The sequence below is a fragment of the Lonchura striata genome, chromosome 2 (assembly GCF_046129695.1).
Source record: "Lonchura striata isolate bLonStr1 chromosome 2, bLonStr1.mat, whole genome shotgun sequence".
In the NCBI taxonomy this organism is placed as follows: domain Eukaryota; kingdom Metazoa; phylum Chordata; class Aves; order Passeriformes; family Estrildidae; genus Lonchura; species Lonchura striata.
The window spans coordinates 46828081-46900169 of record NC_134604.1 but is presented as its reverse complement, the minus strand read 5'-3'; positions in this window follow the sequence as shown (position 1 = coordinate 46900169).

Sequence of the window (72089 nt, the reverse complement as noted above, 5' to 3'; positions counted from 1 at the left end):
TTTTTATAGTCTTGCAATTGCAAATTTAGCTGTTTTGAGTACAGATAGAACACATAATTAGCGAATCAATCTTTGAATTACAGTCAATTGAAAATAGAGTTGATTGAAAATGCATTGCTTGTATGCAGAAAAAGATGGATTAAAATGGAAAATTCCTACTTAAAAAATAGTGGTTCACATAAATACTGCGTATAAAGGTAAAATATTCTTATTAGTTCTTACTATCATGTCTATTTTATCTATTCAGGAGTTTATAGGTGTAACTTTAGATATTATAATCATAACTCGTGTTTTCTTGAGGAGTTAACCTATGGCTACCATCAAATTATTTTTTTATATAGGATAGTTGACATGTTCTTGGACAGAACTTTCACTTGATTGCATTAATATACATTTAATGGAATAACCACTTTCTAATTATGCAATTCCTCGTCAGTAAGCTGCCCTCCTTGGTATTTGTTACTTTTCTGATCTTCCATTTTTTTTATAAGAAAATGCTGAGAGCTCAATGACTGTTCAGCCTGTAGAAATAAAGGCTCAGGGGGAATATCATCAATGTTGATAAATACCTGAGGTGAGTGTAAAAAGAAAATAAAGACATTATTTTTTTAGTTCTTTCCCAGTAGATGGGCACAACCTGAAATGCAGCATGATCATTCTGAACAACAGGAAACACTTGTTTACTCTCAGGATTAGTGAGCAGGCTTCTGGCAAGACCTATGAACATATGGAGAGAGGAGCCCATGAAGGAGTAGATATACTGATAGGACTTGTGAGCCCATGGGAGACCATCACTAGAGCAATCTGTTTTTAAAGGACTGTATCCCTTGAAAAAGGATTAGAGGCATAAAACAACTTGAAGGGACTCACAAGGATAACTGAGTGCAACCTTGCACAGAGCAACCTCAAGTATAACACGTTGTGCCCAAGAGCATTGCCCAAACGCTGCTTGAACTCTGGCAGGCTCAGTGATGTGATCGCTTCCCTAAGTTCCAGTGCTCAGCCACCCTCTGGGGGAACCTACTTCTTATATTGAACCTAAAGTTTCCCTGACAAAATTTCATGCCATTCCCACAGGTCCTATCACTGGTCACCAGAAAGGATCAGTGTCAGCCCCTCCACCTCCTCTTGTGAGGAAGCCTAGACCATGATGAGGCTCTCTACTGTGAGAAAGACATTGAAGCACTGCTGGTGTGAGTCCAGAGAAGGGCAGCAAAGTTGGTGAAGGGGCTGGAGCACAAATCTTATGTGGAGTTGCAGAGGGAGCTGGGAGGGTTGTTTCACTTGGAGAAAGAGGCTCAGGGGAGACCTTACAGCTCTCTACCTTCTGATATGTTTTTGTGTTCATTTATTGTATTCTCACATTTACTAAAACTTCAGCTTTACACTTGACATAGTGAGGCATGAAATTATTAAGAGAATCTGATCTAAGATCTTTACTAAATGACTTTTTAGATTGACAGAAGATGTCATATCTGTTGAACTGAAATAAACAATAATAAACAGTCTTGACTGGCAAGGTTTTGTCCACAAGTCTCAAGATATATGCCATAGGGACATAGATCAAGGGTTGACAAGACCCTTAACAAGATCAAAGGTTTAGGCTCTTTCTTAAGTGTTGCTTAAATTTTTCTGTTCAAGGTATTTTTTAAGTCAATATACTTTAAAAATATACTTGATTTTGGTGGGAAAAGAATCCCAAACCTAAAAAAAACAAACAAAAACTCCCCATACCAAACATTTTTCCTCAATAGTGCTAACAATAATAAAGAATTACCACCATAATTTAGGAAGGGAAAAAAACTGTTTTCAAATTTTGCATTACTAAGCTTTATGTTAAAATAGATATTGCATTTTAATAGCCTTATTTTTAAAATCTCATCAAGTACTACAATTTGAATAGAAGACTGCAGTAGCATTCCCAAGTGATGCTGACTGATATAGTCTGCTGTTTTACAATAAAGTATTTTCCAAAAGGAAAATTTCCTAGTGTCTTGCTTTTAAAGAAAATTAAAGGGATATTTTATAGTATTAGAGGGGAAAAAAACCCCTACTGTACCTAGGGCAACAATGACTATAGCAAAGCATAAAGTGTTCACAGAGTTTTTCTGTATTAACTAGGAAAAAATTGTTATATCTTCAGGGTGTTATTATGACACACTGAAATTCTTTAAACAGAATATGAAGTCCATTATAGAAGGAATTAAATTTAAGTTTCACATGTATGAATGATAAATGCAAAGAACTTTGCCTATAGTAATAATTTTAAACTTCACAGAGCAAACAAGCTACCATATAGTTTATCTTTCTTTTAAGAAGCTAGAGGTTGCAAAGAACAATGAAATATTTTATACATTCAGAATGTTTTTCAGGTTTGCTGAGTGTATTTTGTTTGGTATTTTTTTGTTTGTTTTACAAAGATGGAAATCAATCCAAAACAAACAAGAAACTAATCCAAAAACTTAGTTATCTACCAATTTGTTTTGTATATTTACTTCAGTGAAAGAAACAGTGTAGTGAAATTTTATAAATTTTTGTTGTCATCATTCATATATTTTACATTGCCAGCTTTGCTACACTAGCTATTAATCAAAGATATCTGGGACCTTTCATCTCAGTGTTTTAATAAGACAACTTCATAGAAACTAAAAGAACTGCCTTCCCTCTAGCTGTCCATTGCAGTCCTGCAGTAAATTAAATATCCCTCCCTGTTTAAACACAGAAACTTTTTATGTCAGTAAAAGTGACTTTTGCTATATTCTTTTTTTTTGAATCACAATTTTATGTATGTTTCTTTTTTTTTTTTTAATTAATGATAGTTTTTGGGGAAATGCTGTACTTCCAATTTCATACTTTCTGTATGATGCTGTATTATTGGAGGACATTTCAGTTTTATAAATTTCCTCTTGGAATTTCATTATGACGGAAATTACATTTTTAGTCCCTAAAAACTGTGATTGACTAAAAATTTGACTTTATTTTTTTTAACTCTCATGAGTGTAGGTTACTATTGAACACATTTTACAGATGAATAAGTTAGTTACAAAGAGACTAACAGTTTGTTGAATACTATACAAACAGTAAAAACCAGCCTGAGATTAGATTTTTTCTATAACCCAGTTCACCATATAAAATTAATATTATATGAGAGAACAAATTATGAATTATGGACAGAGAAGAAACCACCAAAATAGGTACAAGGCTATCCTTGTTAGTGAAGACTCCATGAATGTGATAGTTCATATTTAATTATGATGAAATAATGTATGTCCTTCTTTATGATGTGCCTTGGCACATGGTAAACGCACATCCAAGAATATGGTGTAAAAGCATATTATTCACAATTTGAATGGCCCCATAACAGCCTCTTTCATTAAGATATTCTTTTTGGATACTGGGAATCTACTCTAGACACAAAGGTTGCAATGTATTAAATATTACTTTTTAAAAAGAAATGAACCCTTTTTAGATTTTTTTTTTTTTTTTGGTTTTGTCCCTTTAAAGATATAATTTCAATTCTAAAAAAACCTCAAGGATATTAAGAAGAAGCAATATATAATATATCTTACAAAATTAAGAGTAGCATTATTTTAATATGTATTTTTGCCTAGAAAATTCAGTAATGTGACAGTAAATGAAAAGCAAAAAAACCTCTATGAAAAATACTTCAGTATCCTCCAAGAAAACTACTCCCATTTCATAACAGTAATTTTGCCTCTTGTGACCACTTAATGGATGTTCTAAGATCAAAATTGAAAATAAGACATAATTTGTTTTAGAAAAAGCACTTAAATTTGAAAATAAAGTCTAAAATAGTCTTTAGTCTTTCAGAAGGCACATTGTCTTTTATGTTTCAAGTAGACCCTATAATCTTGCTAAGTTTCTAAATGCGGTTTCAAATAATACAACTGAGATTGTCTAATTTCTGTGGGCTGAGTAAATAAATATTAGATATCATAAGCTATTCTTTGAATAATTACTATTTCTCATATATTGAATAATATTCTTACATAATGGATTATACATATTGATTGTATCATATTGATTATGTTATCAGTCTGTTTCCCTCTTTACAACTGTCCAATTAAGGTTCTGTTCTGCTAAGGGCTAGATCCTAAGTTTTATGACAACTGAATTTGCAATTTTCTGTAATTCAGGACTCATCTGTTATACCTGTCCACCATCTTGAACTCCAGATTGTATCATTAAATACTTGTGATATCTATTATCACTAAGATAAGAGTAAATAATAAGTTGCAAAGAAGCAGTGAGTCAAGTTCTTTCTGTTATCTTTCAAGTATCGTTCTGCTATCAATGTCAAGTTGTTCTGCTAAACTGTACTTAAAGATTTACTTTATTAATGATCACTAATCTTTAATATTAAGGACATATATTTAACCTCAGTGGACCTTACTTGAGGTCTTGGGTATTCTATCTGTAAGTTTTGAAATTTACTCAAATGCAGACAACAGATTATGTTGTTCTAAATTCATTATTCTTGCCTAGTTTACCTTCTTTTTCAAGAAATCAGTTTTCAATTTTATTCCCTTTTTCAAACATTTTGGTCAAACTTTGTGTCTTATTTTGGTCCCTAAGCTTCTTTCTTCTAACAAACTGGATTGTATGAACTGTTAAAATGCGCTCAACAACACCGTTTGAAGAAATACAGAAGACAACTCAATTCAGTCTTCTGTTATCATTTGTCTTCTGAAAAAATAAAACCAAAAAAAGTAGGTCTTTTGGCAGACATCTACTTCATGCTGTGCAGATCCCATCCTGGATCATCCTCCTTGCCCTTAGCAAACTGTCAAGTTTTTGTTTGGGTTTTTAGTGGGTTTTTTTGTTTGTTTTTGGTTTTTTGTTTTGTTTTTGTTTTGGTTTTTTTTTTTTGTTTTTTGTTTTTTTTTTTTTTTTTTTTTTTGTTGCTGTTGTTCATACCTGGGGCCAATGGCTGTCTCAGGCCCTAGCACCAGACTAAAATGATTTTCAGGCCTTGCTCAAAATCATTAAGTCCTCAGACATATTTTCCGCAAGACACCAAAGACAGCAAAGATACTCCAAAATGGCACAGGAGTTTTGCTCTTTTCCTCTAGGATTGACCATAGCAGTGCTCTCTCCTCATGTCATGAATGTGAATTTACAGAGCTCTTGACAATTTCTGGCAGACTATTGCTTCCCTGCCTTTGTTTCCGTCATCTTCTCTTTTATATCTGAAAAGACACATCTGTTGTCAGCATATTTCTTTCCCCTGTTTTTTTTGTGTGATCTATTTTTCTTTCCTATGACTTTCTAGATTAGAATTGATGGGATTTTCTGTACTGCTAAAAAAAAAAAAAATTGTCATGGAGAGAGCTCAGATATTAGAAGTCTGACTTTGCCTTTCTTTCATTATAAGATTTCCTGTCTTATTCTGCATGGACTGGTGCAAATAGATGTTCTATGATCTTGTGTGCCTAGTCCAGGGAAAATCTTATTTCATGAACTGCTACCAAAATAAAGAGTGAATGAAACTGAGATATGTTTTAACTGACTATTGCTAGAAAACCATTTACATCTTTAAACAAAATGTTTAAAGAAGTGCTGTCACACTTAGGACCTGCTTTATATACCATCAGCATTATGATTAAAAAATTACACTTGGCTGTGTTATAAAATACTCTTCACTTGTTTTCATTTGTTTTCTCATTACCTAATGAAATATGTATTGAAAAACAGTATTTTTCTTAGCAACCATAGAGAAATATGTAATCTTAAAGGAGAAACAAAGCCAAGTACTCCATGTGTTATCATGTGGCTAACAGTGTGGGCACAAGGAAACCCATAATCTCATGCTCTTGAGATTGGTGATGTCTTCACTGTAGAAACCATATTTGTATTTGTAAATGTAAATATGTAAATATGCATCTTGTTTGCACAGAAGATGAACAGCATCACTATTCATTTTTCTCTGATCTTTGGTATCTCAGCACAATAAAAATTTTCATCCAACTTGCTCACTTATGCCACCACAGAAGTTACCTTTTTCTATTTTTTTCCATTTCATCAATTTCTTTTCATGTTTCTTTGAATGGGAACAAATTTGAAACATTGATTTGGTTCCATCATATTTGCTGTAGCTTCTGTTCCGCTAGAATTATTTGCTTGTTCTTCATTTTGGACAGTTTTTCTGTTGCACAGTGAAAGTTAAGACCAGTTCACATACACGGGGATTTACAGAGTCCTCAGCTGATGGCACACATCCATTCTAGTGGTGAAAGTTATTTCTGGGGAAAAATAAAAGAAGAGACAGAGAGGAAAGAAAAAAAGAGAGCATTCCACATTGACCAAACCAATACCACTCCCCGCATAACTATCTCCTACTGGATATTCTCTGCAGTGGAGAAGCTGTTCCTGTGTAACATATTTAATATAGTAACTACCATGTTGATTTCATCAGAACATGCTCATACTTGCTATAGTTATTCCTGCTTAAAATTTTGGTATTGGATTCTCTAATATTGACAAATATCTATAACCAAAGGGCAGAAAAAGAGCAAAGAGAAGGGTTGATCCTCATGCTGGTGGCAATCACTTTCCATCAAAAACTATCACAACAAACAGTAGTGTGGCTTGTGGGTTCAAATCAGTGAAAAAAGATGCATGAAGGCACCAATGTGTGAACATAATGAAAAAAATACTGCCAGATACTGGAAAGCAGCCATAGCAGCTTTCTGAATTGTGAGGAGTAAACAGATTCCAGAGTTGCATGCAAAAAGCCCTTCACAATATTAAATTAAGGTATGTAAAATACAGTGAATCATTTCTCTCTTACTATCCATTAAGTAAATTGGAGTGTTTAAAACTTAATTTTTAGATAATACAGTATTTTAAGCAGAGGCCTACATATTCTTGACATAATGAAATTTCTAGATTTTTAAGAAAATTCCATATTTAACTATAGCTTATTTTAGTATGTTTTATTTGCAGAATGATAAGACTGTATTACAGTAAGCAAATATACAAGTAGACAAAGTATTATACAATGATTAGAGAACTTAATAAATTAAAAGTTCAGAAATATTACGGATTTATGAGAAAGACTTTAGGAGTTCAATCTTTTTTGTTAAAAGAAAATAGATATATGGAATGACTTAATTTCAGAAAATAAGAAATTTGCCTGAAGAGTAATTTTGCAAAATATGACAGCTAAAAGGCTGACAAAGGTTAAAAAAAAAGATATTTGTGCCATTCAACACAAAATCCTGTGCAGCATTTTCAGATAGCTTAAAACACTGAGATATTTTACAACATCTTGTATGAAAGTTCCTATCTTTGACAGCTTTAATCAGACTCAATACCTTGGGGTGTTTGAAACAAGAATTAATTCTCAGAAGCTAAGGCATGTATAAGTTCAAAACTTGATGACTTAAAAATCTCATTCAGTCTTACTCAATGTGTTATTTCATACTTAAAATGATTAGTTCCTTATGTGATGACTTTGCTCAGAGTGAAGATATTTGTAGGGAATGTGTGGGTGGAAATGATGGGAATGAATTTTTATTGCCTGATACGTTTGACCCATGCAAGTATGTTCTACGGGTTTTTTATAAGTACATAAATAAGTAAAGTATTGCCTAAGAGAAAAATGGGCTAGTATTGTTTTACTGTTTGCTTTTTATGATACCATTAGGCTCTAGGATTTTACATACTCCTTATATGTATCCAGTATACTCAAACAGAAGAGTAACTTAGAATACTGTTTGAATAAAATTATTTTTAAAAAATATGAGGTAATCTGGGGCTTGATAGAAGGGGTGGCAGGAGGAAATCACCATGAGGTTAATTAAATCGCAAAACCTGAATGAACAAATGTCATGAGAAAAATGGCCTGGATTCAATGCCATGTTCTGAGTAGGACTTGGAGTCTATTACTTCCCAATTGTAATTTTCCTGACATTTCACTCTCATTTTATCAGAAGTGGCTAACTAAGATGAAAGTAATTTTTGTGGTATTTTAATGAATATTAATATATTTCTGTTTGTTACTGAACATATTCAGTAAATTTGAACTGAATCAAGATGTAGAAAATACTACATTGCAGAGATTTCTTTATCTCTATATAGCTGGCTTTTCTATAATTAACCTTCCATGTGGGCATTCTAGATAGATAACTAAAATAATATTGAGTTTACTCCATGAGAAATCTTTAAATAAAATGTAATGCATGAGTACAAACTAAGAGGTATTAGTTACAAGTTACAACAATCCATTAAATTTTAGAATGATCCTTCCCAAAGTAACATTTTCAAAACTTCATATGAACAGAAACACAGGAAACGTTTTCATGTTGTACTTACACCAAAATTAACATTCTGAAATGTAAAAGTGATGTCAAAACCCCTGTATCCTCGTTCTGTGCTTAGATGACACTTTTGACAGTTTCAAAACTGAATGAAATAATATAAGAAACCTACTATTCCAAATGCATAAATTTTCTTATACATGTGTGTAGATACATGAATGACTGATTCTATTTTCATTTTTGCATACTGTTTTCTGAATAGTTTTTCATTGTGCTTTCACTTGGTCTTTGTAGAAAAATCATGCTCTATTTTTGTCCTAGAAGAGGTTTGCTCTATATTGAAGATATTTGACTTTTCAGATTAGATTTGACTTTTCTGCCATTTGTTCTGATTTCCGTTTAGAATGCTGTTGATACAACAGTCAGGGGTTCCCAGCCATCTAAAGTTGTGATCACCATTTGAAATCCTGGCACTATTTTAACTTGAAAAATACTTAATAATTTCAACTGTTCTGAAAGTTATTTGTCCTTGCCAGCAAATATTTCATTATATAGACCTGAACTTTTAATCCATTTAAAATTTATATTTCTAATCCTCATGATCAGATTTCTTGGATTGATTGTGGCGCTGAGATGAAATTTACTTGCTGTGAATCATGACAAACCTTTAACATTTTTTATTCGGGTAACCTTTGTTAAAATTAAATTTAATGATATTTGAAGAGGAAACTCTAAACAGCATAATCCAAATACAAACGAAAAACACATACTTGTTTTGTTATTTTTTTTTTAAGAAAATATCTGAAACACTGACTGGCATGAAGAACGCAGAGTAACCAGGACAGCGTGTCAGCTTTACACAGTCTCTTTACTACGGTTCCAGGATGGCTCAATGACTGGAAAAAAACCTTCTCCTTTATGCTAAGGCAAGCGTATTCACCCTTGAATGTCTTGCTGTCTTTGTTTGTCTTTAAGGCATTCATTTGAAACCTTTTATGCCACCTTTGATACTAGTTTATGAAATATTGCCCTCCAGAATAGGTTTTATTCATTCCCTTCAGCATGAAAAATAAATTGAGAGTAAAGTTTGCTAGAATATTTTCAGCTAATTATTTTGTGTCCTTTAACACTCCATGCTACTATTTTAGTAGGAAATTGAAAACATGGATGAATAAAATAATAACTCCCTCTGGAAATGAAAAATTACATCTAGTATCATTTTATCCATGTAATGGAGGTGAATTTTCTCTCTAGGATAACAAAGTAACCTGCCTCATGTTACTAAAAAGATTCTATACTGTCAGGAATAGAGACAAAAAAATTTAAAGTAATTAATCCTTGCTTAAACTGGCGTGTCAGTATAAAACTGACTATCTTCTCACAAGACATCCTACAGTCTGGAAAAGAGTGATGTTAGCCAAGCAATTAAAATCTGGTGGAAAGTTCCACCCAGTCGTTATACACAGATCTTTGTGTATTGCTTTGGGTTTTAATGATTGATGGACATGGCTGCCATTTGAATCCTTATTAGGCTTCAGAAGTTCTTTACATAAATGAATAAATAGGATTTTCTGAGCAGCAGGTTTCTCTGTTTGTTTGTATGTCAGAATTGTGTGTCAAAGTTACAATACTTTGATAAATTATGTTGCTATTTGCCTTCACATACCTGAAAAGACTATGACCACTCCTATGTGTTTGGAATACTAAAAAAGGCTTTAAAAGGAAGATACAGCAATGTGTGCTGTATGTCACATTATTGACAAAAAAATCCTACACTGAAGGTAATTTTAGCCTGAACAGATTATTTTTGCTGCATTAGCACAGTGTTGATAGATTAAGGCTCAGATGTGCTGAAAGAAGTGATTTTGATTACTAAAAACAGGTTAATCATCAAAAGACAATAAATGCCATCCAAGCTAGAAATTCAGAACATGTATTACAACTGCTTTGGTGATGACAGAATTGCTTCAGCACAGGTAAATTTATGAATGTCATATCTAATAGCATTGGTCAGGAGTATAAGTGAATCATATGGTCAAGGATGTACTAGATAAGGATTTGTCAGAAGATCAAAGGAAAACTATATGTTGTTAAGAGAAATTTTAAAATTTAAATATATTTTGATATATTTTCATTTTTCTAAGTAATCATCACAAAGTAAAAAAAAAAAACATCACAGTAAACATTTGATATTTTTGTGTTACCTATGATTTGCATTAATTAGTTACAGTCACAAAAAATAGCAAGATACATTTTTTTCCCCCATAATTTCATATTGAATAAATCTGCTTAACAGGAGGAAATATAAAAAAGCTAGGCTGTTACAGAAACAAGTAGTGTCAGGCATCACTGGAATTGTTCAGAAGGTTTATAGATTATTTTTTCTTTCTAAGGTAAATATTATTCTCTTTCAAGTCAGGAGGTTATTAAATAAATAAATAATGACCTATCTTGTGGAAATGAGTTATTGCACAGAAAATGCCTTCAGGACAAATTGCACAGTACTATCAATATCTGAAATGGTAGTCTGAAACAGTTTGCAAGTTACATTTTTTTGAAAAGTGATAGATTTTTTGGAATGGGGTTAAATTGGCATTTTTCAAACAAATAATGGTTTATGTTAAGATTTAAATTAAGCTCTTATTTTCCTAAAAAGAAATATTGTGTTCCTGTATATTTGTTCTTTTTATACTTCTAGATTCATATAATCTAGACTGGAGTAAAGTGCAAGATGATACAGATCATATGGTGGGAAGAATTTTATCAAAAGCTGAAGAAGGGCACCTGTGTCACTCATTTATAGTAATTCACGAACATGCAGAATGGTTTTTTTAATGAAGATTCATTTTCAAGACCTTTTATCCAAAAATTTGTTAAAGAAACAACTTGGTTTTGATTTTTTCTGTGGGTATCCCTTAGTTTCATTTCATCCAATATATGCTATTTCACATTGGAAGTGACATAATGATGGTATAGACAAGCTATTAGAAAAATGGGTGCATTTATGAGTACTGCTTTATACCATCTTGAGATTTACTATGCCTAATTTAATTCACATTATGATAAAAAAGGTTTTAACCTGAAGACAAATGGATGATTTAGATACAGTTATATATATTTTATTCATTTTATGCATGCCTAATCATAATACTGATGTACATTATTTATGTGCATCTTCAGAAGTACTTTTTCTCCTGTTCCTGGGACAAAATCAAGAATACTGTCAGCTTTATACAGCTTGGCTAAGTTAGTATTAATCACAGCACCCACATTCCAAGATTTGTTGTTTTTTGTCTTTTCCTTTAAAACAAATAAGTTGTGTTTGTACTTCAATTTTATGGGAGCATTCAATATAGTTTTTTTTAGGGATTTATCTATGTAAAACAGTGTCTTGGTATCAAGATAAGTTGGTATCAAGATGGTATCAAAGCAAGATGAGTTCTTTCCTTTTTAGGAATGTGATTGTTTCTCTTTTGTTTTTCTGGGGGTATTTTGTTGTTGTTTTTAGTGTTGTTTAGTTGTTTTGTTTTGTTTTGTTGTAAATTAATCCTAATGAGACCATTCTGCATAGAAATGGAAATACAAATTTGGATAAATATTGAATTTTAAGTGATTTCCCAGATAGAAATACATTATTATGATGGGTTTTCATTGTTCATCAAGCAAATTCATGGTGATATCTAGTAAACTTGGACTGGGATTCCAACTGGTAGGTAAAATTTTAAAACTTAGAAAATGTACATTTATATTCTCACATTGTACATTTATATTCTCTCCTCTTTGTTTCCATGCTTTTTGCTTAGCTATGCAGCTTTTGTACTCCAACCTGGGGGCTTCAGCGTCCCCTCAGAAGATGTCAAATTCAAACTTTTCTGGCCAAGGTTAGAACTGATCCTCAGTTTCCATTCTACTTCAGGCATTAAGCTGTTATTTAATGTGAATCAGCTCTCTCTCTGGCTGTCATTTTGCATGAAAATGGCCTTGGGGTTGCTATGTTTTTCTTGTATGGATGATATGTGCATGTCAGACGTCTTTGAAAAATCAGATCAGCTTGGGCCTGTCAGTGCAGTGTCTGCCTGATTTGAAATGTCCAAACAGCCTGAGGTTTCTGAAAAGGCTTGAAAGCTTAGATCTGTCAGCTTGGTGGTATACATGGCTCTGAAAAACTACTCTGAAAAATTCTAGAGTATGAAATTAAATGAAATTATCAACAATTCCTTACATTCCTTAGCAGTCATTTTCTGGAATCACAATCTTGTATTTAGGTGCTAAAATTCTATTTAAGCTGTACTTTACGAAGCAAGGGTACTTAGATTTTTTTGGGGGTGGGTGCTACTTAAGAGAGTCATACATGTCTGTGTTTTTTAGATGTTCTTGTATTTTCCACTTATTGGAATGGTATTACTGACTACTGTTACTTTTGTTATACTAATGAAATTTTAACTAACAAAGATGACAAGGACAATTAGAAACACTACACTGAATTATTGAATATTTATGTATTTATGATGTTCAGTATGTACTAATATGCTAGAAAGTGAACATAAATATTTCTTAATAAGTTTTCTGCAATATTCATATTTCAAAGCCAGTTGTAGTCAATACAGTGGCTAATATTCTTTGCAAATACACAGACACACATATATATTAAACCCTTCCCAGTTAATTGTAATTTTAATTTGAAAAGTTGACACTGGGGTATTCACTTATTAGTTCCGTCTTTTAAAGTCAGCCCTTTTATTGTGTGTTTGGCTACTCAATTTTTTAATTCTCAGCTAAATTATAAAATAAGGCTATCTGATTTGATTACAAATTTTGAAATATATTTAACATTCACTGCCACTGACACAAAATGTTATTACAAAATTTGCACTTTATATTTCTATGTTCATATAATGGGATTGTAAAGACTATAGTTTAAAAAGATTTTGGTACCATTTCAACACACCCATTTTGGTTTGAATACCTGCTAATTTACAGAGAATTTTCCCATTCTATGCATTGCCATTTGTGATCAAATTTAATTAATCTGTGGAATAAACAGGAATACCTTCCACTAGTTTTCTATGGAGCTGTATGCATCAAATATAAAAATGGTCTTTAATAGTGTAATCTGTCAGAATCAAGCAAACTGTATTGATGACAAGGGACTTGGCTGTTTACTCAAACCTGAATTGACAGAAATATTTTAAAAATCCTGCCAGTTGGGATTCCCAACCAAAAGTGCACCTGTGAAGACAATGAAAATTGCACTTCAGAGTAATTTCAATTTTATTGACCAACTTACTTTGCTCAAAGAAAATTTAAAATGGGATTAGTAGAGGAAAATTTCTCCTAGCATTATATTTCCTATTGAAAGTAAATGAAATACCCAAAACCAACCAGACAACCAAAAAATATATTCCCCAAACAAAAATTATGAGAGAAAGAAGAAAATATGAATGGTTTACCCTGAAAGTACCTTTGGTAGAAATAAGTGTTAGAGTAAAACACAGACAAAGCCATTTATAAGAAGTGCTTTCTATGATTTTTTTTTCCCTTTGTGGTAGAAATAATTCTTATATATGCCTGTAATACTGCTGTGTTTGCAGTTCAGTAAACATGCAGCTTAAGCAAAGATAACTGTGTCAGCTGTTGATTGCAGATCAATATTTCCATAGTACTGCTGAGTGTTGAATTAAGAAAGTTGTCTATTTCAGAGATAAATAATGCTGATGACTGAAGTAAAAGTGAATTTATCTGGGAAAAAGATCAGTCTTGGAGACAGCTAAAATCTATGCATGTAAAAATTTCCTTTTACCTCCTCTGTAGCCATGAAATAATAGAAATGGAAGATTTGCAGCATGTAAACAATACTACAAACATGAAATATGTGTATTTCTAGAAAAGACAGTGCATTTCGTATTTGTATTTTTCATTGCACTTAGATTATTTACTGAATAAGAAAATAACTAAGACAAATATCTTTCTGATGCAGACCTATAAAAGAAGGTGAAGTGATTCATACAATCCTGGCAAAATTCTGAGTTTTTTTGTTTTTACTTATTATTGTTTTTCATCAAAATAAAAATCAACATGAAAAACTAATGAAAAATCACTTTAATAAACTGGATATCTCCCTGCGGAATAATTCTTTACATCACTCAGGGGACTTAGTAAGTTGGCAGGAAGACTTACCTTTAAAGCAAACTTTCAGTTTCTGATACAGTGCATTGTGTCCATGATAATGCTGTCCTAGATGTATGATGACATTGAATCTGTTTGTAGACAGTCTTTTTTGTTCATTGATATTGTTAGCAAATTAAGGCAGTGAAAATACTTCAGTGTACAGTGGGCAATGGGTTGTAGCTGGGGATCCTGCTTTATACATGGTAACTGGAGATATTACTATATAGTGGATGAAAATACAGATGAAAAAGATACTTTCCACGTTGAGTATATTGCATGAAATAAGTATCTATAACTGCACACCTTCAAGACTATTTCCAGGTGTTTCATGCTTACATGATCCTTAGGAAACCTGTATTTGTTATATAACCTCCAAAACAGGTTTTCCCAATGATAGGTTGGTATTTTAAATGCTTCCACAGAAGCCAAAACTACTGCCAGTTCATCACTGTTACTTAGGAACTACTGTCCCATTCGGTAAGCAAACACTGGGGCTTGGAATATTGTCACATGCTCAATAATTTTCATAACTAATATGGATGTGGTTTTTACCACTGCTGTAGTCAAATGATAATGGAGTACAAATATTTGGTTGCAAAATAGGGTTTTTCTCCTTTCTCTGCCTTCCTTGACAAGGTAAACTGCAGCTATGCACATCTTTTGCATAAAGCAGAAAAAAGTTGGGTATTCAGGGGTTTTTTTGTATGGTTATATTTTTTGTTGTTGGGGTTTTTTTAATGTTTTTTGTTTGTTTTTCTAATAGAAGCTGCAAAAAAAAAAATTGAAGTTCGTAACTTTATGAAAACAGTTGCCAAAGGAAAGAGAGAGTTAAGAGTGATAGATAAAGGCTGATGGAGAGGTGAACTAACAGTACTATTAAGAATGGAGCTTGTGGTGTGCTACAGGGTAGAACAGAGATATTTCCGATATGGCAACATTCAGTGTAATGGAAACAGTCGTGTTTAACAACTGAAAGCTTCTCAAAAACTCTAATAGCAGTAGCCTGGGGTTGGGCATTGTAAAATTGCCTTCTGTATGAGTTTTGGCAAGCAGGTTCTAAAGATGCCAGTAGATACAACTGAATAAATATCTGGGAAAATAGCAGGCTGAAGAGTGAAAAATAGATGCTGAGAGTTATCTTGTAAATGTGTCTAATACCTGATGAGTTCTGGAGACTCGCAGCCCTGCTGAGTCCACAAGTGCAGGTGAATTCAGAATGTCTGTAGTTTGCTGCCTATACCCAAGGCCAGCACTAAACACCATCATGAACAATGGGTTTGTGTAGCTCAGAGAACATCCACAAGGGTGGTGGGTGTTTTATGCAGGCAAGTACTTCAGAATTACATAAACACCTGATGAAAGAAGAACCTTCTTGAAGGACTTTGAGGAAAACAATCTAGCAGCCACACTGTGACTCTGCTTCTGTTAATAGCTATGGATGGCCTGTCAGCTGCTGCTCAAAACAGGTAACAATTAATAATTGTGATTATGCATCTGTGCATGCTGTGTGCTAATGGGAAGGGGCATGTGAATGTATTGTACAGACAATTATCTGCTCTTAATAACAACAGCTTAATTAAAAGGTGTTCTAGTACAGAGTGGTTGTAATTGGTGTCTCTCCTAATTAGAACCCCTTAAAGGAGAAAAGGGAATTTACTACACTATATTAATCATTCATTTTGGAGGAAAAAAGTCAAGAGGTTGACATGAAGATTTTAAAGGTTGAATTGAGATTTGTATCTGTTAGAAAAGCAGCAGAAGAGATGAAACAAAAGGGGTGGTAGTAAAAAGGTTATGAAAGACAAAAATTGTTGAACTGATTCAGTGATCCAAGTCTCTTATCCTCCCATCCACTCAGTTCACAGACTGTCATCAAGAGTGCTGGACAAAACCTCATTTCTTTGAGATTGAAATCTACAGGAATTATGAGGAGAGAACTCAAGGAGACTAACTACTTGTCAAGTAGCCTGTATATACCTTAATCAGAAAGTTGCTACTTTATTTATTTATTTCAACACAAGCTACATAATCCCACTTGACCTTTTAAGCTAAGCATGTTTCTGGATTCAATTTTAGGGAAGCTAATACATAAAATATTACAACTTTAACTAGACCAAAACATAGGTCTAGTTAATAGGCCTTAAAATGCATCATCCTGATGTATTTTGAGAAGAATACAATCTCTGCATCATTTTTTACTTGTATTTGGAAAGGAGGAAAAAAAATAGTTGTTTTCCAGTACTTGTCCCCACAGTTTCCTGCAGTGATGGGATAGAATTTGTATCAATCTTTTAGAAACAGTAATTTCACAGACTAGCCTGAGTAATACCTGCTAAGGGCCCATCATCTGGACTAGAACAGAAATAACTGTGCTGCCACAAAGCACATCTTGTGATGCTAATCACTAGGAGACAGAGTGTACAAAATGTATCAAAGCTCAGAGAACATATTTAAAATTTTACTGTGCTTTAAAGAGGTGATAGATGGGAGGTTTTTATATACTCACACAGCAATTTCACAGTAAAGCTCTCCAACTGGCTTTAAACATTGCTGAGCAAGGAAAGTGGCCAATAGTTTATACTGATCCATGGATGGTAGAAAATGTGGGGGTGGCTGCAGCAATGGAATCTGACTGACTGGCAGGGCAGGTACAAACCCATTGGGGCTGCCACACTGTGACAAGGCATTGCCCTGGGGGCCAAGCTATTCCCTTGGGTGGAGAAGCTGGCTGTGAAGCTGTGCCATGAGGATGTTCACATACCTGACTCAGGCCACTGAAGATCACCAGAACAACTAACAGGTGGTCAGGCTGCTAAGATTCAAGTGTCTCAGGTGGATCTGCACTGCCAATATAATGGTGAATTATTTCTAGATTGGCTGGCCCATGATACGTCAGAACATCAAGAGAGAGATGCTTTGTTGCATACAAGGTCACCAAGGCCTTGTTATTAAAGGGTGAACTTGACTATGGGCACAATCCCACGTTATACATAAATGCCAAACGTGCTGCAATTAACCAAGTGTTAAAGCCCCTCAGGTATGGAGCATGACAGCTGAAATACAAATATTAGTAAGTGTGGCAGATTGACTATTGCACTCTACAAACCTGAAAGTGACAAGTGCCATGTACAGCAGTGAAAGTAATTATTGGAAGCCTGGAAACATATGCTGTGTCCCTTGCCACCACCCAGAGCACTGTCCTGGGCCCTGGAAAGCAAGTTTTCTACTGACATGGTAATCCAGAAGAAACTGAATCAGAAAATGAAACAAATTTCCAAATCAATCTTATAGACATGTGGGCCAAAGAGCATGGCATTAGGTAGGAATAACACATTCCTTATCATGAACCAACCTTTAGAAAAATTGGATGATACAATGTACTGCTAAATACTATATTGAGAGAAACAGAGGGACCTTCAATCATTGGCATAATAATTTAGCAAAAAGTCATGTGGTTAGTGAACAAGAGACAACCTGCTGATCAGATTGGCCCTGTACAATAAAAGCTTTTATGTACTGTAGAATGGGATAAAGTTTCTGTAATACACATTAAAAACCTGCTGTGGAAAATAGTCTGGTTTATTCTTGCTTTAAAAAAAGAAAAACCCATTCTTAGGATTGTTTCTCCTCAAGGATATGTGTACACTCCGTGGGTAATGGGAAAGTCTGGTGTGTATGTCAAGGGATTTGGAATGAAAATAGCCAATGAATTGAATATTCAATGATATTAGTTGTTATATAACTGTATCATTACATCTTTATGCCCATTACTGCACTGGACACCTTGTGACACCTCATGACATCCTCATGACATCTGTCTCTGCCTCTTCAGATTCTGAAGTGTGAAAGTGATTCCCTTTTGTAAAATTCTTCCAGATTAATGAAGAATGAACTTTGATGTAGCCAGACAAGTGAAGAAGTGATGGAATTAGAACCAATTTCAACAAGCAATGATCCAACACCTCACACCATCTTTCCTGTTCTGAAAGACAGTTATGACAGATGGAGCCCAAATTCTGGACTAAATGAACTCAACAGATATTGCATATAGATGGCCCATATAGGACTTAAGGGAATGATAACTGTGTATTTATCAAAAGGCAGAAAGCAAGGGACCTGGACATGGTGTAAATGGTATAGAATAAGAGTGAATACTGTCCTGGTTTTGGTAAGGGATAGAGTTAATTTTCTTCCTAGTAACTGGTACTGTCCTGTGGCTTGGATTGAGGATAAGAATAATGTTGATAACTTACTGTTGTTTATAGATTTCAATAAATGTTTTGATATTATCTGGCCCTTGATAAATTAGTGGATTGGGCAATCACCAAACATATGAAATTCAACACAGAAAAGTTCTGGATTCTACACTTGGGACGGGGCAACCCTGGGTGTACAGACAGATTGGAGAATGAGGTGCTGGAAAGCAGTGCCATGGAAAGTACCTGTGGATCCTGGTGGACAGAAAATTAAATGAGACCCAGCAGTGCCCTGGCAGCCAGGAGGACTAACCGTGTCCTGGGGTGCATCAGGCACAGCATCACCAGCCAGGCAAAGGAGGGCATTTTCCCACTCTGCTCTGCGCTGGGGCAGCCTCACCTCAAGTGCTGTGTGCAGTTTTGGGTATCACAATATAAGCAAGATATGAAACCAATAGAGGGCAAAAAAGATGGCAAAGGACCTTGAGGGGAAGGTACATGAGAAACAGCTGAGGTCACTTGGTCTGTTCACCTGGGAAAGCAGAGACTGAAGTGGAGGGACAGACACTGATCTCTTTCCTGTGGTGCCCAGTGACAGGACCTGAGGAAGTGACCCGAAGCTGTGTCAGGGGAGGTTTAGGTTGGATACTAGAAAAAGATTCTTTACCTAGAGGGTTGTTGGATGTTGGAAAAGGCTCCCCAGGGAAGTGGTTGGAGCACCTAGCTGTCAGAGGTCAAGAAGTGTTTGGACAATTCTCTCAAGCACATGGTGTGACTCCTGGGGATGATCCTGTCCAGGACCAGGAATTAGACTTGATGATCCTTGTGGATCCCTTCCAAATCAGCATATTTTGTGATTCTGTGATGTTTTAGTTGTTGCTGAGTAGGCTTTACAAAAAGACAGGAACTTTCCAATTTCCCATGATGAGTCAGTGAGCAGGTGCACAAAGGTAGGAGGGAGTGCAGCCATGAAGCTGACTTGAACTTCCCAAAAGGATATTCCATAACACAGACTATCATGGTCTGTCTATATAAGCTGTCTGGGAGATAACCACCAGTACTCAGGGCTGGGTAGGGCTAGTCATCAGTCAGAAAGTGGGGGAACATTGTATTTTGCGTCACTTGTGTTACTTGGAGTTTACTCATCTCTCTCTTTTCCGTTGTCACTACAATTAGTATTCTTGTTGGTCTTGTTATTTTTTATTGGTTTTGATGCTATTATATTTTGCTTCAACTTTTAAGCTTTTTTTATAAAGTCCACGGGGTTAACCTTTTTTCCTATTCTTCTCCCTATCCTATGGAATGGATGGCATTATAAGCAAGCATCTATATCAAACTCAGTTGCCAGCTGGGGTTAAACCGTGACAGAAGTACATGTTAAAAATTATTTTCTGAGGAAACATTGTTTTTTTCAAACTTGCAGTATGTATTAATGTAATTAATGTAATGTAATTAGTTTTCTCTCAGATTTCCATCTAATGTAATGTTTTATAGAATTCCAAATGTCACTGGGAGTTTTTGGGGGTTTTTTGTTTGTTTGTTTGTTTGTTTTTTGTTGTTTAATACAATTGTTACACTGGAATTATGAATTTGGGGGAATTATCTAAGAATGTTATTACCTACATTTATTTTTGTGCATGCTTTCAAGGTTCATGGGTATATATAACCTCAGAAGCATGTTTCTTCATCAAATATTTGAAATTAGGTTTTTTTCTCATTCTACTTCCATAATTAAAAATTAAAGGGCATAAAATCTCTCTGTGTGGATCTTAATTAAAGAAATGAGATTAAAAGAGATGTTAAAAAGCCACTGCTTATGAAATAAATTTATGCTGTGGTTATAGATAGAAAGTCTAGAAAAAAAGCTTAAAAAAACTTGAACATTTTTCAAAGTATTTTAATAATTATTGCATATGGTTTATTTCTTCAAGTTTTTTAATACAGTTGTGTTTTTTTCAAATGTACTCCAAAAATGTTAACATGACAGAAAACAGCATTTCAAATACGATGGTAGATTTTCTGAAGGATTATAGGAGATAGAATGGTATAAATAAGATTAAGTAAATGCAAAGTTTTATCCTTTTTTTTCCCCACAATAGTAATAAACTGCTAAATGTTAATTGGCTTTTGCTAGCTGTTCTGTGGTTTTTGGTTTTTTTATGGTTTTCAGAATTTTCAATGTAGGTTTTGCTCCTGCTGACAGACATCTGCTCTGAGAAGGTTGCCATAACACTATTTAAAATAACAAAGCTTAATTTATTGGTACAAATAAGAAGAAAATGCATCATAGTAATTGGAATAACTTTGCACTATTCAAATATACTTCATGGTGTAGGGACAATTCAGGCTGTCAGTTATTTATTTTAACAATGAAGAAACTGTTAAAGACCTGAGAAGTTTGTGGTTGAGAAACCCGACTAGCAAGTAGACTTGCTTGCCAAAACATTTTGTTTCACCACTGTCCTCAGGCTGAAGAGCAGGACAGTACGATGCTAAGTGGTCTTCAGCCAAAGATGCTAGTCATTTCCCACACAACTCCTATTCCTGAAAAGAGTAAAAAAATTCTGCATTGTTTTAAAACAGTAGAAATAGTTTACACTCTTAGAACATTCTAAGCTATATAACATGTTCAGAGCATGGTGATCTATTTAATTTCACTGCAGAAGCACACTTCTTTGTTATATAATTAGCTTAGGAAGCAGCTTAGAAATTTATGAGAATTAAAATTTGATTAAAATTAGGATATAGTTCAACTTTCAGTAGTACACAGAACATGAAAACATTATTACTAGATTAAAAGTTGGATTATTCACCTTGGAATTTCATTTTGTGACTGAATTTTTTTAAAACTTTATTTTAATTAATTAGGAAATACTTTTATTTTTCTCAGTTTTCAAACTTATATAATAAGCTTTTTCTTTGTCTTCTTTTCTTTCCCTCTGCATTTACTGAACATCAAATTTCAATATATTATATGTATTTGTGTGTGTGTTAAGTCTCTTTCCTGTCTGAGTAAAAGATTAGGGATGAAGATGTAGAACTGTATCATATATATTCAACTGAAAAAAACCCCAGCTAAACAAACAAAGCCTCCCCACCAATCAACCAAATAAAAAAACTAAAACCTCTCAAAGTTGTTAAACAGAGTATAAATGTGACCAAGTGTCATATTGTAACAGAAATTAAATATACATATAATCAATTAAAAGATGATTAAATTAAATATTGTATACTGAAATTTTGAACATCTTGAGCTTTCTAAGATGAAACCTTAAGTTTTCTAAGTATATGCATGTATATGTATATGAATTAGATTACTATCTATGTTTATATGCACTATTTGGAATTGATAATTTTGCTGTTATATCTCACTGAATAGAATAACATCTTGTTTTTGAATTGAAATCTCTGGAAAATTCTCCATATAAGTGTAGCCATAAATAGCATAGATTCTAAGCAAAACACTGCTCATATATCTAATTATTTGCAAGTCAGCTATCTGAGAACAGTGACATAAAAAAAACATGCTTAGTGAAAAAATGCCTAAAGCAAATATATCAAGATATATAAAACTTAGGTGCCCTCCTTGGAGGTTCATTTTTATGTTCTTCATTCCCAACCACTTCATGTCACCTTTTTAAAGAGGAAGTAGGATTCGTTTTGATTCTTTAATACACCCAGTGGAAGACTTTTTATGGAATTTAATTTTATGTATAATCCATGCTTGTTAGAGTTGGACTTTTTTTTTCCTCATAAATTAAATATATGATAATCAGAAATATTAGGCAATTATTTCAAATGCAGACACTGTGGCAATAAGCCATATTCAGAAAAATAACTATATCTTCTGTCCTTTGTTAATTTAATGAAATAACTTTATTTTAATAACATACTGATTTAAAGTATAGGGAAAAGAAACCTTCTTGTTACTTATATATGTACCATCTTAACTAAACTTTTTATTTTTTTAAGATTATAGTCAATAAGAAAAATCAATTTGAGTGTCTTAAAAATGTCTAATGTTACTACTAAAACAGATAACCAAAAATTGCATCATTAATTCTGGCAGCTTTATGCCCAAACTTTAATATAAAAGTTCACATAACTTTTCTGCTAAAAAAGCATAATAGTGGTAACTGTGTTTTCATATCCATACAAATATGTCTGGTAAAAAAAATCAGTATAAACATCTAATAAAAAATTAATTGTTAAATCCAGCAAACGGAGGTGTATTCTTTAAAATGGTGCAATATCTGAGCATACATGTATTTCATTTCTTACACATTTTACTGTGAATTTTTGAAAAGTAGGTGTCTCAGCTAACAAATCCCAGTCAATTTCAGTATGGTTCATTACTGGGAATGCTAATCCTCCTAAGGTTTTATACATTGATTTGGTCATTTGACAGTAATTACAAAACTACTTTCTTGCATATGAATTGTAGCCTAATTAAACTGGCCTGCAGGCAGCCAGAGCAATGATGCTGGTTAAGCAGCATTTTCTACATTCCCAAATGCTACAATGTTCTTTCTGCTTTTGCTGATTTCATGCATTTTCTGCCAAGTTAAGCTACCGAGGCAATGCTGTAGGGGAAGTTTTCACTGAAAATTCATCCTTCCTAAGTTTATTATAGAAATTAACAAAGGACCTGGCTGTCCAAATCTGATAATATTTCAGTTAATCGGTTTTATTGATTACAGATGTTATTGATTACAGAAAAGTTGTGAATTTGCAATTTAAATTGTGTACATTTTGGAGATATTTAATGCTTGGATTTACCTTTTGATCCTGTGAACCACTAGGCATAAATTTCCCTTAGAACATTCAACTGTTGGTCTCTCTGCATGCCTTGGTTTGGAGACAGGTTACTTGTCTTAGAAAAGATTTTCTAAAGTTAGTAACTAAAGGTTAATGTTATACTAGTAAATTGCACCATTAATCATACTTCTTGAATATGTATTAATGAGATATAAATTACACCCCCACTATATCATTAGTAGGCATAATTATTATGTGGCTTACCTGTGAAGCTTTTTCAACCCTTTTTGAGGACATTTACAAGAGTGTAATTGGCAGAAACTTTCTGGTTATGCCTCTCTAAGGCTTGGCTGTATTGTTAAGACTTTAGCCAGAAAGTTCAGCATAATAATTCTTCCTCTGTATCCAGCATGCATTCACATCTTCTAAACGAGTTGAACATGGCCATGTTAAGATGGAATAGATCATTAGAGCCTCTTCTGAAATAATTGCTCTCCTTTGTCTGTTTATAACCACATTGTACTGTTTACAATAATATTCATGCTGATTAACAATGTGCTGGTAATTTAGAATAATATGTGCACATGTGAAGAACAATTTATTTTCTAAAGTTTCTTCTCACACAAAGTTAACTTATTTGTGAAGACACATGCTCCATGTAAATAAATTTTTTTCTTTCATCTGCCAATGTACATTTATGCTTTAAAAAATAGAATTTGTAATTTATTTCTAACCCAAATCTTTATGCTTTTTTTATTTTGTCATATTGAAAATAAATATAAAGGTTCTATGAGATGGAAGCATAGCTTTTTTTTGGCTTTGTTGTTGTCTTTTCCTTTTGCAGGCTTCTCCCTTGAACCTTTTAAGGACATATTTTCTGATAGCATCAATGGATTCAAACCAATGTGGGCCATCAACAGTAAATCAGTAAATCAGCTGACTTCACAAGCCTCAGAAAGACAATGTGTCTCTCTGGTCGAAAAGGACAGTAAATACTGTAGGTGTCGGATTGGTACTTCCTGAATACAGTTTTCATCCTTCTTTTTACAGATTCTCTAGCAATAATCATCCATCTTCAATGGATGTGGGAAAACATCTTTGAAGCCTTTCCTGTGTGCTGTGCTGAATGGAGCACAGGAGATACATGCCAGTTACACCAACATTTTGTCCTGAAGAAATAAATTTCAATTTCCACACCAGGAGCACAACAGATAATTTTTATTCTTCAGTAGAATTTGTCCTTGGGTTTTGTGGTATTTAATGTCTGTTTTCTTCTTCTATATTCTTTTTTTTTTTTTTTTTTTTTTTTTTTGGTTGGGTTGGTTTGGTTTGAATTTGTTTGGGTTTTGTGAGGGGATGAGGACTGCCCATCTTGTGTCTTCATGGACTAACAGAGCATCTTGAATGTAGCTGAATAAGGTTTCCTCTGACTCACTGTTCTTTTCCTCTCATATAAAAAACAGCTTGGCTTTGGCACAGAAAAAAACCCAAACAACCCCCCAACTTTAGATAGATTTAGAAAGTATATACATATTAAACAAAGAGGGATTTTGCGCCTGTGTTGTGCCAAAGATACACAAAGACATCTACTTATAAATGTATATGTAATTTTTTCTTCACATTCCTTTCTTCCCCCTGATTTTAATATTTCTTTTCCCCTGATTTTAATATTCTTCCCCCCGATTTTAATATTTCTTTTCAAACTTTATCTTTCAGTATTTTTTCAGATAATGGTATAAGCATAACAAGTCTTCTCAGGGTGCATATTCAAGGTGTAGCTGTATAATTTTTTCATTTAATTTGGGTGTGCTTTATTGGCTGAGCTGTATCATAATCAACATTTCTAGTGCTTTCTTCAATAGTCGTGTCTTTATATAGAGAGTAAATTCTGCTGCTCACATTGGCAGCTTAACTGCATATATAACTGCAACACTTCCTTCCTTTACTCTAGTTCAATCTTGTGGTAATCAGATTTTTAGGTATGCTATCTGCCAATCATGCTGCATGATTATGTTAATACCTGAATTCATTAGTGTTTTAAATAATTAATTTTAGCTGTTTCCCAGTGTACTTAGCAGTCCGCTGGACGTGCATCTCTGTGCAAACACTGATGCTATCCTTGGGATTGAAGTGAATACTGTAACAATGCATTGAGAGAATAATTTGTATTTCCTTACAGATTTCTTCAATTACTTTTCTTTATATGTGTCTTTTTTTTTTTCTTTTTTATATTTGACTTGATGATCCTTGTGGATCCTTTCCAACTCACATTATTCTGTGATTCTGTGATTTTCATTTTGGATTCTATTCACAGCATTTAGCACTTGGAACAGTCACTGTTAGATAATGCTTAAGGACTGAAATGAGTTTTCTTTCACACAATTATCTCTATGAAAATTTTCACTGTAATCCAAAACTAATTGTTTTTCATTTTTGTCATTTATATGAAACTGATTAGAAAATAAAATTAGTACTCAAAGATTTACTAATTCTCAAATACCCTTTAATACAAGTGTATATGTAGAAATTAATCACTGCTTCATATATGTAAGTAATTAAATGGCCGCAAAAAAAGATTACTGAAGAGCAAAGCAACAGTTTGATTAATTTTTTGAGAAGTATATTACCAAATGTACAGAAAAAATGTTTGTACTCTTTTACTTGACATTCATGCTCTTTATTCACTTCTTGGAATGTTCATTTCATTACCTGAGAGTACAGACATCACCTCAAAAAAGTGAATTAATCTATAGTTTCACTGTCAGAAACGCTGTGCTCCTAAATTCCACTACATATTTGTGACAAAAGCAGTGGTAAAAGAGGGTTAATTTAGTTGTTGCTGAGCAGTGCTCACATAGCATCAAGGCCCTTTCTGCTTCTGTGGTGGTTTAGCCCCAGCCAGCAGCCAAGCCCCTCACTGCTGCTAGCTCACTACCCCACCAGTGGGATCAGTGGGAGAATCTGAAAGGTACAAGCTGGAAAACTCATGGATTGAGATAAAAACAGTTCAATAGGGAAAGCAAAAAGCCTCACACACAAGCAAAGCAAAACAAGGAAGGAATTCACTGCTTCCCATGGGCAGGCAGGTGTTCAGCCATCTTCAGGAGAGCAGGGCCCCATCACATGTAACAGTTATTTGGGAGGAAAAATGCCATCACTCAAAACATCCCCCTCTGTTCTTCTTTCCTTGCCCCAGCTTTCTATATTAAGCATGTTTTATGACCTGATTATACTAAAGGCCACTGCCTGAATTAGGTGTGAATGAGATGATATGCCAAAGTCAATAGGACAGATTTTATTTAACAGCCATTGTGGGGCAGAGAGCATTAGAAAGAAATGGGAAAACAGAAGAGAGGAGAGGGACAGAGAGAGGAAGAGAAGTGAGCAGAGAAGGGGGGAAGAGAGAGACCATGTGGATTCCTATGGTACCCTGCTGGTTCTTCTTCATCCTAGTCTTCAATAGCTCTTTTCTCGAAATGGCTGAACACCCGCTTGCTAATGAGAAGCGGTGAATCAATTTCTTGTTTTTGTTTGCTTCTGTACACAGCTTTTGCCTTACTTAATAAATTGTCTTTATCTCAATGCACAGGTTTCTCACTTTTACCCTTCAGATTCTTCCCTCCATTCCAATGAGTGAGTGAGTGTCTTAGTCAGGGCTAATTCACAATAGATGGTCAGATTTCTTAAAGAGTTTTTTAAATTCCCTTAGCACTAAAAACTATTGTCTGAGAGGAGGTAACTGAAACAAGAAAGAGAAGATAGCAGCAGTATAAATGGATTATAGAAAAACACTAAGTGTTACATCATTCCTACAGGCCCTGTTAGCCAAAGAGCTAAATATTACCAGGAGAACAAGGTTCTCTCTCCTTACACAACATGAAAAACATAAAATAGAATTTTAAAAAGGAGATCCAAAACTATCTGCCATTTTTAATATGCCACCACGTGCAACAACCCTTTATGCCATTGATTTTCAACTTTCTCTTTTATTTGATGTGAATATTCGCCACATGTACAAAGACACATCAATTCCAGATAAAACTACATGATGCAGAGATAATGCAGTTGTTTTAATGAGAAAAATTATCAGCACACTATGTCATCCTGGCCTGACAGCAACCATAATTCTTCATCTTGCTCTTTATGATCCAGTTCAAACAGAGGTCTATAAGGAAGGAAAGGAGGGAAGGGAAGGAAGGAAGGGAAGGAAGGGAGGGATGGGAGGGAGGGAAAGGTCTTTCATTTTCTGAAGATGCCAGTAAAATTTTTATTGTTTTGATTACTTGAGAATATCTTGTCAATATTTCTCCTGTGTGTCTGACTCCAAGTACATGAAAACTGTAGCCCTTCTAAGAGTCTCATCTAGTGATTTTGGGGCCTTAAAGTGCCCTCAGTTTACAGTGATTATGTTACAAAACAAATATTACTATTGTCTCTTATATATTGTCCGTGACAAAGTTATGGACACATGTAACTGTTCATCACAGTCATTGACTGCAATGACAGAAAATTTTATGTCTTTCATATTTAGGAGTATAACCATTGACAAAAAAAATATTCTGTAGATACATTATAGAGTCTATATGCTAGCATATTCCAAATGGTTTATTGACAAAAATTTTTTGCACCCCTAATAACAAGACATATATAAGTACTTCTGATTATCTTAAAAATAGATAGATTTTATAGTAATTTTTACAGGGTCAAACCAGAAGAGGACTGTGAAGATCTTGTATACAAATTTGCAATGTAGTTATTGAAAATCAGAATCTCAGACTTCCATATAACTTGTCATTAAAGACAAATGCAGATGGTGTTTTTATTTTTGAATCTTCTTTCCATCTGTGGCCTGTATGTATGCAAATAACTGAGCTAATTTCAGATAAGAGGATTCTGTTGAACTGCAAAATCTCACTGCTTTCAGTGAAAATAGAACTTTTTATGAGTGAGTTTTCCAAGACAAATGCTCTTTCATTAAAACCATTTGAATCCAAAGACTATGAATTCCATTTACCAGATGGAAGAAGTATTGCTTTGAAATGAGTATATGAGGAGAACATTTTGTCTTAGACAGAATCTCACCATAACATTTTAATGTTAGTTCATTTTTAAAGACAGTAATCCTGTCAGGAAAAGAAGTTTTATTTACCCTTACTTATCAAATTCAGTTACTGCAATAATCTCAAAAAAAAAAAAAATAATTAAAAAAAAAAGAATGTTTGAAGAGCAGAGGATATCTGAATTAATAAATTGTGGTGGATTATTAAACTAGAGTCAATGTTAGGTTTCAATTTCATTATGGCATGCAATGAGAAAGCAAAATATATCTGTCTTCAAGACATAATTGGAACAACATCACAGACAACTGTTTAATCCACCAAACATATTCCAAGGATCAGAAGAGTCTGCAGGAAGAGAAACATTTTCTTCTGTTTCTCTAAGAAGTATCCAATTACTGAATTACTAGATTGTATTTTAAATTAATTTTTTTTACTGGATAATTTCTAATTATCTATTTATTTTCATACAGCAAATGCTTATACATTTGACTATGAATGCATGTAAGGGACTAAATCTCCTATCATTCTAAAATATTACAGTGTTTATAAGTGGTGTAGAGATGGAAAATATTTTTGCACCATTCTGGGGAAGCCAGAAGACAGTGTAGTCACAACCTAGGATCTAATACACTTACTAGTTTAGTCACATCAATACTTAAAAAAGAGGTAGGTACAGACATTTTTGAGAACTTAATAAAATAAATAGCAATATTTTTGCTAATATACTTTAAATTTATTTTTATGTATTTATATGAATATTTTGATATTTGTTATGTATTCATTATTTATTACTTATATTTATTCATTATTTATTATGATATTATGATTTTTATTTATACAGACTGCATTTAGTGTAGACACAATTCTTTTTTCCTGGGGAAAAAATTCTTTATTTGCAAAACTGCCTTTTAAGCAACTGTCCATTATATTCTGAAAGTGCGTAGGTTACCAGCATACTTTATTTAGGTGTCTATTTTGGTTACAGTTGATGAATGAACTAAACTAGATGTGTACTCATTTTGAAAAGACTTAAACTTCTTCTGCTTCTTCCTTATCTCTTTTCATTCCCATTTCAATTTATAGTATCTTTTTGACATTTTCACACTTAACTCTCCCTTGTGTTATAGCACCATTGCTATTTTATTCATTTTAGACACACTTTAGCTGCTGATATGAAAATCCTTCAAGCAGGCTTCTCTGCCCATCACTTCAATACTGCAAGAACAATTATTTCATCACCTTTATATCATGATAATTTTACATTGAATGAATAGTAAAGTCTATTTTCAGTTAAATATTTTCTCAACTTTTAAAATCAGTTAAAAACAAGGAAATTCTTTTGACACTGGAGACTGATGTAGGACTGCAGCACATGGGACGTGTAAGTCACTGGTAATTCTTTCACAAACCTCTATTATTTATATGATAGTTTCACATAGGGGCAGAGAAATCATAAAATGAGTCCTCAAAAAGCTCACAATCAATGAAATCATGGCTTCAGTAAGGTTTATTAAAGAATGCAATTATATACACAAATTGCAAAAAGAATGTTGTTGGAGAGGATAGATCAGCAGAACTCGCTACAGGATGTAAAACACAGTTTCACAATTTTGGATGACCACATCATAGAGTAATAGGCTAAAACCAGAAAGAGAGTTTTACAGACACATGTAATTGTGGTCCTTAATGAAGTCTTCCAAATTCATAAAGTTGTATGTCATAAACTGCAGGAAAATTAGAATTTTCTCATCTGTTTCAAGGTCTATTTGACCGAATTAACTTAAGAATTTAACACTTTGTATCAGTGTTATAATCCCATATACAGTTTATATTCTATAGAATAAAAGCATGAAACCTAAGCCATTTAATTCACCTATTCAGCTGTTTTCAAAAATGCATTATGTTTTCTTACATTACATTGATTTGTACTGCATATTTAACTCAAAAAAATCTGCAAAAGTATACATAAGGTTCTCAGCTGCCTCTGTACAAACTTGTTTTGATTTCAATAATCTGTTAAATACAGCCTGTAAAAGTTAAAGTGCACAAAATGTTTATAGACATGCCAGACAACACGAAACAGTCAAGATTTACAGATTTAAGTTTCTCAGATGGTATTATTGTGGCAACACAGTGTTTATAGAAATACAGATTTTTTATTATATCACATTAAAAATTAAGTTCTTTAATAGGTACAATTTATGAATGATTAAATTAAAATGCATTTTTTTCTTGCATTGTACTGCAAGCTAAGTGTCCTTATAAAGATTTCTTTGTTTCTTATCCTGAATTAAAGTTTATATCAATAAAATTTTTATTTATTATGACAAAGAGCCTTTTGCCTACACTATTATATATTGGCATCTTTGTTACAGAATCAACCCCCAACAATTCAATGAAGAACAAAAAAAAAAAAAAAACCTAAAAAAACAAACACAAAGAAAACCAAACCCCTTAATCAGACAATACAGTCAAGATGTAAAAATCAGACAATCATGGAAAATACCAAAATAAATAATGAATTATCTTTCTTTAGCATTTACATTTTCTGTTTCTCACCTCCTCCTCCAGTCCTTCATCATTGTTTACATGAAAACTACATTTGGAGCAGGTTGCCCATAGAGATTTTTCTAAGTGTTCTTAGAGGTCTTCAAAATCAGGCTCAATGCAAATCTGAGCAACTGCTTCTGACCTCAGAGCTGCTCCTGCTTGAGCAGGATCTTTGAGTATAGAGTTCCTAAAGTCCCTTTCCATCTGACTGATTCTGTGGTTCCAGAGTTCTATAATTCTATCAATCCATTAATCCCTCAGTCTCATGGTGCCTGTGGTGACAATTTGAAGGAGTATATGTTTTGAAACTCTCCTCCCTTTCTCCAAGCCCTTTCACTTACCATTCTCTCAGTAAGGGAGGACTTGAACAGTCCCTCATAAAATAGTGTCAAGATGTAGAATTTAATATCAGGGATTTGCCCAGACCTAACATTTTGAGGGGTAAACTGAAACCTACATCTCATTTCTAGATACGTTGTCTTTCCAGGTAAGCAGTTCTGCAGCTATGGAAGCCTGTGCACAGAAGGATAATTTATACAGTCAGACTATTAGAAATTCTAGTTCTGTGTCGCTTTCTAGAATTTTTGAGGTTTTTTCCCTGTGTATCATTTTAGCAGTTTTCACTTGAAATAGAAAAGGAAAACATAAGACATGATCCCAGTTTGCAAAGGATATAGTGAAAACCAAACTGTCTATGTTTTTATTATGCTAGCACCCACCAGGAGTCAAACTGTGAAGTTATTGGCTCAGTACCTCTAATTTGCTTATCCACCATAGAAGCTTGAACACAACTTTTGCCAAAATTTCAGTAATTCCAGATTGCTGGACAGCTGTCAATACACAAGGTACCTTTAGATAACACTGCAGGTAGACCAGTGGGAGATTATTTACTTGAAGTTAATGTCTTGCTAAAGTTCAATTATAACTCTTGGGGGTACTTGGGGAGCATCTTCTATCTCTCACTTTGCTAAACTAAGGCACTGTGAGTTTATTAGCTGAATGCCTTAAGCTGTCCGTGTCAAGGGCAGTCTTTTTGTGAAGATTCTCAATAAGCATCAATCATTTTAGATTTTAATATTTAGTCCATCTAGTATTCACAGTTTCTGTCAAGGGAGAGCCCTGTTATGACACTGGCAGAGCTGGCAGAGCTTAGTGCACTTTCTAACTTCCCAGTTGCTATTTTGAGGCATGTGCACTTCATTAGCTTTTGATCAAACAAGCATTTTTCTTTCCAAGAAAGTTGATTATGCACAGTGTATTGTTCTTGATTTTGAAGGGATAATGCTGGCTTTGATTTGGCCAGCTGTTCCTTCCCTCTCATATGGAGATAGGAGGGATTTCCATGGAGACAAAGAATGCATGCTTTTGCAGAACTATTATAACCATACAATTTGTATGGTTTCATACACAAACTTTTTCAGATATTTTGAAATCTGTTGGTTTTTTTGTTTTGTTTTGGTTTTTTTTTTTTTTTTTCCCAGAAAATATATTTTGGTCATATTCAAGCTTTAATGAAATAGAATTATTTCTTGTCTAATGCATTCATTTGGTTCTGAGAGGAAGTCAGTTAAATAAAATCAACTTTTTTACTTTCATTATTAAAATTGTCATTAATGATTTTTTTCCCCCTTCATATACCTGTTAGATTTGAGAGATAAACAAGATGTAAGCTAGGGCAAAATAAAACAAGGAGCTCTGGCCAGATTTCTTGCTAGATGCTACACTGAAGAGCTGTTTGTGAGGACCCAATCTTTTAAAAGTCACTGAACCTGGTTGCTGAGCTGCTAAGAACAATATCAGTGCTGGTCTGCTGATCCTCATCTACAGTTTATCTGACTCATGCCATGACACAGACCCATGTGTGAAACTGATAGTTCAGTCCCTCCATTTTTACAGGCTGATGCTCAGTTAAAATTGGCTGTCTTTATGCTAATTTGTCTTGCATAGGATAATGAACTTCATGCTGAGAGACAAGGAAATGTGCCAGGAATATTAAAAGCTATAGAGAATTCATGTTTAAAACAAACAGGTTAAAAGCCATGAGCATGAAGCAATCTGCTGAGTTGTTTTGAATACCCTCACTTAAAGGTTACAGACAGGGGTTTTAAAAAAAAACAAGAATAAAATGCTAGTGGAAAAAACTCTTCTATATATTTATTTGATGCCAAGGTGAAGATTAAGGACGTTACTTTTCAGAATAATAATATTTAACCAGATGCTGAAGAAAGAGATAAAACATATATATCTTAAGCTAGTTCTAAGCATTTGCATGTATAAACATATATTAACATTTTTAAATAGCAAACTATTTCCTACTTCTTCATTTGATCACTGACATCCTTGGGTGTAGCTATAAGCAAGCATGAACAATTCAATTATACAGAACTCTACTCTCAGAGTTTATCCAAATTCTTCTACATGGCCTCAAGTTCACTTAATGTGATCATAATTCATTTCTGCTTGAAGTTGGATTTTCCTCTGGTACTCTGCTCAAAGACAGAGTTGAAGTCTATCTTTGATTATAGGAACACATAAATTCATGCTGTAGCTTTCCCAAAGCTCTTACATGACCAGTCTTCCTTCCTGAATATTTTAAATACACTTATTTGAAAGTGTATTTCCAGAACTCTCCTGAAACTGAACCCTGTCCTAAATTGTTTATGCTTTCTTTCAGAATTTAGAAGTTCTTGCTTCTCTAGTACTAAAGCATAATCTCTCCATAATGCCTCACTGTAATAAATTTAAGTACATTAAAATTACGCACTGCTTAGGTAAGATATGAGTCAAAAAGCAAATATCAAAAATGCTGTTTAAATTTTTTTTTTCTGCTTTTTATTCTTTTATTGATTTTATTTGTTTATCTCACTTTATCTCTTTAATTACCCAGGAAGAAAGAACGACTTCAGGTGTTTTTTAAGGAAGAAAATCAAAAGTTTTGATATATTTCCAGTCTCTTACCTTCTGAAATATAAAACAAGCCAGTATTGACTATTACCCTGTAAAGCATCAGCACAAGGTATGTGTATCCAAAGTCATAAAGTGTCTTTCTTAACTTTTAAGAGATGCACCTTTTCCTTAAATGAAGACTATTTTATATCTGAGTTCACTAATTTCCAACTGACTATAATTTAAATACCATATTCTGTCAGTTTTACAATATATCAATGTAAAAGAGCATTTCTGCAAAAAATGAAATTACTTTTTTGCAGTCTGAAAATTGAAAAACGTTTGCTATAGGAGAAGCCTGCAGCACATGGAAAATACTTTTGAATTATGTAATAATATATTTTGCAATATGTTTATTAGTATTTTATTCCAACTGCCTTAACAAATAAAAACCCCCAATTTTATAATATTTTGGCATTTTTCCTTTTGTTTTATGGGGTCAGTTAATCGTTCAGAAAGGTTCATCTGCACTTATTTGAAGTAAACATCTTTTACTGTTCTTGCTGATATAGTTTAACCTTCTCTCCTCAAGTATACAGTAAAGGCTGAATGAATCAGTCAATGCAGGTGTAAAAAAGTCGAACACAATACATTTGCAGAACTGCATTTCATTTAAAATAATCTTACTACCTGGCTATAATTTGTCAATTCATCAATCTGTTGACATTGAAATTAAAAGACAGTAATATTCTTCCTATAACATTTTTGAAAAGAAGTTGCCCTCATCTTTATGGATGACCTTGTCTTTAAGGACCTCTTTTATGGAAGACCTTATCTTCAGATACAAATTATCTGGAAAATATCTTCTTTCCTCCTTTCTTTCATAGACTGAGAAGTTAAAAACAACGTGAATGACCTGGGAGCAGTTAATTGCCTGTCAATCACCTAAACCTAAATGGCAGTGCTTAAAGCTTAGAAAAACCAAAGTAACAATAGGAACAAAAAATCTCAAGGACTGTATTTTAATAAAGTAGAATAAATCATAATATTGAAGGGGGGAAAAGTTACAATGTACCATGAATAATATATTAGAAAAATAAAAATCCAAATCTTTCCTATGCTTTTATGACAAAGGAAGATAAATAGGGAGTTGATCAGTTTGTTGGTTGGTTGGCTTAGCAGTTTGCTTAAGGCTAAAGAGAAACAATGAGCTTGACTCCTGCATGACAGTGTTACCTGCAAATTCAGAGAAAAATGGGCAGGATGAGAAAAAGCCACTCAGATCCAGCTGTGTGTGTCACACCCTACATTAATATACAATTAATGTGTGTGAGAATTTAGACTTACCTTGACTGTGATTTCAGACTGCCAAAGCATCCACGAAAACCAATCTTTGCATCTACCACTTGAAGAAAAAAGAAAAATCCAGGTATAATTTTTGTGCTGTTCATAACTGAAGCAACAAAGTGACATCAAGTATTTTGAACAAATGAAGCTGTTTGTCCCAGAATAGGATAAATCAATGAAGACTTAGTCATTCAATGTGAAATATACTAGATCTGATAGACCTTAAATTTGAATTAATATGTTTTGGAAAGGAGATATGATGGATAAATTGTCAACACAGATAATTTCATGTCTTCAAAGAAAAATAGATGCAAAGCTGCAAAACTTATTTGGTTTGGTTTCAGTTTTTTTCTTTTGTTTGTTTATTTGTTTTTATTTGGTTTGCATTGCCTATTTTTGTAATCTTGTTTTAGTTTGGTTTTGGTTTTTTGTCTTTTATTTTAAAACACTGATTCCCAGATCTGTCAAGAAGAATTAGTAGAACTAATTATTATGTGAATCCTGTTAGAAGGGAAAAAAACAGTACTTTTAGAAGAGAGATAATCCTGGCTAAATATTATGGAAGCTAAGGAAGATGGCTCTGTTTGAGTGAAATAGAAAACTTTAGCTCTGAGAGCAGTCATTAACTGTGAGAAGGGCCAGATATAGAAGACAACCTGGATCAAAGGAGAAAAAAAATATTAAAAGCTGTAGAGTTTGCTTATTCAAACCATTATTTTATTTCGTAGCTATCAGTCTCTTGTATTTTTTACTATTTCAGCTACACCACCTTCAGAGAGGGAAAAAATACAGATACGTCTACATATCTGTAGATACGTAGACAGTAAGTATAGTAATTTTTTCTGTCACACAAGGTGTGACTGGCTCTCCAAGTTATTAACAAATGTGAATTACAAATAATCTTTATAAATGAGTCTGTATCTAAATCAATAGAGATAATGGGAACTAAACTGGCATATATATTACTTCTTTATATATGTATTGTTTCTTTAAAGATTTTTTTTTCAAAATTATTAGATTAAGACCACAAAAACCGTATGTCTTGTATGTCCTGGTTTTGGCTGGACAGATAGAGTTTGGGACAGAGTTCATTTTCTTTCTATTAGCTGGTACAAACAGTGTTGTGTTTTGGATTGAGGATGAAAATAGTGTTGATTATACACTGATGCAGTTTTTGCTAAGCTATGTTTATTCCAAGTCAAAGACTTTTCAGTTTCTCATGCTCTACCAATGAGAACATGCAGAAGAATCCAGGGGGGACAGGACAGCAGAGTCAAACTGGCCAAAGGGATATTTCATACCACAGAAGGGCATGTTCAGTTCATAAATAGGTGAAGTTGGCCAGAAGAGGCTGATCACTGTCAGGGACAGGCATGGCAAGAGTGGGTGGTGAGTAACTGTACAGTATATCACTGTGTTTTTCTTTTTTTTTTTTTTTTTTCCCTTGGGTTTTATTTGTCTCTAGTTTTCTTGTCTCCATTTACTTGCCATTTGTTGTGGTACTTGTAGTAGTAGTAGATGACTTCATGTCAATTGCTGAACTGTTCTTAACACATGCATTTTACGTTTTTCCTGTTCTCCTCCCCATTCTATCATGAGGGGTGGGGAATGGCAGAGTAAATAAGAAATTTTAAGAATGAGTACTTAAAAATTTTGAGTTCATACATATTTTTAAATTTTATTTTACAGTATGAATTTTATTTCTTTAGATCATAACTGTCTAATTTAATACCATTTTATGTAAAAATAAAAACCAAAAAAATATAATTGATCTAAGTATATTCTTAATACCCTATTTCAAAATAAATTTTCCAACATAAAAATTGTTTATGCCCAACTATATTCCTGATCTTCAAAAGTATGAAAATTTAAGGTCATTTGCCAATAGAAGTAATAAAACCCCAACAAATTCTCACATTATGATTGGTACTCATTTACTCAGTGACACTCACTCTGGAAGAAAACAGAAAATGCTCTCTCATTTAAATTTTTGTGTGAATTCAATTCTCACCATTAAAATAAAATCCATTTAAGATGCAAAAAACAATTTATCTGAATTTATCAAGGATTTTATGTAAAATGTAAAGTATTGGAAACTATTATATGTAAACTGTGAAGGTACAAGAGAGCTGAAAAGGACTTTTGATAAGGATGTGCAGTGACAAGACCAAGGAGGGATGGCTTTAAATGGAAAAGCAGTCAGTCTAAATTGAATTCTAGGCAAAAATCTTTTACTGAGAGGATGATGAGGCACTGGAATAGGTTTCCCAGAGAAGTAATGGATGCTCCATCCTTGAAATAGTTTAATACCAGGTTGGGTGGTGCAACCTGGTCCAGTGGAACTTGTTCCAACCCATAGTATGGGGAGATAGAACCAACTATCTTTTAAGATCACTTCCTGCCCTAAACATTTTATGATTCTATGGTTCCACAGTACTAAGTAAAGATGTAGGGGGTCTGGCAAGAATCAGAGAAGAGCCACAAAGACCACTTAAGAATTTAGAAGCCTGGCATAAGAAAGGCTGAGGGACTTGGGGTGTTTTCCACCCTGACAAAAGAAGGCTAAAGTAAGACCTTGGCATGATCTTCCAGTATTTAAAGGGTAGCTGCAAAGGGGAAGAAGACTCCCTTTTTTACAAGGAGTCACATGGAAAAGATGAGGAATGATGGGTACAAATTAGTTCTGGGTGGATTGTGATTAGACACAAGAGGACAATTCTTCAAAAGATAAATTACCCATTGGAATAATCTCCCCTGGAAAGTGATTGTTCCCCAGAATCTGACACTTTACAGATTCAGCTGGAGAGGGTATTAGGCCATCCTTTCTAGTGCTTTTGCCATAAAAAGATTGGACTAGATGACCTTTGATGTCTCCTTCCAACCCAGAATGTTCTTTGATTCTGAGATATTGTGATTAAGTGCCAATGTTGGATACATTTGCTGGGAAACTTAACAAAGTTGTATATTAACTACCTAGGAACACCAAAGTGAATCTATCTATAAATTTTAAGAGTAGGAATTACTGCAAACTGACATTGCAATTTCTCAAGCAAGTTTTTAAATAAAAATCAACCAACCAACTTAAAACCAAAAAAATAACCCCCACTACCCCTTCAAACAAACAAACAAACTAAATAAACCACACCCAAACAAACACCAAAGAAATCCACCAGAACCCCCCAAACAAACACTTTAACTTTTCCATAATTCTGTGATGTTCACAATATTTCTTAAGACTTTTATGTAAATCCTTTAAGGTGGTTCTAAACGGAAGCTTTTGGAAAAGTTAAGACCATTTGGCTTAAGTAGAGAAGATAAGTACATTAGTGCCCCTGTTGGATATTGTCGTTCAGAAATAAAGGGATCTCAATTTCCTGTAACTAAAGAGATCAACCTGTGCTGAAGCATGAAAACATTGCTTGAATGACAGCATCCACAGAATGGCATAATGAGATTTAGCTTTACAATTCTAATGTTTCATCTCCATTTTCTAAAGTGTTCCTGTACTGTCAAGTTCTCACTGTCTAATGAGAAATAAAATTGTTTTATGTAGTGATTTTAGGAACAAACCACTGCAAAGTATATTTTAAAAATAGGAAATTAATCCTGAGATAATTTGGCAGTGAAGAATTACATATGGCTAATCACTGATTTTCTTTGCTTATGTCTCAAAAGATTAGAATTCACTGTAGTTATTAGTCAGCAGGAGTAAAGGTGCCAGGATATAATTCTTTATTTTGATGGATATTGCTTACTTTTATAGTCATTATTCTGAAATTCTCTAAGATAGAAAATATCCTCTTCTACTAATCACAGTGCAAAGATGGAAATGTTTCCAGTGATTATCCAAGTAGAAGTAGGCATTAACTATTGGAATGGTAATATTCAAATTAAAGGATCAAATATGAATTCTTGATCACTCCTATTATTTAGCATGATTTTTCTCTGTATTTCTTTTAATGCAGATAGTCTTGAATTTTGTTTCTGATATTAAGATGCTTGCATACATTACTATATTGAATTTTATGCCTATTTATGTTCATACAAGTCGCACTCAGGTTTGAGATCTGCATGTATTAATTTATATATGCTTACCTGCAAGATCATATAAAAGGAAAAAGGTGAAAGGTCTTCACGGTCTTAGTTTCCTCATGAAATTACACCTAAAAATAAACTATTGCTTTGTAAAATTTCATAAAATAGAAAATTTTAGAAATTACAATAAGTTCATATATACAGAGAAATACACTCATTCTGACCATTTTTTATCAGTTTCAGACCCAGTAAAATCTAGTGCACATATCAATGCTAACTATTTATCTTTTCAGTGACTCATTTGCACTTCTGAACTTTTGAAAATGCAAAAATTTTTATTTCAAAGACAAATTTAACTGTAGTCATATTTGACCTATCTTGACCAATCTTTCATAACTCTTCCAGGACTAATAATTTGGTCACAGAGAACAGTTTCAAAATACATTTGAGCTGGAGCTATCAAAAAAAATATCAAAATTTTATTAAAAACTGTATATCAGACAAATTTCTATGGTTCTCCTTCTATTGAATCAGTTGTTTAGCCAAAGGGAAAAAAGTTGCTATTTTCCTGTTTTCTAAAATACTCTTAGATTTTTAGCTTTCTAGCCTTCCCTCTACAGCAATCTAAATAAGGTAAAACAAAAAACTAAGTAATCCAAGGTAATGTGTATCTTTCACTCACTCACTATGTTAATCTTACTCTATATGAACTGTCATAGAATTCCAATTCTCCATATCCAGCTTAAATCTAAAAAGAGGATGCCTGTCATGATTCTTTTCTCAGAATAATTTGTATTTCATATCCATAGAGGTTCAATGAATGCTGCTGTAATTCTCACAGGAGTTTGGCACACTAAGAGCAAATAACTATGGTTAATTGCAGCACAGGCAGTTGACTGATCCCGGTCTTCATTGGTGTCTGATCTGAGACCAGATCTGATTCAGTATGCGCTCATTTTCTAACAGTTGTTTTATTCCTTATCCTGACCCAACTGTGTATTGAATGGTTTGGGAAGCAGTTTCATTCCAATATTTCAAATAATTCCTTCTGTGTCTGAAAAGAAAGCATTCTTAGATTCTTTTCCACTTACTTAATTCATACTGTTTTCACCTTTCTTTTTTTCACAGAATTTTAGACCTCTAAGACACCCTGCTGTGTTTAGAACTGGTGCAGTAACAAGGAAGTGATTTCTGCTACAAAGAGGCCTAATTTGCTTGCAGAAGGAAAGATATGCTATCAGTTATATTGTTCTGCCTCACATTACTAAAATCTCTATGGTCCATGATTTTTACTTATAAATTGCTTCTCAGTATAGTTTTATCAGTGCTAAATAGAACACTGCTACATGATTCCCATAGTGTTCAAACTGGCAATAGGGCAATTTTTCCTTACCTTTTCATCCATCTCTTAATTTCATGATTCCTTAAACACTTTCTGGTCCATAACTGTTGATTGAATGTATTCTATTAAACTCACAATACATTCCTTGAGATAGTGTAATAGTAATAGCTGCTATTTTCAAATTTCATGTATTTGTGTGGCCTTAAAAATCTTGTGGAGGGAGGAGACATCCCTTTCAATTGGATGTTAAGCCTGTAAAGAACCCCTGTGTAGTAAATTTCTACCCTCTTCCACCAGAGAATGATCATATGTTCAGATGGAAATACATACCCAAGTGCTCCATGTTCATAGACTCTCTCAGAGGTCTGTTTAGGATTTCTGCTTTTCAAGCAATAGTCTTTTATCAGATATTTTAGATGTGCTTTGAAACCAGAATTACTCTGCTCAAGATAGATTATTTTGATGGTGAAATGAAAATATTAGGAAATGCATTACAGTAATTAGCTTTGGGTGTATCGTGTCTAAATCTAAAGTCTAAGACATAAAAAATACTTATCTCTATTTCTACATATTATAAACATCCATTAAAAAGATTCAGAAGTAATTCTATTCCAGGTTCCATCCTTTTTTTTTTATTTGCTGCAGCATTAGGAAACAACCTAATAATTTAGTAGTAAAAATAAGAGGAATAAGAATATTTTATTTTGTGAAGGATGCAAATGACATGTGTAGAACTCATCACATATGAAAATCAATAGCCACATTTCCATACCCAGCCTACAGTCTTGATAAAATAAAAGTAACTGAATGTAACAACATGTTAAAAATTCATGCATTTGTCCACTTGTTGGGATTTGTTTATCTGTCTGTTTTCCTACTAAAATGAAAAGGCAAATTATACAGTTTTACATACTTCTAAATTTCAAAGAACCTGTTCCAAAAAAAAAAAAAAAAAATTCCACAATATGCACATCCAGTCTCGCTGAGGCTTTTAATATGAAGAAAGTTTAAATATTTCCTTCCTTATCTGTCCTAGTTTAAATTTAGTGATCCATCTCCATTTTTACATCCTGAATGATCTATGATTTTGTAGTATAACAACATCAACATCAATAGCAATGCCTGTTCCTAAAGCTTCAAGGATATTGGCACATCAAATGGTTATGTAATCTTTAAAAATGGAAGGAATCTATCATAATAAGTTGTGTGAAACAGAAGTGTCTTCTGGATTTACTTTATAAAGATAGAGTTTAACTTTCTGCTTATTTTGAACATTTATTTTAAGATAAACCTAACTCTAAATGTTATCAGATCATACAAATGAAAAGTATTTTAAGATTTTCACAAAAAAGGCAGCACTGTGTAAGAGAAGTCAAACTTCTATTTAGTATTTTTTTGATGAAAGAGAATTCTTAACAGCACATGAGTTTGACAATCCTTTTGTAATTTTTAATATTCTGATAATTCAGAGAAATATCTATTTCCTGTGAAATCCTATCACAGAGATAATGTGTCCCTGCATGCCCAATTCAGATGTTTTACTCTCTTAAAATTAATTTCTTTCTGAAAGAGTATAACAAAAGAAAATCTGTCAAATTAAAAATCAGAAGCTACAATCTCTCTATATCTTTATAATATTGATAATAATGCCCTCAATTATTGGCATAAAAAAAAATTGATGAATTGTTCTGTTTCTTAAAATTTATTCTGCCTAATTAATATCACAGGGCTTATTTTGTAAAGTCCCCTTGACAGTTTTCCCTATGTTCCTTAGTAAGAATCATGATACTGGTGTATGCAAAAGTTGTGTAAAACTTCATTGGAATATAAATGGCTATAAATCGGTGTTGGAAAAATTAAAAAGTGTGCAGCTTTTAAGTCAAAGCATGTAACCTAATTTTAAATCACTCAGTATCATTAAAATCATTTACTCTGTACTTTCATCAAACTGATATAACAGTTTGATACACCAGAAGAATAATTTCCCCTCCATGTAGAATATACCTTCCACTTAATCTTCTTCTTGCCACTTGTCACTTCCTTGGCAGCATTGGTTTTCATTCCACTCTTCCTTGCCAGTGGATTGATTATATTTATACACTAGGCAACTGATTATTTTCTTCAGGTGAGAGAGTGATCATCAGCTCCAGTGTGTTTGAATTAACTCCTTGCTTGTGCTATCTTTCACATAAATCCTGTTTTTTCTGCACAGTATCCATACTAACTGAAAATATTAGGCTATTGAAAGTATACATTAATATGTATATAATTATGCATTTTTATGTATAATGTTTGCTTTGATCCTTTTTGCATGATTTTAGTGCTCAAACTCCTTATATAACTATTTCTTGCAATTGTGCCTTAACACTACTTAAATCTTCTAAAGGGATCTTCAGAAGCAAGAGAAGCCTGGGTAACAAACAAAAATAATTGTTGGTTAGTAGGCAGTGTATGTTTCCCAGTCTCAGTTCAAGCTTTAAAGGAGTGACGTACTTCAGAGGATTTTCTTTTCCTTGAAAATCACTTTAGTTGTGCCAGAGGATTCTTTGGAGAACTTCCACTATAACACAACTCTTGCAGAACTCAATTATAATGTATTAATGAGGGAGGTCAGCACAGTTATTTAGACAAAACAACAGATAAGAAATATGAAAATATTCATAGTCTAAAACTGATTTTTAGTTTTTATTATTAAAAAAAAATAAAAACAGCTTTCCTTATATTAAAAAAAAAAAAAACAAAAAAACACAACAAACCCAAAAACCAAAGTAATGGCTTGCTAGAGCATTTATTTTCAAACAATATTAATCAAATGCACTGCAATTCAATGATGTCAATGGGGTTTTTAATTTTACAATGTATGTGGCAATTTACAGCTATAGAGATATATTTAGTTGTTAAATTCTGGAAGACTCATTTAAGTGTGGGGGGAGAAAGTTCTCTTGTGTGTGTGTGTGTGTGTGTAGTACATAGAGAAAAAAAAAACGTTACCACTGATTCCCTAGGAGATGAAATCTAGTAATGGTTTTATAGTCAGAAAGGGAAATATAGACAAGTGTCTCACAACAACTTAAAATAACTTGTCAAATTAGTTGGGCAAGTTTCTTCCAATAAATTGAATTAATGAAATGAAAAGGCTTTTTAAAATGCTGCAAAAATTCTTTAATCAGCAATGAAAATCAGGTTTTTTTCTTGATCAAAAATGAATGGAGTATGGCTTACTTTGAAACCTTCAGTAAAGATTTTTAATTTGATTCTTTATTTCTCCAAAGTAAGCCATATGACTAATGTATTTAAGCATTTTTTCTAGCCTTCCGTTTTGTACCAATACAATTTTTTTTATTAACTGGTTATAAAACAGCAACACAATTAGTCTGGTTTTATTTTGTTTTGTTTGTTTTCCTATGCATTCTAATTCTATCTTCTTTGCAGACTTTTATTTCCTGCTAAGAAAAAAAAGTAGAAAGAACAATTTTTTTCAGTGCAAAATGTATGTCTGTTCAATGTGAGGAAGCACTCTGTCGAAGAGAGTGGTATCTGTACCCTTCCATTAGTGGCTTTAGGAAATGAATAGGTATATAAACCAAATCACAAAAATTAAGAAATCTCACACTACGGAAGTTTCATGATAAATATAGAGGCTAAAATGACAGCCACGAAGTTATAAAATATTAGGACAAAAAAATCTTCAGAATGTCTTTGACAGACTGCCCTGTAACAGTGATTTTTGTCATAATGCACATTTTTCTGAGGAGATATTTGCACTTGCAGGTGTTTGAGATTTCCTAAGGGAATCATAGTTTACAGTTTGGTTTGTTATCAACACTGCGTTGTCAAGGGACATATGCTTCTGTGCCTTATTATTCTGCTAAACTGCATGACTTTCAGCAAAAAACTGAAAACAAGAAAGTAGCTTTGGCCATTAGCTCCTGAGAAATAGACAGCTGTCAGAAGGCTTTACTTCCTGCAGAGCAAGATGATTTCAATGAAGCAAACCATGGTAATCCTCACTTTAGCAGAATGTATTGCAAGCCATGTTTTTCTTCATATGGCATTATCCAGTCACAGAAAGTAGCAGATGTTAAGAGAATCACAGTCTGTTGCCTGTTCTATTTTTTACAGCTGTGAGGAGACTGTAACAAAATATGCAAGAAAAAAAATAATCTGTTTCAGTTCTAGCTATGTCAAAACTGTCCAAGAAACAAACTTTATTCATTATGGTTGACAAGACCCATCTTTTACAGTGCAAAGTAACAATTATTAATCATTATAAATAATTAATAATATGTGCTATTACCTTCTTAGTATATCACAATTTATGCTGCCAGGTACATAGTAGACTGAATGAGTGGTGTGAGAGGTTGTGTTGTTGGGTTTTTTTCTTTTCAATGACATTGTGAGAAGCTCACTAGAGATAATTTCACTGCTTTTTTTTTTTTTGTTGTTGTTGTTGTTCATCAAACTGTGTTGATCAATCAAACATCTGATTTACCAGAATGCATACTCTAAAGCATGCCTGGTATTCTTTTGTGTTTTTCTCCCAGATACATCAACCTGTTGTTTGCTTGAGGTCATTTTTTTGTTTGGTTGGATTTTTTTGAGGTGCAGTGGGAGGGGGGTGTGGAGGTTTTTTTTTTCCGCAAGTATATTGAATGAACTCAATTTGTTAACAAGATAGTTATGTTACATAGAAATGGTCCAACAAGCCCAAAACAAATCAATAATTTGTTTTCTGTTTGTGAGTGACACAAATGAGTCATCTTGAGCTATGTTCTCACATTTGACTGAGTTTCTAAATGAGAGAACAGTAAAGCAAGGAACAGTTTCAGAGAAAGGCTGTTTTATAGATATTTAAAATGTTTATAAGTAAACAGTGTAACAAATTTCCATAGCTCAACTTTATTATTTTTGTTGATGAGTGAAAAGTTAATTTAAGGCTCTCTAGTGACTCCAAAGAAGCAATGTTCAACTCCTTTGAGCTTTAATAAATTTTTATTTAAAGAGATAAATAACCATGCAAATGTCTTATGAGCTGGTATTCTTTAAAACTGTGGACCAGCCTGATTAACAACAAATTCCAATTTTTAGATCAAGTACCACCTTGTGAAAGAAACCAAACAGCAAAAGAAGTATCTTTGGGTGCTATTTCACTTCATAGATTGTACCTTTATTCAAATAAATTAGTTAACATGCTCCAAAAGAATTATTCAGCTCAAAATATAACTATATATATTTTTAAAAGTAAGCAAATGAAGAAAGAGAGATATTGCCTATTTTTTTCATTTCATATTGCGGTAAAAAAAAAACCCCTTCCATGATTACCAGAACTCCAGTACTTGAATTGTAATTATATTCATAATGCATGGAAACTAATGTCTGCTACATCTCTGAGGTGAAGTAGTCTACCCCACTTCTGTGAAGAAAACATCTCAAGTATACCAGAGAAAGGTTTTAATCACTGAAGTTAGATATTGGAAACAGACAATAAAAGAATAAATATTTATAAATAGAAAGACATAAGCTCTTTTGGGTGGAGCAGAATACCAAACAAGGGCCTGTAAAGAAATTCTGTCCTGATACTGTGTCAAATTTTTCTACTTCCCTAGTCTTGCTGCCAACCACAGATTCAACCTGGCAACAAACTCTATTCAGTCTCCTTTGTGTACCTTCCAAAATAATTTTTCTCTTACTCTGCTGGGGATTTTAAATCCTCCTCCCTCTTAATTATTTGTTCTTTCCATCTCCTACTCTTTTCTAGCCTTGTAACTTCCTTTTTCATTTTCACCGCTTACTTTTTTTCTTTTCTTTCTCCACTCAACTCCAGTAAAGCTCTTCCCCAGTGTTTTCCTCAATTGCTAGAAGGATAGCAACCCTTCTAGTAAGGGTTTGTGGGAGCCATGTGTGGCAGCCAAGACAGACCAATCAGGCAGAATTCCTCTCTGCTTTCAGCCTTTTACCAAAAGGAAAACACATAAAACTGTTGCATGTATAAAGGTGTGTGAGAATTTACAAAAGCTGTAATTTATTAGAGAAAAGAATAACATTCTTGACCTTCAAAACCACTGAAGAATGAAAAAGAAAGCCCTCATCTTGAAGTGGAAAGTGAAAAATAAATTCAAAACAAAAATCTAAGTCTAAAGCAAAAATTAGATTCAAATAAACAAAATATTTTCTTTATTTTTTAAAAAATTATTCCGTTTGATTCAATAATTTTTATTGCACTTATTTTGCCTAAGGCTTGTTGGCAGGAAGAAGTTACTAGAAAGTGTGTTATAATGTGCAATCAAATGCCTCTTGGATATTTGTTGTTACTTTTCACCCTATGAAAAATGTAATATAGATGTTGTTTCTTGTTTTATAGATTCACTTGTAATTAAGACTCTCTATGCAGGTGGTTACTGAAGAACTCTAAAACATTATCTTTTCACACCACAAATGTTTAGGATATGATTTAGTCTATTGTTTATCATATACCTTGAATATGAAAACCAAGGGTAGCAAATTAGTGGCTGCAAATGACATAAACATTTGCAATCTTTTAATTTAATTAAACACACCAGTGGATACTGTCCTGAAAACTGAGACTTTCCAAATAATTGGAAGAGCTTACATTAGACACATTATATTATCACTGCTTATAGCATAGGAAAATAAAGCACAGTTAAATTTAGTAAAAGCACAGAAATTAAATACTTCACCTGAAAGAGGAAAGTATCAATATATGTATTGATATGAAACAGATTTAACAAATTTAATAGTACATGTGACAGTGGTTTCACAAGGTTAAAGTCAATGTACACTTGATTATTTACTACATAGAGGACAGGTTTAGATAAAGCTGTCAAGGTGATTTTTTGTTGATTCAAGAGATTCAGAAAGCTTTTTAAGCTTCTCAGAAAGGAGTTTTGGTGTATCTGGACACAGATTTAATCAAGAGTTTCTGCCTAAAGGAGTACATATACACAATCAATTCTTTATCCAATTTAGCTTTCAAAGTTTAACATGTTAATCACTGACATCTCTTGGTGCAAGGAATTTCTTGGCCTCAAGAACAAATCTTCAGAGGCATCCTGACTCAAGGGGACATCCTGGCATGAAGTATGTCTGTGCAGGAGAGCTGAATGGGTTCTGAGCTGTCCACTACCAATGGAGAAAGATAATTGACTCATATTTGCATACTGATTGCAAATGTTACTTTCTTCCACACCTGACTTGAGATGGACATTGATCAGCACTGTGGTTAGCTGGATATTTTGCTCTAATTAGCCTTTGGCTAGTCTGTTATTATCTCTCTCCCCCAAATCCACCTTCAGTGACCACATGCATCCATTAGACAGACACTGTTGGTTGCCACTTCAGCAGAGTTACAGGAAATAAAATTCACAATATTTAAAATCTGCAACAATAGTCACAATATCTACCTAACAAAAATAATCAAAAAGAACACCTTCTCAAGACAGTAGTCACTAATATGAATTATGTATTGTTGAAGAAAAATGTGTTAAATGTCTGTTTGATTTTTGACACATTGAGGTCTCTAAACTTTAATGAAACATTTACAGTAAATAATAGAAATAAGCTTCCAGGCTTCATGAGTACTTCAGGTGACATCTACCTTTCTAAGAGTTTAAGTGGGATGTAAATTTTCCATGTGATTGTAAAAAATGAATATAAATCAATGTAAGCACCAACTCTATATATTACTTTTTACTGTTCCTTGTAGACCACAATAATTGAAATTTTAGTTGCTAAAGTAATTTCCAAAGACTCAGAAGTGTCTTCTATAAAAAATATTTTACTTCTGGAAGTGTTCAAGGCCGGGCTGGATGTCACTTTGGGCAACCCCTGCTAGTTGGATGGCATCCCTGCCTAGGTTGTGGGATATGGAACTAGATGATGTTTAAGGTCCTTTCCAATCCTAGCCTTTCTATGATTCTGTGATTCTTTAGCTTGAGTATTGTAGAGAGCATTCCCTATATGCTTTAAAATCAGTGAGACCAAGTTATTCCAATTTATCCAAACACACAGAGATAATATTCCTGGCAAGAGTGCCTTCAATTGGGTAGTAGGAGCATGACATTGCATTAAGTCATCACAGTAGTAGAGGATATTCAGCTTTACATGTGAGAAATATCAGTTGTTTCTTTCTATGTATATCTGTGTGTACGTCAATTTTGTTAGCTAATAATCTCAATAATAAGGATAAAATAAAAATGAAGCAAAATAATAAGCAAAAGAAAACAATACTTTTTCTTCTATACAAACTTCTCTGTGTAATAACTTCCTAACATTCTTCAGGAGTGAAACCAGCAGGTGTCAGGCAGATAATACAAGGCTGTGAAACAAGGCTTAGACTCGCAGGGTGATTGACAAATAAGCCAGAGGCATTTGTAACTTATTTCGAAATAAAAAATACGTTAACATGGGATCCTGATGAATTTTATCAGACCATGCAGAGCCTTAACTCAGTCTGTGAATGGCAGGAAGATGCCATCAGTAGAGGACATTATTGTCATGTCATCCACACCTCATTTTCTTATTCAGTTGGAGTTCCATGCTCCTCCATCCTGCCTGTGGATAGCTGGTTTCTTTTTTGAGCTGGCCAGGAGGCTAGGTTTGTCATCCACAGGAATTACACTAAAATTTGAAGATATACTCTGATTTTATCAATAAACTCTGTGCACAAGGGAGTAGCACAGGGGTATTCACAGAAAATTTAACATTCCAGTCCACCCTCCTTTCTTCCTGGCAAAGGTTTTGTGGAACATAACATTAGTTCCTTGATACAGGCTCATAGCTCTGCAGTTCTCTTCTATCTATTTCTCAGTCACCTTTGTGGGAAGACACTAGGTCACAGACATAATTTTCTCACCCTTCTTTCTCCTTCCTCTGAAAGAAGCCAAAATAGGTAGGCCTCAATATCTTCCAATAAATAGGAGGGCTCAATAATGACTTTTTAAAAAGTGAATGATAATTAATTATTTTTTTTAAAACTCACTATCTGCTCCAGAAGTCCATTATTCATTAGCTACAACAAAAAATGCTCAGTTTAAGCAGAATTGTAATTGGTCAAAATTTCAGATTCTTTGTGAAGAATAAAGCAAATTAAGTATTTTGAGTTTTTGCTCCTGGTGTGCATAACAGGACTTCTTTTAGTATAGTCTAATTTTTTAACTTACAACTGCTAGAAACATTGCTGCAATTTCCATTGATGTTCTGTTTGAGCAACAAAAGTCAGTAATCTAGCCAACAGGGACGGGCTGATTAGATTTGTTGCACACTGATCAATCAAAGCTCTATCTTGATCTCACTGGCCTCCAGACACTGCTTTAGAAAGACCAGTCTTATGAAAAATATTTTGTTTTTCTTTTTCATTCTTTTCTAAATAAGCTCAACAACTTGTAAAAAATGAAAATGCTCTGCTTAACTCTATGTTTATCATCACACGAGAATATTGATTAAACACCGCACAAGTAAAGAGGAGCGGAAATACAGACAACTATAAATAAAGCAAAGCTTCAACCTAGAAATATTTATGTACTTGAAATTTAACTGAATATGAAAAAGACAGAAAGAAGTTGAGCAGGAAGACACAAATATGAGAATAAGCACAAAATGAAAGACAAGAAGAATCATGGAGAGTAAAATTAATATCTGAAAGAAAATTGGCTAATAAAAGTACAGTATTATGTAATTTCCTCTTCTTAAAGTGTTGTTTAAAGAGAAACTCTGGTACAAATACAATGTGGACACAAATAATAGTGTACCGTAATAGATAAATATCTCCTCTTCATAACAAAAAGCTGATTAAAGAACTGGTGAGCTGACAGAAGAACAGCTAGACTACAAAGTACATTCATGTCAAAACACCAATTAAAGATCCAAATAAAACTTTAATTCAACAGTGTGTTAGCTGGTTCAGAGGGATAGGTAATGATTAAAAAACCCAAACAAATGCACAAAAAAACCCAAACAAAACAAAACCTCACAAAACCCGAACAAACCAAAAAAAAAAAAAAAAAAAAAACCCACCCAAACCACAGAACTAAAAAGCTTTAAATAATCAAATAATTAGGTACTGTGGTGCAAGTATGATCAAGTAAACAGTATGTCTGATTATTAAATGCGAGAACTGTTTTTTTGGGAGCATGCAAGCTTAGTGTGACACAGGCATTAAAAATATGAGAAGATGCATGGATATATATGTCTATAGATATAGGTGATATAGATATAGATAGATTTAGATGTACATATAGATAGATATAGATTAGATATAGGTATAGAAAAAAATCAATTAATTTATCTTAAAAAAACCTCAAATGTCAAGGAAGCCACAAATACTAATTTTACCCTTTGGGATGGATTTTCTGTATCATAGGACAAAGATTAGCAAGACAGAAAGGCATAGAAATTATGAATTTACTAGTCTATAATACAAATTTCAGTGGAAATCTTATTGCTGATGTCACCCTATTAGAAAAAAACCCAAATAAATAAAGCAGGCTGCAATTAGTCATTTTCACTTTATTATAGAAAATAAGAGCTAAAAGAAGGTGGGTTTTTTTTGGATCCCTGTAAAATGTAAATGGGGAAGTGAAAATATTTGAAAAGAAAAAAAATTATTAACAAAAGACCTGGAAAGTATCTTGGCCTTAAAAGAATATGATGGTTTAGATTTTCAAATGTACCATAAAATGAAAGTCAAACTAAGCAATGTAATGGAAAGCAAATTAAGCAAACAAATTTATTCTAGTCTTATATTAATATTTATTATTGTTATTTAAATTTCAATATATCTCATAAAATTGAAAGCCTGAAATTGTACATATCAAATCTCCCTTTGATGACAGGTGATATACCTGGTCAATATATATATGGTTGCAGCCTTCATTGTGGCCAAATTAATTTAAATTATTTGGAGTGAGTTCTGTATACCAATAACTAAACTCCTATCATCATCATCCCTGCACTCAAATTTTGGCAAGAAATGGGTTACAAAATATATTGTCTATTATGGAAGACATACATATATCTTTTATATGGCAGTTTTAAAAGAACATAAATGAAACTGGAATTGCCACCTACTAATCTTTAATTTTAATGAGAGAATATCCATAATATCAAGCGTCATCAGATTTCTTTACATTCAAAGAGACTGAGCAGGCCAAGCACAAAATGAAATTTTGATCCTGAAAGTAGCCTTAAGCTTTGCAGTTGTTAACTGAAAATAATTTTTCAGCCTATTGAAATCTTGCTTTGAGTGTCCAGACACCCTGCTAAGTTTGCAGGCAGTGTCTGGTTCCTCTGAATTGAAACCACAGAAAAGAACATGTCTAGGAAAACAGTGGGGATTCACAGTACTGCTGTGGGGAGACTGCACATTATACTCTTTCTGGGTTATTTTTCATATTCAGAACCTCTTTTAGACTTTACTGTGTGAACCAAGTAATTTATTTCTTGTAAGTACAGCAGTTAGTGCACTTTACCAAATTGTTATACTTTAAGATAAAGATAAAGATAAGATAAAGATAATAAAGATGGAAAACTCAAAATGAAATGTAATGAAAGGAAATGATACACTGTGAGTAATGGGAACTTTGTCATTAAGTGCAACATCAGAAAGATGAGATGAAACATCAGAGAAAAAATAAGTATGCTGCTCCTAGGTATGAAGAGGAATCTAATATATACTTGGAAAGCATATTCAGGTTATTGTAAAGATTTGCAATAATTAAAAACTTTATGCCACTTCCATTAGAAAGAAGTGGAGTTTCAGAAGCTATGTCTTCTTAGAAGCAAGAGTCTATGAAAGAGATCATTTACAGTAATGCTTGGATTATAGGCACCTATGATATCTATTATGATGTTTCTGAATAAAAACACAACTGAAAATGGAATAGTACCTTTAATTTAAAGAAAAAACCTTTTGGGCTTTTTATGTTAAGAAATTAATTTGAAATCACTGCATTATTAGCAAAGTCTAGAAAAACAAATGTTGTATGGCTTTGTGCGTACATAAGACTACACTAAATTTGTAATTTTCTTTGGCAAATTTTTGCAATATTATTTTGTACCTAGATTTTGCTAGAGGACGGAAGTGACTTTGCACTTACTTCTTTTTTATCAAATCCTCTTTTAGTGTTTTGGTTTTGGTCAAGGGAAAGTTAATATTCGTCATAGAAGCTAGTACAGGGCTATTATTGGAAATTTTTCATTAAAATCATGCTGTTAACAGATATTTTAGCTATTCCTTAGCAGTGTTTACACAGCATCAAGGCTTTTTCTGCTTTTCACACCAGTGAGAAGTTGGGAGGGCACAAACTGGGAGTGGCGCAAGTTGGGAGGGGCAGTGCTGGAACAGCTGACCCCAAGTAACCAAAGGGATATTCCACTGCATGGAATCACTGTGAGTATTTAAAACTGCAGGAGGAAGGACAGGAAGGAAGCTTGGATGCTGTCTTCCAAAATAACTCTTAGCTCCTGGTGGAGCCCTGCTCTCCTGGAGATGGCTGAACACCTGCTTGCCCATGGGAAAGGATGAATGAACTTGTTTTGCTCTGCTGGTGTGAGTGGCTTTTTCTTTACCTATTAACCTGTCTTTTTCTCAGCTTCTGAGTTTTCTCACTGCTCCCTTTCCAAATCTGCCACCCATTCGGCTGTGATGAAAAGTGAACAAACAGCTGTATGAGTTTTAGTTGCTGGATTGGATTAAACCACAGCATTTCCAGGCTGGGCCTGGCTGGGAGGGGGCTGGGGCAACACTGCTGCTCCTGGGCTGCTGTACTGAGCAGGATGGAGCTCCACTGCAAACTTGAGTTGAAGGAATGGCCAATGGAGGAGGCCACGCTGGAACAGGGGCACCTCAAAGCTTCTGTGGCTGTGGATAATTTTATATTCCAGGTGGTGTTCCCCTCAGGAGACTGTGGTTCATAGATACTGCCCCACAACAGGCACCAAACACGACTGTTATGGTTTGATCCCAGCCAGGAGCTAAGCACCACACTGGTCTCAAACTGTTTAAGAAGCTACTTCCCTCTTTCAGCTAAGAAGTGATGGATAAGAGCCAGTTAGTAATAACTTTTGCATGGTTCTGTCTGATCTCACTGTCAAAGATTGCTGTATTGGACTGGATGTTTTTATGTGACAGCTTAAGAATGAGTTTGGAAGTCATAGGTCTAGTAGGCAGCAGTCAAAGATTACTGTCCCAGCCAATCATCAGGAGACCAAATCTGAAATGCTTCTTTCTTGTAGAGGAACTTGACAGATTAGGTATTTAGTAGAAAATGTTAGTAAGAGTCATTCTTTAATATTTTAAACCCCACAATCAACTTAGATCACATGTTTAGGCTGGAAGAAATGGTCCTTGGGCAATATCGCCCATATTTAAAGAAATCTAAATTCAGATGGAAACATTTGAACTCCAATGAAGACAATGAAAAGACCAAATGAAAGAACATTTGAATACAATGAAGATCAGTTCAATTATGAATAACAGAACCTGGCCTAGAATTCAACTTGGTGTCCAGAAACCTTTTTGAACTTACATTATCCCAGACATGCTGCATAAATATATGCTAATACTTCCTATTTTATGGTTCAAGTTTCTTTTATGATTATATATAGATTTTTGGGTAAAAATTTAAAATTTTATTTAGCTGTGATTAGGTGGTCTGCTTTTTGCTCCTCTCCTTCTCTGCCTCTCTCCCTAGACCATAATTTCCCCTAAAAATAAATCCATAAGAAACCTGGGATTTAGTAATTCAAACATTGACCCATGAAGGAAAGAAGGGAAAATTGTGCAAGAGCAGACATCAATAGTAGGTGTCTGGAAAGTTATTATCTTCAATATTCAAAATAGAGAAAGTACTGCCTATTCATCACTGCCCATCTTAAAGGAATTGAAATCAACAGACTTGAAAACCAAGTGTTTAACTGATAGTGATCAGAAGTATTAGTGTATAAAAAAAATAACCCATCTTCCTTTAAATTATCCAAAACAACATAATAAAACTATTTTCAGCAGACATTTAAGCAATCTGAAAAGCAACCCACAATAAGAGGTTCTTTCAGAAGTGATGATAGCAGTGAACAAAGCAAATCATCACAGCAGCAATTTGTCACCATATGTTGCAAAACTTGACATGAAAATGCCTTTCTTGAAGCCTTTCAGCATAATAAACTTCTTGGGGAATACTGCCAGAGAGGTTCCTGCAAGCAAAAAAGAACTTTGCTTCCAGCGAATTAGTGTCATCCTGGTACATTTATGAACACTTCAAAAGATGGATTTACAAATTAAGTAAGCGCTGACATTGAGATGCCCAAAAAATGTAGAACAAAAAGCAGGAGGTAGCAAGGGAGTTTCCTGACCTTTAGTTGTTTTATTTTTCAGCTATTACAAGAGAAAAAATAAACTAAATAATCAGAAAAACTCAGCAAGCCTCTTACATCTGGAGAAACCAAACAGTATTTAGATTAATTAAAATGTAAAACATAATCATTGTGGGTAGACTTGGTGTATGAGTTGGAAATGTGTATGGGTGATACTGCTGCCTGTAACAAGTGGCATAAAGTACACTCTGTAATATAGATTGGACACATCATATACTGTGAGATACATAAAATGCATCTGCTATCTTTTTCCAAATATTGTTATAATTTCTATAGTTGTGTAGAGGAACACAGAATGTAGGATTTAGAGGGAAACCTTGGATCATGACCAGACTCTTTCTGTCATGGTGTTATCACATGATTATTATTTAGCTGTATTTAAAAAGAGGAGTTTTTGCTTCCACTAATTTTTCAAGGTTATGCAATAAATTCTGTTCCATATCCGGTCTTTATTCTCACCTAAATTTCATTTATGGTCTATTCATGCTCACTTCCTTCCAAGGGAATATTCTTTTAAAGCTAAAATATCTCACCTCCCCATAAAGCAGTTACCTCTCTTCTCCTCCTTTTCCTTCAGGCAATACAGTTAATAAAAATCCATGTTTTCTACACCAATATTTCATTCAGTTTGCCTTTATAAAAGACAAGTCTCTACTTTCAAACATTGCCTATATAACAGAAATTACCCACTTCTGCCTCTTTTTACTTTGTGCAGAGGAATGGTAGCTATTTTGCAGTAATTCTGTGTTGACAGGAATTTGATACTTCATTACCACACATCAATTCTTAAAATATCCTGAAACAGCTATCTTGTTTCTCTAATGAGAATGAATTAATTTCTTGAAGGATTGATGGATAATGAGATTCCTCAAAAAAAAAAAAACAGTGACTTAGACTCCTGGAATATATATATATATATATATATATATATATATATATATGTGTGTGTGTGTGTGTGTGTGTGTGTGTGTGTGTGAAATAAGGACATAGCCCTATCATGGATGACAGGGCAGACAATTCTTTAACTAAAATTGGGATCATAGTTTCTACTTACTTAGTTATAAGTCTTCATTTTTAAATAAGATTTGACCTGCTATAGCTGAAAGAAGAAAATTTGAAACCTTTATGAGAACAAGCTCTGCACATGAGTCTGTATTCAACAGTCAGCTCTCTAATTGTTCTAAACAGAAATGGTTTATAGACTGTCTGGACGTGAGGAAAAAGCAGCTGACTGTCTGTGACATAATCCTAATACATTTGAAATTGCTTTGATGTGAAGTCAGTTTCCATACTGGATGGCAAATTTCAGATAAGAGGCTGATGCTGAATGTGAACAGCATTCATTCAGGTACATTAACTGCACATCCTAGAGTGTCTCATCAACATAAGACTTTAATTATTCTCAGGCAAATTCCTCAGCTATACAATATAATGAATAGCTACAGTATATTAAACACTGTTGCTCATGAAGGAATGGGATAAAGTGCATTGTGGATAATAGTATCCTTTCAGAAAAGTGCGTTCCACTCCTAACATCAAGGTTTGAGACAGAGTGAAAAATAAAAATATCTTGGTCCATAACAGCAAGTAAAATTCTTTATGAAAGAAAAGTTATTTTCCTGAGATTAAAATAAATAAATGAATAAATAATTGTAGTGCTACATTACCATATGTTTCTACTAAACTTTCTTACATGTTTGTCAGAAATGTTAAAATTAACTTGTAATCATTATTATTATATTATTATATACTATATTCTATTTTTATAATAATATAATCATTATTTATATTATTATATAAATTAACATAAATAATTATTAAATAATATGCCATTTAAATTAATAATATTGATATTAATATTACATGTTATTATATATTGTTATGTATTATTATAATAATACAATTATTATTTATATTATTATATAAATAAACATATCATCATTATTCATTTCCAATTCTTGCAAGTTCACCTAATCAATTCTGAATCACTGGATTTTTCCTGACTTCATCAATCCTCCTTTTCCCTATTCTACAATGAATGTATTACAAATTTGAGTAAATTAGAGTCTGTATGAGATAGCAAACACTTGGTGGGAGAATAAAAATAAAATTTGTTTTTTACAACTGACTAGGCAAGTGATGAGTCTGTTTACATAATGTGCTAATAAACCTAGTTACTAACAGAAACAAGAAAAGTTTGTATTATGAGGCATTATAGTTGCATATATATTAGCATTGCAATAAAAAATTTGTATTTTATCACATTTCACACAACTGTGTTTTATAGTGCCATTCACGACTTACAGAATGTTACATATACAGCTATACATAGTGTCATATATACAGCTATATTAATAAAAGAGTGCACGTTCACTACTACTTTCCTATATCAGGAAAATTATTTCATTAAGTTTAAAGTTTTTGGAAATGCCACATTAAATGTTTTATGATCCAACGAAAATTGCAAAAATTGTTTAGTCATATTTGGAAAATTAAGTTCTTAAAGTTATAACATGATTTTCAGACACTTATATTTTCATGGCTGAAGCATAATAAAGGATATAAATATGAATTAAGGTTCTTCCATTACTGAAAAAAATAAGATCTGATGAACTAGTAGAGTCTTTCTTAAAGTTGCATAGGAAAATGATTTCATAGTGAGAGCACTCTTTTTTTAGCAGTTACTTTGATTGGCTAATTGATCAAAAAAACCTGTATTGTTTCTTCAGTGACCTCTTAAATTTCTAAGACACATAGTAATTGGCTTATTTTCTTTCTTAACATTTCTTGATTGAAACTAATTAACTTGTATTCATCAGTGCAGCTTCTGGAGAAATCAATTTTTTTTCTATATTCCTTGTTGAGTAGCTTTTTCTTTTTTTTTTTTAACTAAAAACCTAGCATTTTTTCTAGTTGCAACTTTTTTCAGAAAGAAAAGGAAGTGAAAAAAGTATGTACATGATCAAAAGAACTTGAAAGCTGAATCTTTTCAGCATTTGTAGTTTGATCTTATAAGTTGTACCAGATTTGCCTTTTGCCTTACCCTTGTGAGGAATCTCATTGAACTCTGGGAGCTTTCTCATGATAAAGCATTTGCAGAACTGGCCCTGAGATAGAACAGGAAATTAAAGATTCATAGAATTGCTCATAGTGTAAGTCATAATGCCCTTTCATCATATCTGTGTGGTAAGTCTCTTTGCTGACTGTGTTCTTGGCATTGCAACTTTTATTATGCTTTTTTTTTGTTTGTTTCTTTTCTCTATGGTTGAGATCAGTTATCTGATTTTGTGCAGGAGTGAAAAACATTTTCTTACAAATTTTAAGTTAAAAAAGATAATATCTAACAATAATTTTTATATGCTTTTGGAAACTTACCTCTCCTCACAGACACATAGAAAAAGTCACTATACAGACTTGAGTAACTCACAGGTCCAGCATTTGATATGAAAAATTTCTCTGCTGTGTAGTTATACAGAAATCTTATACATTGTCATTTCACAGGGTAGGAGCAATTTTTTTTTTTTTTTTTTGTTGCTCTTGTAGAGAAGAAGATCACAAATCTGTTTAACATAACCTCCTCAGTCTCATCAAGCAGCATGGGATCCCTGTTAGTCTTGGAAACCTGACGGCCTAGATGAGTATTCCTGCTGTTTTATGATTGGCATGTACTCTTATTTGGCATCAATCAAAGATTTGAGTGTTGCCTGAACTCCTCTCAGAAATGGTACTGCATCTTTCAAATGGGTTTAAACTATTTTTCTCTGCCTTACACAACTGGTGTTTAACTGACATCTAATTTAACATAAAAGGAAAAATATTTCATTAACTCCTACTCAAAAACCTTCAGTTTGAATTCCTTAAGTTCCTAGTCTGATGGTAGACAGACTATTTTAAGGGAGGTATTTATAAGGAACAGGTTATCTGTATTACCTGTCAATTATGAAGATGAGAATCTGTTGAGAAAAATCCTGTTTAATTCAGTTCTTTGAATAAAAATTTGCAAATTTTTGACAGTTTTACATATCTCCAGCACAGTGAGTTTCTCTGTAGTAGCGTGCCTTCTAAAAAACCAGTGACTTTAAAAGCAGTGGGGAAGTATTTGGGTCCAGACTAACAATGGCATTTCCCTATTAAAGGATTTGAACACATAACTGCTATTATTCTGAAAGGGAAAAAAATCCATGTAAAGATAATCTGTGGACAAGAGATAGGCGGGTCTACAAAGGCTCTTAACAAGGTTATCACGTAGAGCTTTTAAGGAAGTTGAGACATCATGGGATAAAAGCACGGGATAAAAGGACAGGTACTCGGATGGATAAATAAGTAATTATAAGACAGATAATATGACAGGAGTAAATTATTAGCTTTTGCCATGGAACATTGCACCTCACAGAATTCTGTGTGCTTTATGCAATGACTTTTGATGTTAAAGGTATTGACAAGAGATGTGAAAAAATAAATCAAAAATATACTTTTGGAAGAACTGTAGAAGTACATTATAAGACTGAGTGACCAGGAAGAAAAAAATGCTAAAGAAATTCAGTGCAAATAAAAAGCATATACCTGCTAAAAAACAATACAAATTTCACAAATGGAGTGATGGATGTTGACATGGTGGCTGCCACCTAGGACCAGCAAAATGGGATTATTACAGACAGTTTATGAAACTGTCTCCTTTTGGAAGAAGTTGAAAAACAAACAAATAATCAGAAATTATAAGAAAAAGAATTAAACAATTAAAAAAAAAAGGCAATAAAACCGGTATTCTCCTGAAAAATCCATTATTTGTCCACAATACTGTGTATTGTTTCTTTTTTGATTGAGCTCTGAGTTTAATTTTTTTTTTTTTATTATTTTTTTTTTTTTTGTGAGGTTGTCCTGTTGCAAAGTGATAAAATACATTCCGTATGATGACTAACTGAGCAGGTTGAAGGTCTTCAGTTTGAAAAAGAGATATGTTTAAATGAATATCATAGACATCTTTCAAATAGTGAGTTACATGAACAGAATGGACAGTGATCAAGTCTTCACTGTTACATAACCAGAAATAAAGACCTCAAATTTAAAGAGGAGAAAAATTTGGAGTAAACAGAAGGTTATACCTATATAGAAACAGCTCAAGGAATGTCTTGTTTGCCATCCAGTTTCAAAATTTTGCACAATTTCAAGAGGGGAAAATATGAAAGTATTTATAAGAAAGACCATCTAAAAAGCAACTGAATAAACCTCGCATATCAGAAATTCCCAGAGCTAAAGACATGAAAACACCCAAGAAGTACTTATGAGCAATGTGTTTGCTTCCTGCTGTAGTAACTTCTAGAGAAAAAAAATCTTTGCTCAGTTGACCCTTTGTCCTCAAGCAATATACCATTCTTCATATTTTGCAGATAATATGAAAAGTTTTAAAACATGGCTGCTCTGGTTACAGTGCAATTCCAGAGTCAATCTCTATAAACACCAAAATATGTGCTTCCAGACATGCCAAGACCTGCTTCTAGGATGACAGTGATAGAATTAGGAGATGTTTTACTGAGTGGACTCTGAAACTGAATTATCTTAAGAAAATACTTGAGGAAATACTATTAGCAAGGATTTTTTGACATGAGTATGAGAAAAATAGAAATCTTTACTTTCCTCTGCTGAAATTTTTCCCCTTTAGATTAAGAATTCATTACCCACTGGGTTAAGGAAGACAAAATGTACCAAAAATTTTTATTAAGATATTAACTTGTAATAATAGAGACAGAGGGCCACATTAAAAGATGTTTTGACATAAAATGCATAAACTAACATCAGACTAAAAACAAGAACATAAATATTCCCTTTTTGAAAATAGATCCTTAGCTCCCTTATGAGAAAACTTGCATTCTTCCCTACATAGTGACAATTCAAGAAGGCAGCTAAAAGATTTTTTCATTCAGTTTGGAAAAATAGTTTCTCGTGGGATGTGTCAGAAAACATAATTATGAATATTCCATTTTGTTATTCCTTTAATCTCCAATAGATGTAATATTAGTATATATTAGGCTAAATATTTTTCATATTTTGGGTTTATTTTTGATCTTTTTTAAGTAGTCCAAAGTGTAAAGTATCTTCAGTTTGCTTTTTTTTAATGAAGTACTTCTAACAAAACAAATAAAACCAAGGTTGAATTTTGTTTGCCAAAGCAACATAGTTTTAAAATAACTGCAGGATACTTTGATTTGGCTTTCATGGATACATTAACAGATTAAATGACATTACCAATTATATTCTCTGCAAAAGGTGATGGAAAAATTAAATGTGTATTTAAGTGAGTGCATGCAGATTGAAGAATATTCCCTTGTCCCCCAGTATGAGATATAATATATGCAATAAAGGAAAAGGAATGTTACTCTTGTGCAGGATACATCTGTAAATGTATTGCCAATGTTATAAATTGTATTTTAAAATAATATTTTTATTATAGATTATCTGCTTAGCACTTTTTTTGAAATATGCCTTTAATGAGGAGCTTTTCTTTCCCTTTCTTGAAATACTGTGGACTTAAGAGATATAATTCTCAGACACACAGATCATTACTTTAAAAGATCAGAAAAAAAATTAAATTATGTTAAATTGATTACCAGAAGTTTAATCCAATCTATACATTCTGCTATGAGTATTACCTCTTTTCAACACTTAGAAGTCACAAAAGTAGGTTTTCTAATTCAGGTGCTTGCTGTTTCTGATAATTGTGGTGCAAGCTGAGCAATGTACCAGGCACTCCAGTAGAATACTTAGAGCTTCCATTGCCATGCATAGCAACAACAAAGAGCTCCAGCCAGAACTTCCTATTAAGTGACAATTTGACCAATTAATTGATAGATTCAGCAGCATAAGGCTTGGACATTAGAAATTTCATTATGCACAAGAAAAGGCATTAATCATACAGGCTTTATTCATTATTGAAAGAAAAGTATTCAGGCATCTGTTTCATTGCTACTAGAGACTGATGATTAAAATGAAAAAACCTTATAAAATAAATAAATAACAGGCTTTGTGAATCATTGTGCTTTAAAGCCATTGAAACAATGACATGAAGTTATAGTCTAGTGAGCATTTAATAATTTTCATATCCATGAAATACATATATCTACCAGTATTCCACTTATTTTCCTTCTGCTCCAACTGCTTTTCCTGTTACCTACACCTATCCTAGGAGAATACCTCTATGACACTCAAAACTGCTTTCTTTCTTACTTTTTTGTTTTGTTTTCTATCCTAACAAAATATCTCTTTAGCTTTATCCTAATCATATGTTGGAGGTTGTATGTTAAATTTTTGAATAAAAGTTGAAATTATTTGCAGTTATCATGAACATCTTCTTCATCCATAGGGCTTAAGAACTTAATGTGTGTCTACTGTTGCTTTAACTTCAAAGCTCATGTGATAGGGAAGAGCACCTGAAACAGAATTTAATAGTAGATGAAATTCTGATTATGGGTATTATCTTTAAGGACCCTTCCAGCACAAACAACTGTATGATTCCATGATTATGAAAAACATCACCAGTAAAATTAACAAAAAAAACCAAAACAAACAAACAAAAAAACCCCCTCAAAAATAAAAAAAAATGCACCATGAAACTAAATGTAGGTTATTCATAGCACTTTTTTTGATTCCTATGTTCTAACAATGGTTATGATTTATACCCCTCTAAAGAGAGAAAATAATGGTGGAAATGCTCAGTTGTACAGTTTGTGAACACTTAGATTGAAAATTATTTGCAGTAACTCTTAGAAAATACTTCATAAATCAGAAATCCTGTCTGAAAAGACATTGAAACTCATAAATGACATATTTTCTTAAAGCATTATTTGTAAAAAGACTTACCCCTTGCAGCTAACCTCTCCTGTGCACATTAACTGCCATGAAAAATAAAAAATAATTTATTTCGCAGTTAATCACACAGAGCATAAATAAAAATTCCTTACTTGTTGAATAATCTTCACCTGACTACCTTCAGTTATTTTGTATGGTCAGAAAACAAGTGTCAAGGGATATAGGAATACTCATTCTTGTTAAAAGAAATTTTTTTCTTATTTGTAAATACACTGACCCAAAGAACACATGGAGTAGTAAACTTTAAATGAATTAATTAAAGTTTCAACATCCATTTCTAGATTATTAAAGCAGCTGTGGAACTCTCAATATTGCAAGAATATAAATTATCTTTATAAAATATTTTGTAGGGTTTTCTTATAGGGATACTTGAATTCTAGTTTTGATATGTGAGGAAAGGTTGTGAGACAACTCATCAATTTTGACCCTTTAATATTTTAATATTTTAAATCACTTGTTCTTCCTGAAATATCATTTCTAATTATATTTTTATTTCTTTAATCTGAATAGTCACAAAACCCTTAAAACATTTTTTTCTTTGATTCAAGTAACAAAAGTTACCATAAATTTTGTACTAACATTTATGCAAATAATTTTATATGATGCTGATGTATTGTGTAGACATTTGGTTTGATTTTTTCATGCAGGTTAAGATAGTACACTTGAGAATAATTTTGTGGCAGAAGACCACCATACATGCTTTTACCTGTTTTACGGAGCAGGAATAGGACAGAAAAGATTAATCTTCATTCTGGAGCCTCAAATAAGATTTAAAAAGTTCAAATACTCTTTTGAGGTGGACAAACATTCACCACTGAAAATTAAGCAATCCATTTGTGTTTTTCAATTTCTAGGGCAAGTAACATCATGGCTTTAAGCTGTGGCCTTGTAAAATTCAGGACCGAGTGCACCTACTCTTTTAACTTGTTTTCTCCATCAGTAATTATTTGAAACATATCTCTTTTCAATCTAGTCATCTTCAGATTTAGTGAGAAAGGTTAATAGGTGAACATCTGATTAACAAGTTGTTAGCATTGTAAGCAGTATTTAAATACCTTTTTTCAACAGAATTTGGAAATTGTCTTCAGATTTTTTTAATAGTTACGCTTCTATTCAGATTTCTCTGCTGACATCATATATTGTTTTCCAATATATGGAAAAATTCTGCTGCCAGAGATTCTCTGAATGCTATAATGTGCATCATCCTTAGAGAAGAAAGATCCTCAGATGAAGTGACACATTTTTTCTAGTCAGTAAAAATGTTCCATCTCACATCTCTGCAATGTCTATACATACATATACAGATGCATGTATGTTGACATGCAATGGCTGGTGTTTACTAGGTAGAGAGGAGTTTACAAGATTTTGAATCTAAGCAGAACTATTTAAAACTATGTCTAAAGTTTATAAGATTTTGTAATCTCACTTTACACTTCATTGATTCAGACAATGATTGCACAGCCACAAGAACGAAGTAATCACTAAGAAAATAAATATAAAATAACAGAGTTCAGAACGTAATTATGGAAGAGAGAATACATCTTTTTTTTACAAATTATTACCAGCTCAGTAAACAATCCTTTAGAAACAATAACTTTCCAAAACATTTACTTCATTAAAATTTTTGTTCTATTTAAAAAGGGAATACTGAGTATGGGGACCCCCCAAAACTCAGTTTTATCTTAATTAAAATTTGAAGGAACTATGTAAAAAACATCAAACAGTTATTTTGGATCCAGTTATAGTAGTATTAATACTCATGTTCAAACTACTATAGAAAAAATTCATTGCTAATACTTTCCTAAAAACTTAAAAGAAAATTCACTCACATATTGGCTCAGGGCAGGGAGAATAAATAGTGATAAACTAAAGACTTCAGAATAACAGATTGTTGGTATTTCTGGGATGTGGTAAGCAAGATTTCTTGGGAAAATCTGTGCTTTAAATTGTGAGGGATTCCAGGATACATGGTCAGTTTTTGAAGACAGAGTTCTCAAAGCACCAGAACAATCCATAGTGATCTACAAGAAAATTCCAGCTTTGCGATTGTGCTAGATTGAACTTGAACACATGAAGTAGGTATATTTCCACACAAAGTAGGTGGAAACAGGGACAAGGTACAAAGGAGTGCTATAAGAACATGGTCTGTGTTGCAGAAAAAAACTGTGAAGAGCAGAGTATGTCCAGAGTTCATATCGGCTGAGGATGAGAAGGGAAACAAGAGGGAATTCCACAGGACTATTACCAGCAAAAGTCAAAACCAGCCAAATAATCGCATGATGTCTTAATAGAATTCTGTTATATGAAAACTTGCTGCCCTTTTTTTTTTGTGTGTGTTATAAAAGCAACAGAAAACATGGGGCACTTAGGTGTTTTTTGCCTCACTCTTCATTGAAATTGATGTTTCCCAAATATCCTAACTTAGGGCAAACTTTGAGGCAAAAAGGCACTAAATACAGAAGAAAAATATTGACTTTATAGAATATCAGAATGGTTTGCATTGGAGGTAATATTTAAAGTACATCTCATTCCAACCTCCCTGACATGGGCAGGGACACTTTCCACTAAATCAAGTTTTTGAATGCCCTGTCCAAGCTGGCCTTGAGCACTTCCAGTGATGGGGCATCTACCAGCCCTCTGAGCAAAATGGTCTCACTACCTTCAAAGTAAAACAATACATAAATAAATCTTCCTTATGTCCAGTCTAAACCTATACTCTTTCCAGTTTAAAGACACTATCCCATGTCCTACCACTTCCTTCTTTTGTGAAAAAGCCCCTCTCCAGCTTTCTTGTAGGGCTCCTCTAGTGATGGAAGGTTACTATAAATTTCCCCAAGAGTTTTTTCTTCTGTAGAATAGAATACCTCAAGTGTCTCAGCCTTTTTCAAAGAAAGGGTGTCCAGTCCTCTGACCAGTGCAGTGTTTCTCCTTTGAATCCAATTCTAACAGTTCCATACCTTAGATGAGCTGTAAATTAAGCCCAGATTGGTTTTCTGGACCATTCACGGCTGACCTGTATCAACTTTTTTGTCCATTGTTATCTCCAAGACTTTTTTTTTGCAAATCTTGTCTCTATCAATTTACCACCCAGTCTGTACTGATATTGGGGATTACCTTTACATACTTAAGTTACTAAAGTATCTGAGTAGTAACTTCTAATTCTTTGAGCACACTGAAAACTTTTGTTTTGTTAGCAAGCCTACTGATGAATGTCAGCACACCTACAGCTGTCTCTAGCATTCTCATCTGACTTCCATTTGCCAGCAAGACAGATTTTAGATTGCTTCCTGCTGTTTTTCCTCATGTTTCCAAAGCATTTTTCCAATTTTTAGAGCAGAATCTGTGCTCTCCATCTGATGAAAAGGCATTTATTTGTAAAAGTCAGCATTTACCATCAGATATGTATAGAGCAAACTGTTTTCAGTGTTAAGCATGGAGCTATACTCTATAGGTTCAGGTTCTGTTCCTCTGAACAGAAATTATTAGAAAACAAAATCTAAAAAGAACATTTTTTTAACGAATTATTGGTCATTTAGCATAGCATACAATAATTCAAATTACTATTGGAATCTTTGAGGCATTCATTATCTTACAAAATATAATTTGTAATATGGAAGATGAACTTTTTTTTAGGAAAAAAAACAAAACAAGTTTACTTGTTTACTTTGTTTAACTACAAAAATCACCAAATCACTGAATAGTCAAGGCTAGAAGATACCCTTAAGACCATCTAGTGCAAGTACCAACTTAACACCACCATAATCACCTCTAAACCATACCCACAAAAATATTTCTATGACATAATTTACCAGTAGATTACAGAATCTATTATGTCTCCTACCATAAAAAGTGTTTTACTTATGCCTCAGTTTCAAAAGTCATGAGATTTTGTCAAACTTTGTAATTTTAAATCTATTGGTTTATATAAAAATATAGTATGGTTCAAATGCACAATGATACGTCCCATGAAAACAGTTAAAAGATTCCAAGTCTTCAGGATTGTAGTTTAGTTGCTACATTTTTTGATATCTTTGATTTACAACTTCCATAGTTTACTATTTACTTTTGTTCAACTATTGAACAGAAGTAAATAATAAACTGTTGTATTAAATTGCTTTGTGCAAGTAGACCTGAATTCTCTCTGATATGTATACCAGATGCAGACATATATCTGGACATAGATGACATAGATATATGTACATATAGAGAGATTGCCATGGAGTAAAATGAAAATTTCCTAATTATCATTTGGTTTTTCATCTGAATGTTGCTCTTAAAATATAGATCCATCACAGGCATGAAGAGAGGGAATAGACAAAATAGACCAAAAAAAAAAGTATCTCTGTTGTATTAGCAACATAAGAATAATGAACTAACTAAATTGGCAAGGAACCATCTAATAAGCAAGGAAGGTTATGATTGTGGAAGAATAGTGTTGGAGGACACTATTGGCAAGTTAAATTACCGAAGAGAAATATCTGAGCTGTGTGGTTCACACAGATAACATTAGGTCTTTACAGTGCTTTCCATAAATTATGTTCCTTTAACCCAAGTGGTTTCATTATACTTACTGTATAATTAAATTACTACATTAGTATTACTAGTAAAATTTGCATACTGCAAAGAAAAAACTAATGTTGTTTCATTCTAAAAATGTTAAATAGTATTTTCAGAATGAATATTTATTAAGTATTGTGAAGTAGATTTGATGATGATTTTTAATTGTGCTGCTTGTCTTTATAATTGCAGCATTATTCTTATGTAAATTTGTGTATTGAGCAGTTGGAGAAAAGAAACTCTCTGGTTTCCTATCAATGTTAGCATAAGACTAAGGAAAATAATGTTGGGCACACAGACCCTTGCACTCCCACTGGGCCATCGTGAATTCGCATATACACGTATTTCTTTTTGTGGCAAGGTTTTATTAGAAGAGGGTTCCCTTCTAGAAGAAGAGACAGAGGGAGTTCCAGGTTTTGGTATTGCTTTTATTTGTTCTTGTCCCACTCTTTTATTAGTTGGCAACAAATATTTTTTCCCCCCACTTAGGAAGGAAATGCAACTAAGAGAAAGCTCAGTAACAGGACCAAAAGAAATGGGCCCAATCTGAAATACAGATGATTCCCTCTTACTATCAGAAAACATCTTTTTTTTTCACTGCGAGATTGACTGAGCAGTGGTACAGATTGTCCAGGCAGGTTGTGTAATCCTCCTCAGAGATGGTAAAAATTATTCTGGATATGTCCCTGATCAATTTACTGTAGGTGCTCCTTCTTGAGCAGCAGGAGTTGGACTAGATGTCCTCCAGAGGTTCCTCCTCACCTCAGCCAGTGTGTAAATCTGAGTAAGAGAATAAAGTATTCAGCAAAATATGAGCAAAGACACAAAATATACTTAACTAATACATATAGAGAAATCAAAATTGAAGAATGATTATATACTTGAAAATGTAAAAAGTATGTAACTAGTGTGAGTTGGATATTGAAGGGGAGTTTGAAACGAGTTTTAAAACCTTTGAAAAACAGCACTTATTTACTACTACATGTAGTGGAGAAATCCACAAACTCAAGCATTTCCAGGATCCTCTTTGGACAATCCACAAATGCACATTGTAATTAGATCAGGTTGTGATGATCTAAATATATAACAGTTTAAAATGATAGAATGGAAATAGATGATAAACCTAGCAGTTGAAAAATGTACATTGGAACAAAATGATGGGATGTAGAGAGCAGCAATGATCTGTGTTATCACATGAGCCTAAAACAAGGAAATAAGAAAAGTTATTCAACATTTCTAACAACAGAACATGAAGTTTTCAGACACATCAGGCTTATAAAATAAATAGGATGAAAATGCTTTTAACTTGAAGAATTTTAATTCAATTTATTGACAGTTAATGCAAACACTGCTAGTTGGCTGTACTGTTGTTTTTTTCCTGTGTGATACACACAGTCTCTCCCAGTTGCCTCAGCAAGGTGACAAGCAGTGCGGAGCTGTGAGGTCAGTGCAAAATCTTTTCTTTCTCCTGTTCCTCTTTTGTTTTCCTCCACCACACCATCACTCCATTACTCATCTTCTTCTGTCACAGCATGGGACACCTTTGGGCTGTAATCCCTCAGGAATGTCCCTACCCTGCCATGAGTTGCCCACTGACAGTGTCCCCTTAGGCTGCCCTGTCCCACCATGGGCTTCCTGCAGTCCTGCAAAAGAACATCCTCTTCAATATTGGGCCTTGTTCCAAGACTGACAAAAATTACTTTTTCCTTGTTTTCCTTTTCTCCTTCCACGTGTCCTCATGACTACCGTTTTTCCTTAAATATGTCTGAGAGGCTGCCAGGAGCGTCCCTTCAGTTTTATTTTGTCTCTCACTGGTCACATCATTGTTAGAGCTGGAGGGATAGACTTTGGAGAAATATGTGTAATGATTTTTTGAAGCAGCAGCAACATTTTAAATTTATGATGTGTATTTTTTGTTTTTGCAAAAATATTAGCTTAAAGCGAAATATTTAGATAAAGTTTTGTAATTAATTTTCACATACTCTTTTATGTGGTCTAAGAAATAATACTTTATAATACATATGTGCTATACCAATAGTTTTCAGACTTACAAACTAGAAATCCTCAACTTTAACCTGTCTTCTAGGTCCCTGTGCATTTGCATCAGTTGCAGTTTGTCCCTAGAGAATGCATAAAAAATTATTTCAACAACTGAGGATGTTTTAGTCCTGATATTCCACTTACATTGTAGCACATGATTCTTAAAAATTTGGAGCTTTTGTCAAAAGAATTAAATCCAATGGAAGCATACTTACAGGCATTACTAAAATCCTAAGAAAATTATTAATTAATTATAATTACACAATCTAGTTGTACCAAATGAAGAATATGTAGACAAAGAGATGGTAGGCAAGAGAATTAAAGGAGCTCAGGAATTAACTAGAAGGATTTTGCTGTTCTATTTCTAGAGAGGATATGGCTAAGAAAATTTGAATTTTTCACTTACAGTATTCATTTTTGGTAATATAATTTATACATGAGTATTGCACATAGATCTGAAATATTAAAAGCACTTTTGTATACTTTATATGAAGTCATATTATAATTTTTTTGTCGGTTTATTTGTATAGCAATATATTTTAAATTTAATAACATATTCTACTGTAATTTTCCATTTTTAGTCATATTTTGGAGGGTATTTGGTTTGTGATTTTTTTGGTTGGTTGGTTGGGTTTTGGTTAGAACAGTGAGCATGTAAGCCATAAAAATGTATTTTTTAAATACAAATTTAATTAAATTAATCACACACATACATTGTTTTCTTTATTTATTATAGAGATCAAAAATGTAATATTTGGGAGATACACGGAAAATTGTTTAATGTAAATTCTTGCTAAATTATTTCATTTTGTTTTCAGCCTTGTTTCAGAAAAGAAAGCTCATTTTGAATCAATTATTTAAAATGTATACTATCAAACAAAATTCCAAAGGGAAATATTTTAGAACTTTAAGGAGTTGAAAGCTATTAGAGGGATTTTTGTTGTTTCATTTTCTTTCTTCTTGCTTCATGCAGTTTCCATAAAAAAGGCAATATACTGCGCAGGTAACTCATCAGATAAATACATTTGTAGTGGTATCCAAGACTGAATTCAATTCTGAGTTTAACCATGCCTGCCAATTATTTCCAGCTATTTGATAGACCAGTTCTATTCAATTTAAATTCCATTCTCAACAAAAATATACAACAAAACGATCCACTCAGAAAATGATACTTTGTGAGAGACAGAAACAGTAAACAGTTTTATTTTCTTTACTGTTCCTTTTGTGGAAGTAAAAAGAGGAACAGCAAGAATCTCCAAAAGATGGCATATTTTAGTACTAGCACTGTGGATAGTCTAAGCTGTTTTCAAAGAAAGATGCATGAATGGGCCGGGGTCAAAAAAAATCTCTTAAATTCATGTATTTAAAATAAAACAGACCCAAAAAACCAGAAATCCCCCCAACCATGCCTACTTTCAAAATATATTCAAAAAATTAATACTTGCATTTCATAGCTAAAGGCATTACTTCAGGTTTTCAACCAAATACAGAATGTTGTTAGTTTTTAAACCCATATCTTGTACACCACATAGGCAAGAATTTCCAGTTTAGGTTCTGTTGAGGGTAATAAAAACTCTGCAGAGGTAAGAAAATATGTACTTCTAAAATATGAGAAAATTACATATACTTCTTTACAGAGTTGAGGTTGTTATGATAAAGGGAGGTAAAGAGAAAGGTCACAGAGAATTATTTTTCCTTCTTATACATTTCCCTTCTTCACATATTTATGGCCTAATACATTTCTACAAAGTATTCCACAGACTACTGGATCTTCAGTATACCTTATTGCTTTCCTCAGGTGAGGAATAAAATTTGTTTTCTATCCATAACCTTTACTGACTTTGTCTGGCATAACATACAAAGAAAAGAAAAAAAAGATGTTGTCATTATAATGGCATAATAGTTTTGCAATTATTTTAATATCTTCTATCAGAACAATTAGATAACATTTTAATCTATGTATATATTATTTGATCTTTAACTGTATAGGAGACTGATATTTTTCATGTAAGCTAGTCACAGTCTATATGCAAATATATATGAATCATTAGGTTTTTCAGGGACAAAATCCTTTTATCTGCCTATAGCCTGTATAATAGGCATCTTTAATCATGGGTGTATGAACATAGAGATCAACAATGTAATTTTTCATTATTTTATTTGCAACTATTTTGCTAACAATTAAATTCTGGGGAAAAAAGTGCCCATTGGTTTTTAATTCTTGTGAATTCTTATTAGAATAAACACTGTTCAATCATCCTAATTTTAATGTACACTTATGTTGACAGTTACTTACATTTTATGAAGCAGTTTCATGCACAGATTGTGCAAATTCCTGCACACTCTTGAAGATTACCACAAGTAAAGGAATACATTTTCTCAGCTTTTTGTTGTAAAAAAAGTGATGGTTTAGCACTTAGATAAAGCAAAATTTCACTACCTTGCTTAGCATTTTGCAATAAATATGGTAAGTTAATAGTGTTTTGTGTTGTAGGATTGAATCAAATTTTAGGAATATATTTTTAAGAAATATTAAATAGAAGACTATATTACATCTTGTAGGAAACAGAAAACCAATTTGTTGCCTGCATTAGGTTTAAGTATTCTCTTTGTGGGG